The sequence below is a fragment of the Megalobrama amblycephala genome, linkage group LG20 (genome assembly GCF_018812025.1).
Source record: "Megalobrama amblycephala isolate DHTTF-2021 linkage group LG20, ASM1881202v1, whole genome shotgun sequence".
Classification (NCBI taxonomy): Eukaryota; Metazoa; Chordata; class Actinopteri; order Cypriniformes; family Xenocyprididae; genus Megalobrama; species Megalobrama amblycephala.
In genome coordinates this window covers 34710970-34783058 of record NC_063063.1, presented here as the reverse complement: position 1 = coordinate 34783058, position 72089 = coordinate 34710970, and the positions used below count along the sequence as shown (strand labels likewise).

The 72089-nt window shown below is 35.7% G+C and overlaps 3 protein-coding genes across 5 annotated transcripts in view; 1 reads left to right on the top strand and 2 right to left on the bottom strand.

Annotated features, from left to right (window-relative positions):
- Nucleotides 1–5615, bottom strand: part of tbata (thymus, brain and testes associated) — an 18062-nt gene extending 12447 nt beyond the window's left edge. Inside the window, exons 1-4 of one of the 2 annotated variants that reach the window (XM_048171534.1) lie at nt 5480–5615; nt 4964–5179; nt 2524–2679; nt 848–933 (exon numbers count right to left, since the gene is read on the bottom strand). In XM_048171534.1, the coding sequence (XP_048027491.1) occupies nt 848–933; nt 2524–2679; nt 4964–5174 (453 nt within the window). In that variant the 5' untranslated portion in view covers nt 5175–5179; nt 5480–5615. Of the gene's footprint in view, nt 1–847; nt 934–2523; nt 2680–4963; nt 5180–5277; nt 5422–5479 lie in introns of those variants that run through there. The other variant, XM_048171535.1, reaches the window with a different exon arrangement.
- A 3709-nt stretch (nt 5616–9324) lies between these two features.
- On the top strand, nt 9325–23820 carry qrfprb (pyroglutamylated RFamide peptide receptor b). Its single transcript, XM_048171647.1, has 6 exons — nt 9325–9824; nt 12922–13080; nt 18440–18501; nt 19545–19780; nt 21057–21154; nt 23417–23820. The coding sequence occupies exons 1-6, from the start codon at nt 9464–9466 to the stop codon at nt 23818–23820; spliced, it is 1320 nt and encodes a 439-aa protein (XP_048027604.1). The 5' UTR covers nt 9325–9463.
- Nucleotides 23821–29463: 5643 nt separating this feature from the next.
- polr3a (polymerase (RNA) III (DNA directed) polypeptide A) lies at nt 29464–65809 on the bottom strand. Of its 2 annotated transcripts, XM_048170663.1 has the most exons (33): nt 65591–65809; nt 64464–64715; nt 64180–64315; nt 63945–64082; nt 62186–62357; nt 61950–62104; nt 61597–61836; nt 59242–59404; nt 58949–59085; nt 58641–58744; nt 58197–58338; nt 57622–57762; nt 57467–57536; nt 57215–57342; nt 55853–55991; nt 55517–55681; nt 55263–55435; nt 55063–55174; nt 51155–51273; nt 50505–50642; nt 49923–50093; nt 47378–47491; nt 43851–43886; nt 42491–42577; nt 42329–42411; nt 41893–42063; nt 40925–41018; nt 36868–36960; nt 36479–36643; nt 34061–34225; nt 32890–33021; nt 32677–32809; nt 29464–30049 (listed from the first exon to the last, which is right to left on the bottom strand). In XM_048170663.1, the coding sequence occupies exons 2-33, from the start codon at nt 64505–64507 to the stop codon at nt 29901–29903; spliced, it is 4209 nt and encodes a 1402-aa protein (XP_048026620.1). In that variant the 5' UTR covers nt 64508–64715; nt 65591–65809; the 3' UTR covers nt 29464–29900. The 2 variants fall into 2 exon arrangements, with proteins under 2 accessions (XP_048026620.1, XP_048026621.1); XM_048170664.1 differs by lacking the exon at nt 43851–43886 and having other exon boundaries at nt 65591–65807.
- Nucleotides 65810–72089: the final 6280 nt, after the last annotated feature.

Below are 72089 nucleotides of genomic sequence, written 5' to 3'. Positions count from 1 at the left end.
ACTTGTTATGTCTCCCAAAATGCATAATAAAAATGCTTGAAGTCCTGGTGTCATCTACAGTGGACATGTATGAAATCAATGTCCTGATTCATAACAGAAAGTCATATTTTGGTTTGAAACCCCATAACATTTTCCTGAGATGTTGATTTGAAATTTTTTCAGATTTAAAAGATAATTACAAAATATTATCATTTTGGTGTTAAATTTGATCACTAAATTAATGTCAGCAATTTTTAAAGACCAAGGAGAAGTCATGGTGAAACATGGTGGACATTTGGTATCTCTTTACATGACATCCAGACTTAAAACTGTGACAAGTAAGGTCTCGGAGAAATTCGCTCAAATATAATATCCTACAGAGGACCAAACTCCATAGCTACTTGCATTGAAATGACTTCCTGGGTTGTCTATGTATGAAAGCCTGTGGACTGATTTTTATGTGAAGGACTCGGGACATTTTTGCCGGGAAAAAAACTTTATTTCTAAGCGAATAACTTCGTTGTGAGTTTATCGCGGCCTTGAATCTAAAGAAATCTGATTTCACTGTGTGAACAGGCAGTTGTTGTCACATCTGTATTGTGTGAATTGTGCTCAAAGCTCCTGCTTTTCTGACAATGTGCCAGTGCGATTTAAAAGCTGTAAAGAAATGTTTGATGTGGGTGTTACATTTTCAAAGTGCAGCTTTAACGCTTTGTGTGTGGATGAATCATAAAGACGGTTGGTCTTCCCTGTGGTACTGAACACTTCACACTTAAGATGAGAAGTTTCAGCTCAAAGCGTTCCTGCTCATTCGTCAGTCAGTGTTTTAGTCATTTGTGATGCCTACAGTAAAGGAAAGGTCAAGTACCTCTCTCTTGTCATCAGCGGCCGCTGAAAGACTGACTTTAGTGGCCAAATCCTTCAGTTCCTCACGCCAGCTTTCAGAAATGAGTGCTGCGGAAAGACACGGGGGATGAAGGAGAGCATGAAGAAGAAACAGAGGCGAGAAGAACAAAAAGGGCAAGAAAACAAGCACTGATGATGATGCAAATAAATAAACAGAACTATTTTTCTAAAGATCCTCTAAATGTGGTCTGGTAGGTGCACTGAAAAGATTGGGGTAGGATGCAAAATAATTGCAAAGAAATGCCAAGTAACACTTGATGTTTAGGTTGAGTTAAACATGATAATCTTGGTTGTATGTGCAACTTTGATAGTATACATACTTTCTAAAAGTCGATCTTATTAATAATGCAACCTCCTACACCTAATTAACTAATTCTGTCCAACTCAAATGGCTGTTTCTGACAGATTTAATACTTTTGTTCATCTAATGAGTTACATCCATCGAATTTAAAATATAAACACTGAACCATGTAACAGCTAACAGTGACAGTATAAATTAAAGTAATAATAGTTCTTTAATAATACAGTAGTATCAAAATATTTTTTTCAAGCTGCAATGCATGTTGTGAACTTGTGCAATATTGTTTAAAAAAAAGCATTAAATATAAAATAAATATTAATAAATTAGGGCTGTCAAACGATTAATCGCATACAAAATAAAAGTTTTAGTTTGCCTAATATATGTGGGTGTACTGTGTGTAATTATTATGTATATATAAATACAAACACATTCATGAATATATTTGAAAAATATTTACATATATATATTAAAAAATATATTTTGTTCATACAGTAAATAACATTTCTCTTAAATATATGCATTAATTTGTGTGTATTTATATAGACATATTAATTACACACAGTACTCACACATACATTATGCAAACTTTGTATGCGATTAATCACGATTAATCATTTGACAGCCCTAAAATAAATACATTTTAAATCATGCCTTCACATCCTGACAAGCAGTTTTGGATATTTTGTTTTTTTCCTTATTCAAGAGGCCATGAAGCGACTGACCTCATTTAAAGGCACCTTGATTTGGATGCACCAGAAATAATGCATGTTTCTCATTATCTTAATGTGATTTTTATGCTAAAATACTTTGTTTTATCACAGTTTAATATTCAAAGTCAAACAAAGAGTAAGCCATTCATATGATGTGCATACCCACTTTACTTAATCCTTTTATAACGGTATTCATAATGTCCGTTACATTGCATTATATCTTTTCATATATAATTGTAACCAAAGTTAAAATGCATCATAATATTTGCAAATTGGTTGTTTGTCATGTGTTTTAATGCATTATACTTTCTAATGGCATAACATGAGCATTATAATAACCTTGGTTACAATTATTCATGATATTATACAATGCATTATAATGTGCATTACAAGGCATAATTAATAAATTAGGAAAAAAATCCCTTGTTGTAATGCATTATATATAAAGGAAAGGCTTTAAGTGCAAATATTTTTCAATGCAATTTATTTATTTTTTGCTCCCTGAATAAAGAAAGTCACATGTGTTTGGCACAACATGAGGGCGATTAAACGATGACAGAAATGTGAGTTTTTGGATGAACTATTCCTGTAAGACACAAAAGCATCAGCGTTCATGTTCATCTGTACCTGCTCGCGGTCCAGAGCGATCTGAGCCGATCTCAGGTGTGAGAAACGCCGCTGAACGACTCACAGACACTTGACTTTTAATGAGTGGATGCGGATAGAGAGGGGTGAAGCCGTACCAGTCATCATTCACCATGCAAACCGGCTTGCCATTCAACCCTGCAGAAAGAAAAGAGCGTGTGCTTGAAATGTGATCAAACTTTGACTTTCATCTCTCCCCGGCCCGGATTCACACAGCGTGTTGCGCGCTGAACGCCTGCTGTGGCTGCAGGATTGTTCACAGTATAAAAGTCAGTTTTAAATAGATGCTAAAGGAAATGATCACAGGTTCTTGCAATCGGAAGGTTGTCAGAGAAACCAGCTGTGATGATGGTGCATGGAGGTCTAAGATGCCCGTGTGTTGTTTCTCCAGCATGGATTTCCACAGAGACCGATCTGAACCGAGGCTTTTTTCTGCTCATTCTATTGGCTGATGTTGCTGCGATCTTACAGTAATTGCATATCATGTTTTCAGGCTAAATTAGTAACTTGTGGGCAGAATGGTGAGGGTTTTCAAATACAGACCTCCACACTATTCACACTTCCTCGCATTCAGTGGGAAGAACTCTGCGTGAAGTGTGTAAATCAGTCGTGTTTGTTTGCAAGGAGGTAAAAGCACGTCTGTTTATGCAGGACCTCATCATTAAAGTCATTCAGCGAAACGATGCTGCCACTTTCCTCACGTGACGGGCTACAGGGCGTCTGATAGATACGGCTGCCTTTGTTATGCTAATGAGGCCTAAAACCACACAAAATACTTTGACTGTCAGGATTCTGCTGCTACAGGAGGATTTTACTAGCCACTGATTCTGGAGTGCTGTGACAGCAGGATAAAGGAGTGAGAAAGAACGTTTTTGGATGAAACTTTTCAGGCATTTATCACAAAATATACTTTCACCACATCTTTTAGTGCTCACTCATGCATCAGCACTTTCTGACAGTAAAATAATGCACGGCTATGACAAATCTAGTATTGAACAAATCTATATGAGAAAATCTGAGGAGCTTGACAGTCATGTTTTGCATATTATATATGCACTAAAACAGTAGTTGTTTTGTTTTTCTGGTGCTGCTAGACCTATAAAATGATAGAAATGATCTAAAAATCTCAGTAACATCTTACAAAAAGGTGTCATTTAACTAACAATGAACAGCATTTATGAATTTCAACATTTACTAACACATTTTTTTTAAATCAAAAGTTAACAAACAGTAAAGAATTACATTACATTACAACTAACGTTAACAAACATTAATAATTGCAGTAAAAAATATTGCTAATTGACAGTTCTTTTTAGATAATGTATATAATGTATACTGTTAACAAATGAGACCTTATTGTAAAAATCTAAAACAATTTTTTTTGCAAATTGTATGAGTTAAAAAAAAAAAGTTTAATTAACTATTAAATACACTTTGTTTCAGTATGATTGCTTTAATATCACCTGATTTTGTATTTATAGTGTCATCTAGAACTGAAATTTTCAAACCAGGGGGTCTGTGAAAATGTTTAGATAAAACAGGTTAAAAATAAATCTCCTCCCACATCATGAGTTGACACACCCCCTACTGCTGATTGGCTCACTCTCTCTCCTCCCCATCTTAATTGGACACGCCCCTTATGCTGATTGGCTCACTCTCTCTCCTCTCCTATCATGAATGGACACGCCCCCTACTCTGATTGGCTCACTCTCTCCTCCCCCATCATGAGTGGACACACCCCCTCTACTGCTGACTGGCTCACTCTCTCCTCCCCATCTTAATTGGACACACCCCTACTGCTGATTGGCTCACTCTCTCTCCTCCCCATCATGAGTGGACACACCCCCTACTGCTGATTGGCTCACTCTCTCCTCCCCCATCATGAGTGGACACACCCCTTCTACTGCTGACTGGCTCACTCTCTCCTCCCCCATCTTAATTGGACACACCCCCTACTGCTGATTGGCTCACTCTCTCTCCTCCCCATCATGAGTAGACACACCACCAAATGCTGATTGGCTCACTCTCTCTCCTCCCCATCTTAATTGGACACGCCCCCTAATGCTGATTGTCTCTCTCTCCTCCCCCATCATGAGTGGACACGCCCCTACTTCTGATTGGCTCTCTCTCTCTCCTCCCCATCTTAATTAGACACGCCCCCTAATGCTGATTGTCTCACTCTCCTCCCCCATCATGAGTGGACACACCCCCTATTGCTGATTGGCTGAAGTGTCTTATGGTGCTCAGTCTGATCCACTTTCCACAGTGTTTCTCAGAAATCACTTACTGTGATTCAGTGCATTTTCACATCTAAACTTAAAAAGCAGGTTGACCCGAACAGATTACAAATAAGCATAAACACATTTTTGAATGTTCCAATATAACAGTATTGACACAGGTCTGTGTGTCCGGAGCGGCTCACCTTGCAAATGCCTGACTCTGTGTGGATGAGGATTGTGTCTGGAGAAGAAGGAGTGATGGCTGAGGGTCCCAAAGCGAAGGCTGCCTCTAGTGGTGGTCCTGCTCGTGCCCGCGCTCTCAAACAGCCGCTTCTCATGTTGCACAGACTCAGGACTCTTCTGCAGGCCTGTCCTCGGCAGACTTTCGTTCACTCGCTCATCTGATGTCTCCATAATCTCTGGAAGACAAATTCCAAGGTCATGTTAGAATATTCCTTTTACAGCAGCAAAAAGTTCACCAGTTAAACAAGCTTAATGAACAACAGCAGTCACTCACAGATAAAAGGGTTTTAAGAGCTTTGCTCGCGTCCTTTGGCACAAAAGGAAATATCATGTACTTAGACTTCATCATTTTAGCTATTTAGACACACAAAAGACCTCTTAAAGATTTTAGAAGTCTTCATTCATGCATTCATTGATTTTTGAACACATAATGTACCTCATTTATAAGTGCAATTCCTATAAAATACGCTGCTCACCTCAGTTCACTGTGTTCCTTCTGATGTTTGCTGTTGTTGCTTGGAGACTCTGAACAAAGGAACCCTAAAGCTCCAATAGCAGAGCTGCTCAGAGACTGATAAAACACCTCGACCTACTCATCTTTCATTATTTTAAGCAACTTTGATTAGTCATGAGCTCAAGTAAATGCATTAAACTTTAATCTCTGTGAAGGATTAAAGTTTGGACACAAAGGTTACGTGAACATATGGGGATTAAATATGGATTTGAGGGATGTTTGTTCACAAATAGAAGGATCAATCAACTTATGAATATAAACTACCGTGACCATTTCTGATGTGTGCCAATTGTGTACGTCAATCATGAGCACTCTACAGTAATTTTCTGCACCATATGACGTGTGTCTTACATAGGTATTATCATCACAGACGCTACAGGATGAACAACAACTCTAATAGCTCAATATCCAGTGCCTCTGCGTGTGATAAATTGACCCATGCCAACTGAATGCACACAAAAAATTGAAAATGTCAACACATTGTTGTTTGAAGAAAATGCATTTGCCATAAAGTGTGTGTGTGTGTACATATTAGTGCGTTCAAATTGATTAATCGATATTAATCGCATCTAACATAAAAGTTTATATATATATGTACACACACACATGCACACGCACACAGACATACATATGTTTGTAAATATATCCATGTTTGTGTGTATGTGTGTGTGTGGGTCACTGAAGAATAAGGTTTTTAAAAGTGTAAAAAAAAATCCAATGGAGATATAATTAATTTTTTAAGTGTTAACAATGAGATTATGTGGTTTTTATAATCTGTTAACACTGCTTTTGTCATTTTTTACAGGATGGACAAAATTTGTCAACAAAAAAATCATTCGGTTTGACCAAAATTTTGGTTTTACCAAATGACAATATTTTCAAACAACGATAACAGGCTGATATCTAGCAAAGGACAATCAAACATTTTATATTTCGTACAAGTTTTTAAAATATTACAACATTTTCCATGTTTTATAGCGGTTGCACCGAATGACCTGATGTTTCGGGACATGCGTATGATCAAGTGAAAACATGAATTTTTCAAATGGTTAAGAGAGAGTTAGTTACTTTGTTTCATGTGGTCCTTTGCAGGTGTCTGAATGATGTCACGTCCTGTCACATGATACTGACTGCATGACTTGATCCAAAATTATCTCTTTATATTGGTTACTCCGAATGAGATCAATTAAATTAATTTTCCGGACATTCTTTCTCATAACAAAGCGATGACTTCTACACATAATTTTAATACCATTTTGCACTATGTTGATATATGATGTTATAAAATCATGCCAGAATAAAAATATATATACAGGTGCTGGTCATATAATTAGAATATCATGAAAAAGTTAATTTTTTTATTGTAAATTATTTTTAAAAATGAAACTTTCATATATTCTAGATTCCCTACATGTAAAGTAAAACATTTCAAAAGTTTTTTTTTTTTAAATTTTGATGATTAGAGCGTACAGCTCATGAAAGTCCAAAATCCAGTATCTCAAAATATTAAAATATTTCCTAAGATCAATCAAAAAATGGATTTTCAAAACAGAAAAGTTCAAGTTCTTTAAAGTATGTTCATTTGTACACTCAATACTTGGTCTGCAACACATATTACAGCAAATGACTTGCTCCTAGCACAAATTACAGCATCAGTGAAGTGTGGCATGGAAGTGATCAGCCTGTGGCACTGCTGGGGCACTATTGAGCCTTCAGATCATCTGTATATTGTTGGATCAACTGTTTCTCATCTTTCTCTTGAAAATATCCCATAGATTCAGGGGTCAGGCATGTTGGCTGTCCAGTAAAACACAGTAATATCATGGTCACTGGTTTTTGCACTGTGGGCAGGTGCTAAAGTCCTGCTGAAAAAAAAAGGAAATCAGCATCTCCATAAAGCTTGTCAGCAGATGGAAACATAAAGTGCTCCAAAATCTCCTGGAAGATGGCTGCATTGACTTTGCACTTGATAAATTACAATGGACCAACACCAGCAGATGTCACAGCCCCCCAAATCATTGCTAACTTCAGAAACTTCCCACTAGACTTCAAGCAGTTTGGATTCTGTGCCTCTCCAGTCTTCCTTCAGACTCTGGGACCATGATTTCAACATGAAATGCAAAATTTACTTTTATCTGAAAAGAGGACTTCTGACCACTGTTCACTGTCCAGTTCTTTTTCTCCTTAGCCCAGGTAAGATGCTTCTGACGTTGTTTCTGTTTCAGAAGTGGCTTGGTAGTCCTTTTCCTGAAGATGTTTGAGTGTGGTGGCTCTTGATGTGCTGACTCCGGCTTCATTCGACTCATTGTGAAGCTCTCCCAAGTGTCTGAATCGGCTTTATTTGACAGTATTCTCAAGCTTGTGGTCATCCCTGTTGCTTGTGCACCTTTGCCTACCCAATTTCTTCCTTCTAGTCAACTTTGCATTTAATATGCTTTGATACATCACTCTGTAAACAGCCACCACATTCAGTAATGACCATCTGTAACTTACTCTCTTTGTTGAGGGTGTCAATGATCGTCTCCTGGACCATTGCCAAGTCAGCAGTCTTCCCCATTAGTGTGGTTTCAAAGAACAAGAGATACCCGGAATTTATACTGTAGGGATGGTCATTTAATGAAACTCAAATGTAAATATTCTAATATTTTGAGATACTGGATTTTGGACTTTCATGAACTGTACGCTCTAATCAACAAATTAAAAAAAAAAAAAACTTTTGAAATGTTTTACTTTACATGTAGGGAATCTAGTATAAATGAAAGTTTCATTTTTCAAAATAATTTACAATAAAAAAATGATTATATGACCAGCACCTGTACTTTTATTACATTTTAAGATATTTTAATCACAAATGAAATAGCTGTATTGTCCTTTGGACGGTTAAACCGAATGACCTTTCGACACTTCAAAATCTTTAAAATACCTTTATATGTAGAAAAATATAATTAAAACCTTTTGGATTCAATAAAAGAGATCTAGTTGTACTACCTTACATACATTGGATGTCATATCTTTGTTTTTTATTATTATTAAGGCCTTTGGACAGAAAACTCGTCACGTCATTGACCCATACTGCATATGTATATATATATATATATATATATATATATATATATATATATATATATATATATATACACATTCATGATTAATCGATTTGACAGCACTAATATACATATATATTAGCCTACATTAAAAAGTAGAAATTGACATTAAATCGAAATTATGACATACTAATTCATAATTTTGACTGTCATAAGACAAAAAAACATTTGAAATTACAACAAAAATACTATAGTAATTTATAGTAAATACTATAGTGTTTTTTAACAATACTATAGTAAAGCACTTGAATTAATTTGTTGTGGTAATTCTATAGTTGCTGTGATAATATAACAACTATAGTATTATAAATTAAATTACTGTATATCATACTACAATACACTATAGTAAAAACTAAAGTATACTATGGTTAATACTGCATTATGCTGTAGCATTCATTAACAAAGTGTGGTAAATACTATAATATATACATTATACTACAATTTACTATAGTATGGTTCAAAAACACTATAGTATTTACTATAAATTACTATAGTACTTTTTCATGTGTGCCAATTATGTTCTAAAAGTCGAAATTATGAGATAAGAGATTTAGTATGTGATCATTTCGACGTTTAATATCATAATTATGAATGACAAAAACATGATTTTTTTTCTTATGAGGTATAAATAAGAGTTTCAAGCCCTATTTTGTAGCCCATTGGTGGCAGATACAGTACTGGTGAACGCGCACTGACGCTCCCCACAGACACTCTCGCGCGCGCGCACCTCACAAAACATCCTGACAGGATCAGGGATTTTATTACAGTTCACTAAACGTCACTGGATGACTGGATTTGTACTTTTCCCTTCTGTACGTGATTAATGTAAGCAAGAAAGCGAGATGTCTTCGTCTACAGAGATGACGGCCACTACGAAGATCACTCCTGAGGTGCTCCAGGAACTCCTGCAGTACTACAACCTCTCCCGGCAGGAATTCATCGATACCTACGACATCCAGCCTCTGGTTTACATCCCCGAACTCCCTGCCGGAGCCAAAACCACATTTGTCGTCATGTACGTGATTATTTTCGTGCTAGCGCTGGTTGGAAACAGTTTGGTGGTTTATATTGTGGTGCGTAAACGCGCGATGCGCACGGCGACCAACATCTTCATCAGCTCGCTGGCGGTCAGTGATCTGCTCATCACCTTCTTCTGCATCCCGTTCACACTGCTGCAGAACATCTCATCAGAGTGGCTGGGAGGTCAGAGTCTGCTTAAAATCATTTTAATCACTTTAATTAGTCATTTACTGACATGAAGACGGTAGTTGGCATGATACTAAATGTCATTAAACACCGAGAAGTAATGACATGCTGCTGTGTTCTTCAAACTATTTAAACATTTCTTGATATTCTTCAGTTTATAAGCTCATATTAATTAAAATACGTAGTGATGTCAATTTCAACCTTAAATGTTGATGTTTGAGTTTATTTGTGAACTAAATCATCTTACATTTTACAATGATTACAGAGTGGTATACTTTATTTAAATCTGTTTTTTTTTTTTTTTAATTTCTCATACATGCTGTTTTTTAATGATCTCATATTAATTAAGAGGCTACACTGAATATGAGTAGGTTTGTGAAATCATTTGTCATACTGCAGGACAATTTACAATTAATATAAAAAGATGATTAAAATGGTAAAACATTCATGTTTTACCATTTTAATCACCTTTTTATATTTGTTACACACACACACACACGTATTATATACATATATATATATATACATACATATACTGTATATTCACAATTAATATACACTAATATACATAAATATTACATTAAAAAGTCAACATTGACAAAAAGTCAGAAATTATGACATAGGCCTAGTTGAAATTATGATTTTTATAACTATAATTACTTAGCCTAAGACATTACAAGTCAAAATTTACATTAAATCAAAATTATGACATTCTAATTCAGGATTTTGACTTTGTCATAAGACATAAAACAACATAAAGTCAAAATTATGACTGGCTACTGTCAGTAATAACCTAAAAGTCGAAATTATAAGAAAAGAGACTTAGTACGTCATAATTTCATCATAATTTCATCATAATATATATATATATATATATATATATATAATATATAATATATAACACACATACACCGGACAAACAGTCTAGAAGGAGTTAGAAAAAGTCGATTTTTTTAAGAAAAAAATCAAAATGGTGGACAGGAAGTTCAGCTGACTATGGCAAAATTGGTATCTATGTTCTCGGCATGACCCAAGGAATCTATTAGATTATCTAGTTTTATTACAATAGGCTAATTTAAGCAAAAGTTATATGCATTTTTCATAGATGCAAACTCCTCACCTTTCCGTGAGAACTCACCTTTTTGAGATCAAAATAGGTCACCTATGGGATTTGCATATCCCAGATCCAATGAGAAAGTGTTTTATGGGGGATAGGGGGGTCTTACAAGGGTACTTGGGAACTTACCAGGGTAAATAAAGAACTGGTTGTTTCAGTAAGTACTGTACAGTGTTTCCTTTACTCTTTACTTTAAAAATTATGTAATATTTTATGTATTTGAGGTCTGAGATGTGGCAAACAGTACTGCAGTCGAATCAGCCAATATTGTCTTAAATATCCTGCATAGCATTTCATTATTTATAACATGAGATTTTAACCAAATGTTGATTTTTGGTAAAATGTTGCAACAATATGTTATTTTTTTTTGTGCAAAAAATTACAGTTTTGGACATTAAGGGATTTTTTCATTTATTTTTATTACCCTGTAAGTAACTACAAATGAGCATGTAAAACAAAACAAAAAACATTTCTGTGCTCAGCATTCCCCGGCATTGCGCAATGTTCTCACCTTTTTCCCTCTTACCTGTTTGCATCCCTGATTTTTGGAAATTTCATTATAACTTTTGACCACACGGTCATCTTCTTTAGTACATTCAGGGCATGGTGCAGATTACACTTACCGAATTGTAATGATAAGGTAATGCGTTTGTAAAAAAATAGCAAATGGTGAACGTCCAAAATGGCTGATGTGTGTAAAAATTGGGATTGTTCAACTCGGCATGCTGGACCGAATCTAAAGAGATTTTTAGCCAAACCATTCAGAAATTATAAGCAATTTTCATTATCTCTTGACCACTAGGTGGCATTATGCCGAAATTCTGCAGGTACCCTCTGGTCATGGTTGTCATAACACGCACCAAATTTGGTCAGAATTCACTAAAGCATTGCAGAGATACAACCTCACATTCATTTCATTGAATTTGTTCATGTGTTATTCAAGAACGGTTTGATGAATCAGCTTGAATTCAGCATGGTCTGAAGACGATCTACTTCAATTTTCATTAAAATCAGACGAAATGGTCTGGGAGGAGTTTGAAAAAGGAATTCAAAATGGTGGAAAAATGTTCATGTCAGAAAATGACGTCACATGGTGGTTATTAGCACAAACTTGAGTGTAAATTTGGGCAGTTGGTGGCGCTAGAGCGATTGAGTTAGAAATTCCAAAATTGCTGTGGTTAAAGTTCAGATTGGCCTCCATCTGTGTGCCAAATTTCATAACTTTCCTGCAAGCAGTTCTGTGGGACTTCAAGAGCGGAAGAAGAAGAAGAAAAAGAAGAAGAACACTAACGATTACAATTGGTGCCTATACAGGTGCTTGGACCCTTACAATAATGGATTAACATCAATCTCTAATGTTAAAATGTATGCTTTTAATGTAACCTTCTACCTCAAGAATATTTTATGCAATTTTATATTATTTAGCCTATTTGATAGAATTAAAAGAGCAGTTTCATGTGTATCATTGTATTGTTCGACTATATTGATATTGATATGGAATTCAGAAAGTAATTAGTAATGCAATACTTTTTAGAGAGTAATTAGTACAGTAATAATCTAATTGCACCATTGAAGATATAATTAATAACTAGTAATTAACTACTTTTTAGGGTAACTTATCCAGCACTGATTCTGTTAATATTATCAAAGCAATAAGAAACGTAATGCACAATGGGTTTGCAAATTACATAAAAGTTAAAACATCTTTCCATGGCTGGAAGGCTTTTTAATTGTATGTTAGATAGTGATAAACCATTCGAACTGCTGATATTTGGTCACTGTGACATTATTAGCAATTTAAAAGCATTCATAATAAACATGTTCCATTTTAAATTTTGTTAGGGATTTTAGGTACAGAATGAGTTTTTTACTATCCATAAATATCAGGCATCTGTAGATATTAGTTGAGCACTGCTATAAAGTGTCTTCAGGCTTTCACTGTGTGTGTTTATCTTGTTTTTTGTGTTGTACGTACAGGGGTTCTAGTATGTAAGACCGTTCCTTTTGTGCAGACCACTGCCATCGTAACCGGCATCCTCACCATGACCTGTATTGCTGTCGAGAGATACCAGGGCATTGTTTATCCACTCAAAATGAAAAGGCAGTACACGCCGAAGCGAGCCTACAAAATGTTAGGTAAGGTGAAACACCCACACGCTCACCTCTGTTTACTTTCTTAACATGCCGAGAAGCCCTAAAAATCAGATTTGACTCCACTTTCGCTCCTGGTATTACTGTGCATGATTCACAGGTTCATGTTGTTATTTTAAAAAACTTGTTGCACTACTGAAGCGACTTTCATTTCCAGATGGCATCACAAATCCCTCTTACTTTTCAATGTCATCTCAGTAGGCTGCTCATGAGCTAGTGCCTCTGAAAGTCCTGATGATGTAAATCCCATTAGTTACTGCAGCGTATCCAGATTTCTAAAGGATGGAGAACATCATTATATCCACAAACCGCTGTGCTCTCTAATGTAAGTGGTTTCATTTAGAGGTCTGTGGACTGATATATAGAGAAAGATCGAAAATTGATTAAAAGTAATGCATTACAATATTGCATTACTCTAATTGCGTTACTTTTTCTCACTTGGGTTGGGCTTCCTTGCTTTTTTTAACAAAAAATAAGTTATATTTTTGGCAAATATAAAGGTCCTTTCACAATAAAAAAAAATTGAAACGAATTTGCCTTGGGCTGAAGGAAATGCAAATTCACACATTTACAGTAGAGGGCGCTACTCAAACCAACAAAGAAAGATCAACACTTACTACCATGAAATAAAATATAAAAAAGGTAATTGCGACTTTTTATCTCACAATTATGACTTTTTTCTCAGAATTGTGAGATAAACTCACAAATGCGTGTTATAATGTGCAATTGTGAGGGAAAAAACATCACGGAATTTGACTATATCTCGCAATTGCAAGAAAAGAAGTCAGAATTGCAACTTTATATCTCGCAATTCTGACTTTATAACACACAATTCTGACTTTATATCTCACAATTCGGACTTTATATCTCGCAATTCTGACTTTATATCTCACAATTCTGACTTTATATCACACAATTCTGACTTTATATCTCGCAATTCTGACTTTATATCACACAATTCTGACTTTATATCACACAATTCTGACTTTATATCTCGCAATTCTGACTTTATATCTCGCAATTCTGACTTTATATCTCGCAATTCTGACTTTATAACACACAATTCTGACTTTATATCTCACAATTCGGACTTTATATCTCGCAATTCTGACTTTATATCTCACAATTCTGACTTTATATCACACAATTCTGACTTTATATCTCGCAATTCTGACTTTATATCACACAATTCTGACTTTATATCACACAATTCTGACTTTATATCTCGCAATTCTGATTTTATATCTCGCAATTCTGACTTTATATCTCGCAATTCTGACTATATATCTCGCAATTCTGACTTTATATCTCGCAATTCTGACTTTATATCACACAATTCTGACTTTATATCACACAATTCTGACTTTATATCACACAATTCTGACTTTACATCTCACAATTCTGACTTTACATCTCACAATTCTGACTTTACATCTCGCAATTCTGACTTTACATCTCACAATTCTGACTTTATATCTCACAATTCTGACTTTATATCTCACAATTCTGACTTTATATCACACAATTCTGACTTTATATCTCGCAATTCTGACTTTATATCACACAATTCTGACTTTATATCACACAATTCTGACTTTATATCTCACAATTCTGACTTTATATCTCACAATTCTGACTTTATATCTCGCAATTCTGACTTTACATCTCACAATTCTGACTTTATAACTCGCAATTCTGACTTTATAACACACAAGTCTGACTTTATATCTCACAACTCTGACTATATATCTCGCAATTCTGACTTTATAACTCGCAATTCTGACTTTATAACACACAAGTCTGACTTTATAACACACAAGTCTGACTTTATAACACACAAGTCTGACTTTATATATCGCAATTCTGACTTTATATCAAAATTCTGACTTTATAACTCGAATTCTGACTTTATAACTCGCAATTCTGACTTTATAACTCGCAATTCTGACTTTATATCTCACAATTCTGACTTTATATCTCGCAATTCTGACTTTATATCTCGAATTCTGACTTTATAACTCGCAATTCTGACTTTATAACTCGAATTCTGACTTTATAACTCGCAATTCTGACTTTATAACTCGCAATTCTGACTTTATATCAAAATTCTGACTTTATATCTCGAATTCTGACTTTATAACTCGCAATTCTGACTTTATAACACACAAGTCTGACTTTATATCTCGCAACTCTGACTATATATATCGCAATTCTGACTTTATATCACACAATTCTGACTTTATATCACACAATTCTGACTTTATATCTCGCAATTCTGACTTTATATCTCGCAATTCTGACTATATATCTCGCAATTCTGACTTTATATCACACAATTCTGACTTTATATCTCGCAATTCTGACTTTATATCACACAATTCTGACTATATATCTCACAATTCTGACTTTATAACACACAATTCTGACTTTATATCTCACAATTCGGACTTTATATCTCGCAATTCTGACTTTATATCTCACAATTCTGACTTTATATCACACAATTCTGACTTTATATCTCGCAATTCTGACTTTATATCACACAATTCTGACTTTATATCACACAATTCTGACTTTATATCACACAATTCTGACTTTATATCTCGCAATTCTGACTTTATATCTCGCAATTCTGACTATATATCTCGCAATTCTGACTTTATATCACTCAATTCTGACTTTATATCTCGCAATTCTGACTTTATATCACACAATTCTGACTATATATCTCACAATTCTGACTTTATATCACACAATTCTGACTTTATATCTCGCAATTCTGACTTTATATCACACAATTCTGACTTTATATCACACAATTCTGACTTTATATCACACAATTCTGACTTTATATCTCGCAATTCTGACTTTATATCTCGCAATTCTGACTTTATATCACACAATTCTGACTATATATCTCACAATTCTGACTTTATATCACACAATTCTGACTTTATATCTCGCAATTCTGACTTTATATCACACAATTCTGACTTTATATCACACAATTCTGACTTTATATCTCGCAATTCTGACTTTATATCTCGCAATTCTGACTTTATATCTCGCAATTCTGACTTTATATCTCGCAATTCTGACTTTATATCACACAATTCTGACTATATATCTCACAATTCTGACTTTATATCACACAATTCTGACTTTATATCTCGCAATTCTGACTTTATATCACACAATTCTGACTTTATATCACACAATTCTGACTTTATATCTCGCAATTCTGACTTTATATCTCGCAATTCTGACTTTATATCTCGCAATTCTGACTTTATATCTCGCAATTCTGACTTTATATCACACAATTCTGACTATATATCTCACAATTCTGACTTTATATCACACAATTCTGACTTTATATCTCGCAATTCTGACTTTATATCTCGCAATTCTGACTTTATATCACACAATTCTGACTTTATATCACACAATTCTGACTTTATATCTCGCAATTCTGACTTTATATCTCGCAATTCTGACTTTATATCTCGCAATTCTGACTTTATATCACACAATTCTGACTTTATATCACACAATTCTGACTTTACATCTCACAATTCTGACTTTACATCTCGCAATTCTGACTTTATATCTCACAATTCTGACTTTATAACTCGCAATTCTGACTTTATAACACACAAGTCTGACTTTATAACACACAAGTCTGACTTTATAACACACAATTCTGACTTTATATCTCGCAATTCTGACTTTATATCTCGCAATTCTGACTTTATATCTCGCAATTCTGACTTTATATCACACAATTCTGACTTTATATCACACAATTCTGACTTTACATCTCACAATTCTGACTTTACATCTCGCAATTCTGACTTTATATCTCACAATTCTGACTTTATAACTCGCAATTCTGACTTTATAACACACAAGTCTGACTTTATAACACACAAGTCTGACTTTATAACACACAAGTCTGACTTTATATCAAAATTCTGACTTTATAACTCGAATTCTGACTTTATAACTCGCAATTCTGACTTTATATCTCGCAATTCTGACTTTACATCTCACAATTCTGACTTTATAACTAGAATTCTGACTTTATAACTCGCAATTCTGACTTTATAACTCGCAATTCTGACTTTATATCAAAATTCTGACTTTATATCTCGAATTCTGACTTTATAACTCGCAATTCTGACTTTATAACTCGCAATTCTGACTTTATATCTCACAACTCTGACTATGTATCTCGCAATTCTGACTTTATAACTCGCAATTCTGACTTTATAACACACAAGTCTGACTTTATATCTCGCAACTCTGACTATATATATCGCAATTCTGACTTTATATCAAAATTCTGACTTTATAACTCGCAATTCTGACTTTATAACTCGCAATTCTGACTTTATAACTCGCAATTCTGACTTTATAACTCGCAATTCTGACTTTTTATCTCGCAATTCTGACTTTTTATCTCGCAATTCTGACTTTATATCTTGCAATTGCGGTAAAAAAGTTGCAATTACCTTTTTTATTTTTTTATTTAGAGGCGGAAACAAGCTTCCATATTTTACTACAGCAATAATAAAAAAAAGAAACAAATGTTATGTTTGTCTAAAGTCAGTATGGTTGAATTGGATTATCGAAGATCAGCAGTAAAGACATTGGTTAATAAAGTGAGATTAAATCCATAAAGTGTATTTGTATTATTTAACATTTATTTATTGCAGGTTTGCGTAGCATTCTGAGTTTGCAGTTCATTGTTTTTATTCATATAGAGGAATACTGATAAAGTTCTAAAATTACCAAAAAATAAATAAATAAATAAATCCACAGATTTCCACAAACATTCCAAAATGTTTTAAATAGATTGCAATTTTTTTTTTTTTTTTTTTAAAGAGAGAGACCTCAGTTGTACAAAAAGAAAAACTTTAAAAAAAACTTAGCTTAAATGAGAGAGAAAGAACTACAATCATAGGTAATGTATTTTTTCTACCAGGAATTCTGCTGTTAAACATGATGACTTAAAGCTAAAATAATAACTAAACACCACCAATTCACAACCTTGTAGTTCACAGTAGACCTGTCTTTAAAGATTTATAATTATCATTAAAAAGCAATTCCTCAATGGAGAAAAGCATAAAACATCATTAAACAAATGTAAGCAGTACAGTGACACAATGAAAACTAGTTTGTCATTTGCATGAGCAAATATGAACAGTTCCCCCGAGGGCTATTCTCAAGGTTTTTTCAGCTAGGTTCGGGTATATGCAGCACTGCATTTCTCTTCTTCATTAACAGGACGGGCTCATGGTGAAGAATCCACTAATGACCAGATTTATACACATCTATGCAGGGCTGGTGTGGATCGCTGCGGTCATGGTGGGATCACCGATGCTGTTTGTGCAACAGTTAGAGGTGAGTGCCGTCACCAAAGAGCTGATAAAGGAACCGAGAGCAGCCACATAAACGGTTTAATTGAAATCACTGCAAGTTAATTACGGTCAGCCGATAACATTTAACAAACACAAGGTTAATTGCTTTCACATGTGAAAATGATCATTTAGTCCGTTAGCAGATCAAACATGCTGGTGCCACATAATTCTGTCCTTGAAATCAGTGGAGATGAAAAGTAGTACTGAGCTTACAATCAAAATCCAGTGGATAAAATCAAGCTTATTTTGCTGAATATTGTGGTAACACTTTAATTGAAGCATTTATGTATAATGCATTATATAACTATTCATATTGTACATTGCAATGCATTGTTTTCATAAATATTTGTAAGTTAAATTGCATTATATTTGCAGATTACACCTTTATAAAGTATAATGAATTAAAACAAAACCAATTTCAGGTGTAACAATGAATAGATGAGTATTATAATTTATTGTAACTGTCGTTGCAATTATTCATGAGATCATACAGTGCATTATAATGTGCATTACAAGGCATAATTAAAAACAAATGAGTCATTACTCACCCTTGTGACCTTCGAAGCTGATGTGCAAATGTTTTTGAAGAACCTTAGCGCCGCTCTTTTCTATTTAATGATGTCTGACATGTTTGGAATGATACAAAAACATAAAAGTTTCATAAAGCATCATAACAGTAGCCTAAGAGAAGAAGTTCAACAATTGCATGATAAATTCTAGATTTAAAGTTAATCCTGTGTGGTTTGCGATTGAATTTACGCTGGTGTAATCAATTTCAGTCCTTTTGCAACTTCCACTGTTTACATGTCTACACACACACAAAATCCACCCAACAAAAATATCCATAAGTTTACAAAGATTGACATTCAGAGAAGCACAAGCCGACTTTATTTAAAAGATGCACATTTCAGCAATTCCTGAACAGACTGTATAGGGAGTTTTTATGCATCCTACTCCAAAATAAATTGTTTACAGCTCCTTTAAATGAATACCAATTAGGTTTACTCTCTCATCCGTGTTCCTCAGGTGAAGTACGACTTCCTGTACGACCACCACCATGTGTGTTGTCAGGAGCGCTGGCATTCGCTGGTGCACCGTCAGGTTTACACCACCTTCATCATGGTGGCGCTGTTCCTGCTGCCGCTGGCTGCCATGCTCTTCCTCTACAGCCGCATCGGGATCGAGCTCTGGATCCGGAAACGTGTAGGAGACTCTTCCGTCCTCAGCACCATGAACCACAGAGAGATCAACAAAATCTCTAGGTACAAAGTGTCAAAACAGACAAAAATCATGTTCCCAACCTATTTTACTTCCATAATGTGATGCATTTACAAATGAAACAGAAAAGTTAAAAATTGCTTCAAAATGGCTTTTATTCACCGACATAAACAACTTTAGGCACATGCAATGACACATTTTACCCAATAGCATTACAATCAAAATCTATTGGATAAAATCAAGCCCATTTTTCTGAATATTATGGTAACACTTAATGCAAAATGCAACAAGTATTCATAATGTACATTGCAATGCATTATATATTTGAATAATCATAACCAAAATACATCTGAAATTGGTTGTTTGTCATGTGTCAAGTTGCAACAATGAGTATTATAATGTATCAACTGTGGTTACAATTATGAGATCATTACAAGCATGATTATTGCATTAAAAACACTTTTATAATGCATTACAGGCTTCAAATGTTACTGTTATTATTTTTAATTCAGAAGCTCATTATATTAAGACAAATGCATTGAATGAATACAAGTTTTTTAGTGTTAAAAAAGTAATGCGTTACAGTTGCGTAACTCCCCCCAAAAGTAACTAATTGCGTTACTTTTCCTCACCTGGGCTGGGAATCTTTGCTTTTTTTTCTTTTTTTTTTTTAAAAACAACAACAAAAAGAGTTATATTTTTGGCAAATATAAAGGCCCTTGCACACTAAAAGTGAAATGAATTTGCCTCAGGCTGAAGGAAATGCAAACTCACGCATGTACAGTAGAGGGCGCAGATCAAACAAATGAAGAAAGATCAACACTTCAGCAATGATAAAAAAAAATAAAAAAAATAAATGTGATGTTTAAAGTCTTTTTCAGAATCTTAGTATGGTTGAATTGGATCATCGAAAATCACCAGCAAAGATATTGGTTAATAAAGTGAGATTAAATGCATAAAGTATATTTGTATTATTTAACATTTCAATGTTTTTATTCATATTGAGGCATACTGAATCTGTTTTTGTGCAAGTGAAATGATGCTCACATTTATTCTAGAACTACAAAAACCATCATGTTCGCACACAACACCTCTGCACTTACTCCTGATTTCTCCCAACATGGGGACAGAATAATGAGGAAAACAAAGTAACTCAGATATTTTGTTGTGAATTTAAAAAGTAACGCATTGCTTTACTAGTTATTTGAAAAAGTAATCTGATTATGTAACTCGAGTTACTTGTAATGCATCACACCCAACACCGGTGGTGATATTACAGTAACGCATCTTCACTGCCTTTTATTTTTACTGTTCAAACAGGAAGAAGAAACGTGCCGTCAAAATGATGATCACCATTGTGCTGCTGTTCACCATCTGCTGGGCACCATTTCATATCGTGCACATGCTGTTTGAGTACAGTAAGTGTGTCATGGCCATTTACTCCAGTAAAGTACTGAACGTGTCCAGCCGAATCCGATACAATCATCTCACAGCAGCTGCATGTGAATAAACTAAATTGTAGTGGCGTGATGATTACACAGAGTACATTACTTATCACTCAGTGTAAACGCAGAAACCTGTGGTTATGTGCCATTCCAGTAACTACTTCTGGGTCACTTGTTCTTGAGGCTGAACCCACAATCAGTGTTAACAACCCAGATGATTAATCATTAGACGAGTACCACCCACAGTGCACGAGGTTAAAAAAGCTTCCACCCTATTTGATTGCCTGCCTCTAGCTACTCAATCATAATGCTACACGAATGTAAGTTCAGATTTCCCTGGAAATATTTCAGATTATGTTCTGGGTAACTAAAGTCGGTGTCTTAAACCAGGCACAACCAGATGTTTCTAGTGACAAGTAGGTTTCATTTAAAACTGGTGGTTGGTTCGGACATATATGCATTATGTATGTTAAGGACACAGTGCAAACTCCATTTCATCCAAATCATCCCTTAGCTTGCAAAAATGACCAGAAAACACATTTACATTCATCCAATTAGCATTAGCATGAAGCATTGCGAATAAATTGCAACAGTGTCACCCACTTTTTCAGGAAGTATTATTTTTTCAGGAAATATTCCAAAGTAGTGTTGTCACAAGTAACGACTTCGGTACCAAGTCAGTACTGAAATTTAAAAAATGTGACGCTTTGAGCGCTGTTGAGCGGATTCATAAACACCTCTGATTGGCCATTGTGTTCACATGCTCATCAGATATGTCTGTGATTGGCTACAATGATCAGTGCTTCAAAAACATTGTAAATAAATGACGCTCTTCACCAAGCGCTTACACAGATACACGGGAGCATTTGAAAGCAGGCGTCTATCAGCGTATGGAAGGCCAAAAGGTTCAAAAACATGTTAATTTTAACACATTAACGTGTAAAATACACATTTAACGTGTGAAATGCGCATATTTTACGCATCATTGTGTTAAAATTCACGTTTTTGAACCAGATTTTGATCTCCATATCCATTTACATATATTATATATATCTTCCAAGGGGTTTTTTCCCTCCTAGGACTTTTTTCCCAGTGTTAGCATGCTGGGTTTTTCTCTTAGGGGTTTTTTTCCACCAATGGGAGTCAGCCGACATTGGCTTAATGTAGCACCATCTTGTATATGTTACATATTACCACGCTTGCTTGTACAGCTTATTTATAACCACTTCTCTTTTTTCTGTGCTTCTAACATGTAAAGCTGCTTTGAAACAATTACCAATTGTAAAAAGCGCTATATAAATATATTTGACTTGACTTGACCTTTTGGCCTTCCATATCAACAGACCAGTAATTACTTCCAGAACCAAACTGTTGTAAACATTTAAATATGCAGTTTAAAAATGAAAAATGACAGACATTAATGTTTTTTGTTTTGATTTTTCTGATATAAAATTTCTAATAAATAAATAAAATCCAGGTTTGCTTTGCTTCTTTGTAAGGCTACACAATTTGGCCAAAATTTTGAGATTATTTACATTTATGAATATAGCAGATATCCAAAAAGAGCAATAAAAATAAGCAATTCATCACAGAGCCAACAATATTTGCAGAATACAATGCCACATTTATTAGAATGCTAGATCAGTAATTATATATCAATATGGCTATAAAATAATTATTACTAAAAAATATTTTTAATTAAGAAATTTTACTATTGTAATATTTTACTGTAAAATAAAAGTATTTAAGAAATATATTATAATAATTTTATTTTACATTACAACTGTAAGATTACAATACTAATATGCATACTTATCTTAATTTCTTCATTTCCAAATGTTAAACCATCAAAAGTTTGACAGAAAACTGCAGGGAGCCCTTAAAGGGATGGTTCGCCCAAAAATTAAAATTCACCCTCAAGTTGTTCTAGACCTGTATGAGTTTCTTTTTTCTGATGAACACAGATTTTTGTTTGTATTTTGAAGAATGTCGGAAACCAAACAGTTGCTTTTCCCCATTGTATTTTTTCCATCCTATGGAAGGTTTTTGGTCAAGCATATTCTCATCATCTTTTGTGTTCAGCAGAAGAAAGAAATTCATCCTAGTTTGGAACAACTTGAGGGCGAGAAAATAACCATTTTCATTTTTGGGTGAACTATCCCTTAATTAAATAAGGCAATAAACCTTTACAGCTTCGTGTCCTGAAATCAAAATACCTGTCCATTATTCACGCAGATGACCTGGAGAAGAACTACGACGAGGTCACGGTGAACATGATCATCGCTGTGGTCCAGGCCATCGGCTTCTCCAACTCCTTCAACAACCCCATTGTCTACGCCTTCATGAACGAGAACTTCAAGAAGAACTGCGTCGCCACTCTTTCTGCTTACCTGCGGCGTCCCGGCCACCAGGGCGGCGCCGTACAGAGGCCGAACCTCAGCGTGCACTTCTCCAAACACCTCAAAACGGAGGCGTTCAGCAGCAACACCACCAGCGGGAACAACGAGAACCTGCAAACGCATCGGAACCGAGTGTTGTCCTCTTCACATGGCGATCTGGAGATATCGACGGCGTTCGCCGAGCAGAAAGTCACAACCGCTGCATCCCAGCTACCTTCCAGCAGCTCCTGCGTGAAATAAACTCAATATGGCATACGAGAACATAACTGCTATCTGTTGACATCATTCGCAGAGGATCCCAGACATTGAGGGGTTCTTGGCAACAAATGCAGCCTTAAATCTCAATACTGCTGTCGGATGAGCTCGGGATGTCAAATCCATGACGGGAGACGCAAAAAGATGTCCTAGAGGTTCACATGCAGCACAAAGAAAACATTCAACAGACTGACCTCACTTGAACAAGTGCTTTCTGTCAGTGTTTACTCGCCATCATGTCGTTCCAAACACAGATGCTGTTATTTTTTTTCTGTGGAACAACAAAAAGGGAATTTTTGAAGAATCTTCAGCTCTATAAAAAGGTTCACAGTGATCACAACTGTCAAGCATAAATAACAAAAGCACAGGGCCTACAAGCACATGGTGAAGGGAAGAAAATATTTCCGTGCTTTCTCGGGGGAACGCAACAGTGTTATTAGCCATGTTTCCATCCAAAGTTGCCAATTTAGCTTGTATGCAAAATTTGAACAATCGCATAAAATATTTGCAAATAAAGCAGCGTTTCCATCTAGTAAGATTCGAAAATCGCACAACAAAATAGGACCTTCCTGATGAACTGGCACCAAATATCACTATGAAAAGTGGAAACAGCTGAAGCCGCTGTGGGAGTTTAATTCAAAAACAATCGCTACTCTTCTCAAAAAGAATCGATACTTTTCTACATATTCTATATATACTTTTGCTACATATTCAAAACGCATCAATACATTTATTCAAAAACATTTGATACATTTATTCAAAATGCATTGCTAATTTCCTCAAAAAGAATTGCTACTTTTTAAAAGAATCACTACATTTAAAAAAAAAATTGCTACATATTTATAACGCATTGATACATTTATTCAAAATGCATCGATACATTTATTCAAAAAGAATTGCTATTTTCCTTAAAAAAAGAATTGTTACTTTTAAAAAAAGAATTACTACATATTTAAAATGCATTGATACATTTATTAAAAAACAATCTACATTCATTCAAAAACGACTGACACATTTAAAACGCATCGATACATTCAATAACAATCGATACAAAAGCATTAAGAACTGTCATGTTATCTTGCGTTCGGAGGCGGATGCTGTTTGGGAACACTGCCATGTAAGACAGCTCTGGGAAGGAAATTAAACTGAACCACTATGATGACAGACTTTGGGCATTTCAGAATGACCAAATGAACATCACAACAAGATTGTCCACTGGTTAGTCCGGTTATGCCGCCCCATCGTGCAAAGTCACATGACTCTTTGATGCACAATGAGGGATTTATTCAGTAAATGTGTTTCCATTGTAGTTTATGCGAGTGCACGTTTATTCTTATTGTATAAAAATCCAAAAATCCGACTCAATGTAGCAAAGTTTTTTATGCGCGTTTTAAGAATTTATGCACATTTTAAGAATGCGCATTTTGCCGTTTCCATCCAACATTTTTTATGCAATATCCCAAAATGTGCATAAAAATAGCTGAGTGGGAAAATGGCTTGATTTATATATGTTTTTATTTTTGTATTTTGTGTTTTCATTTAATTTTAGGTAAAAGTTTAGTAATTTTTGCTATTTTTTTGTTTGTAATTTTTGTTATTTATAATGTAATTTTTTTTTTAAATTATTATTATTTTTTTATTTATTCATCTTGTTTTAGTTTTAGTTATTTTAGTATATCAAGTCAAACTAAATGAGAAATGTTGCTTTGGTAACTAGATAAAACAGGTTTTTGAGTGCTGAAAGTGTTTTTCGTTAGCTGTAATAAAACAAAAATGTTTTGCAAAAGTATAAAAATATATATATATATATATATATATATATATATATATATATATATATATATATATATATATATATATATATATATATATATATATATATATACACATACACACACATACAGTACAGTCCAAAAGTTTGGAACCACTAAGATTTTTAATGTTTTTAAAAGAAGTTTCGTCTGCTCACCAAGGCTACATTTATTTAATTAAAAATAGAGTAAAAAACAGTAATATTGTGAAATATTATTACAATTTAAAATAACTGTGTACTATTTAAATATATTTGACAAAGTAATTTATTCCTGTGATGCAAAGCTGAATTTTCAGCATCGTTACTCCAGTCTTCAGTGTCACATGATCCTTCAGAAATCATTCTAATATGCTGATTTGCTGCTCAATAAACATTTATGATTATTTTCAATGTTGAAAACAGTTGTGTACTTTTTTTTTCAGGATTCCTTGATGAATAGAAAGTTCAAAAGAACAGCATTTATCTGAAATACAAAGCTTCTGTAGCATTATACACTACCGTTCAAAAGTTTGGGGTCAGTAAGAATTTATTTTTATTTTTTTGAAAAGAAATTAAAGAAATGAATACTTTTATTCAGCAAGGATGCATTAAATCAATCAAAAGTGGCAGTAAAGACATTTATAATGTTACAAAAGATTAGATTTCAGATAAACACTGTTCTTTTGAACTTTCTATTCATCAAATAATCCTGAAAAAAAATATTGTACACAAATATTTTGTACAATTGTACACATTAAATGTTTCTTGAGCAGCAGATCAGCATATTAGAATGATTTCTGAAGGATCATGTGACACTGAAGACTGGAGTAATGATGCTGAAAATTCAGCTTTGATCACAGAAATAAATTACACTTTACTATATATTCACATAGAAAACAGCTATTTTAAATTGTAATAATATTTCACAATATTACTGTTTTTTACTGTATTTTTAATTAAAATATAGCTGCGAGCAGCGATGGCGGGCCCAAGCCCGGTGGCACCGCCACCCCGGTGGCTTCAGGGCAACTGTGCACAGCGGGCAATAGGCACTTAAAACGGTTAAACATCAAAGGACTATGTCAAATTCACTCCACATTTACTGCACTACAAGGTGCCACTATAGAGCCCCTCCTCCCTGCCCATTTTCAAAGGATTACATGTGCCAAGTTTTAACATTATTCTGATGAATTTTGAAGCAAATCAGGTAAAAATAAGAGGGTGATCTCAATGTATGCTGAAAGTGACACATTTTCTGCTTCCAGTTGGTGGCGCTATGACTTTGAATCACAATAGTCACATCCATGTGATCAGCCTTGTACAACGAAGACTAAGCCGAAGTTTCATCAAAATCAATTAATGTATGCAGAAGTTATAACACTTTGTTTCCCTTTTCTTGCCATAAATTCGTTGCCTCGCCACGGCCAAACCGTTTGAGATATCCAAAATCCGTTTGCAATTAAACAACTTCAATGTGTTAGCAACAAGTTAAAAAAAGCTTGGTGTAAATTGGATAAACCCTGTAGGAGTAGTAGTATAAAATTCATAGCCTGTTTTTTCAAAAAATTAACATTCAAACCAAAATAGCTGACTTCCTGTTGGTCGGAGCTAATGAATGTAAATTAGAAAATTGTCCGGCTTGATGAGAACAATATGTGTACCAAGTTTGGTGACTGTAGGAAAAACAAACCCCCCCACTTTTGTCAAAAGGTGGCGCTACTGAGCCCCTCCACCACGCCCATTTCTATGGCTTTGTCCATGTCTACTGGTTGACAATATTGATGTGTGTGTCGAGTTTCATGCAATTTGAAGCATGTTAAGAGCCTCAAAAACACTCAAGAATATTATTACAGTTTGACCTGTTGCCATGGCAACAATATTTCAAATATCAAAAATCCTGTCATAGGTCTACATCTGCTGTGTATTGACATTACACTGATGAAGTTTGAAGCAAATCAGGTAAAAATAAGAGGGTGATCTCAAAACATTTCAAAAAGTGATACACTTCCTGCTGCCAGTTGGTGGCGCTATAACTTTGACTCACAATAGTCACATCCATGTGATCAGACTCCTATAACGAACACACTCGTGAAGTTTCATAAAGATCAATATATGTATGCAGACGTTATAACACATTTCCTGTTTCCTTTTTCTCGCCATAAATTCGTTGCCTCGCCACGGCCAAACCGTTCGAGATATCAAAAATCCCCTGGCAATTTTTAATCATCAGTGTCTTGACTTCATGCTGACCGAGTTTGGTGGCGATCGGATTAATCGTCTAGGAGGAGTATATCAAATTCCAGAGCATGCGTTTTTCAAACAACCCTTAATAGCTGACTTCCTGTTGGCGTGGTGTTTAACTTAGAGCACGAAAGTTGTTCGGCCCGATGAGGTCTATATGTGTACTGAGTTTCATACTAATACGTGCAAGCGTGTTTAATATATGGACCAAATTTTCAGACTTTTTTCAAGGGGGCGCTGTCGAGCCCCCCTGCCACGCCCGGGTACCAGCCTCTCCGGCGTCCTAATGGCCGCGGATTCCAATGTGTGTGCCAATTTTCAAGAGTTTTTGAGCATGTTAAGGCCCCCAAAAAGCCCCGGAAGACGGAAAAAAAATAAAAAAAAAAAAAAAAAAAAAAATAATAATAATCCTTAGAAGAACAAGAGGGCCCTGCGCGAATTTTCGCTTGGGCCCTAAAAACAAGAGGGCCCTGCGCGAATTTTCGCTTGGGCCCTAATAAATGTAGCCTTGGTGAGCAGACGAAACTTCTTTTAAAAACATTAAAAATCTTAGTGGTTCCAAACTTTTGGACTGTACTGTATATGTATGTGTATATATATATATATATATATATATATATATATATATATATATATATATATATATATATATATATATATAATTTTTTTTATTTTTTTTTTGACATGAGAGTGAGTAAACAATGACAGAATGTTAATTTTTCTCTTTATGTATAATGCATTACAAAGGTTTTCATAATGCACACTGTAATGCATTGTATCTTTTCATAAATAATCATAGCCAAAGTTAAAATGCATTATAATTTTTGCAGATTTGGTCATTTGACATGTGTTTTAATGCATTTTACTTTCTAAAGGTGTAACAGTTGAGTATTATAACTGTGGTTACAATTATTCATGAGATCATACAATGCAATGTGCATTATAATTCCTAATGCATTAAAAACACCTTTATAATGTCTTCATAACGGTAAGCACAGGGTTACAGTGCAACGCGTAATTTAAGTCTTCAGCTGACAGGAGAAGACGGTGTAAATACTCCATCGGCAGCTCTGTTCTTCAAACGCATCAAAGTGTGTACTTTATACGTTCACTTTGCTTAGATATTATATAAAGAAATGCTTTAAATTTATTCTTTTAGAATAAAACCATTTGCAATGAACAGCCGGGACTGTTCAATTATTCCCGCTAATGACAATGATCTAACGAGATTTATTTGGAAACATCTGTGCAGTCGACAGGGAGCAAATATGCTTGTTAAAGAGGTGGCGACTTGAGCATCTGTAGTAGATTCATGCTCGATTACAGATGCATTTTAAGGGCACTTACATGCTCGGATGGAGAGGAACACACAAGATCCGTTCTGAGAGTGTGGAAGGAGTCGGTCAGGCTGAAATCAAGCAGGTGACATGTGAAAAACGTTCATATTTGTAAACCCTTTCCTCTGTGTTTGCGATGGATCTGAGAGACCTTGAAGTCTAACAGCATGCGACGTTCAGCCTCTCAAACGCATTCACAGCTGTGAACTTTTAATAATGCACAAAAAATAAATTAAGTGAAACAACGTGCTGCTGATGTTGTTGTAATTTACATTTTATTCACACCTGATACATATTTACATAACACATGGATGTCAGCCATGCCTGTTTTCAGCAAACAGCTCAAAGAAAATTAAACAATTTAAACATTTTTTTAACTCCAAGTGCCTCATTTAATCTGATCTTAATCTAACAACCAGTAAAGAACATAATCTTAAATGAGAAAATAACAGGGCAAAATGTTTGCAGGGATCAACATAACGGCCCAAGAGTCTATTATCATGAAGATAATAAAAAACATCAGTGATCTCAGTCTTACTCACGATAAAGGCGATTCATTCATCGAATCATCATCATCATCATCATCATCATCCCTGCAACTTATTCCCACCGTCTCAAGTGGGAAAAACCGATTTGGCAAGGCACAAAATGATGCTAAAGGAGCTGCAGAACAGCTGGACATCAGAGCGTGTGGATTATGGAGCCAAAGGGATGTGGAAATCAGGATTATCAAAGAGCAATGGTCTGCGTGGGGGATTGGGGTCCTTTGTGGCGCTGTGTAAAAGTTTAAAGAGTCCAGTGCCGATATTCATGGGGATTCCCATAATAATACACTCGGACACACCTGCAGAAGCACAGGAAGACAGAGGAATGATTGACATTCAGTTTGGTTATTCAAAAATAGGCCACACACACACACACACACACACACACACACACACACACACACACACAGCTTTTAGTGATTAATCCCGTTCTGTTCACACACAGTTCAGTCACTTAAAGGATAAAGTTGGAGTGGTAGGCGCTGTATTTCTTGATTTGCAGAAAGCATTTGATACTTTTGCATAAATTATTCAATTTTAATTTTTCCGATAGTTTGGAAATTTAAATCTAACCTTTCTTCCCGTTCTCAATTAGTAAAAATTGATAATTATAAATCTAATTAAAGGGTTAGTTCACCCAAAAATTAAAATTCAATCATTAATTACTCACCCTCATGTCGTTCCACACCCGTAAGATATTTTTTACAAATTAAGATATTTTTGATAAAATACGATGGCTTAAATACCCCAAAAGCTACTAAATACATATTTAAAACAGTTCATGTGACTACAGGGGTTCAAGCTTAATGTTATGAAGCGATGAGAATATTTGTGTGTCAAAAAAAACTAAATAGCGACTTTATTCAACAATATCTAATAATGGGCGATTTCAAGACACTGATTCATGAAGCTTTACGAATCTTTTGTTTCGAATCAGTGGTTAGGAGCGTGTATTAAACTGCCAAAGTCATGTGATATCAGTAAACGAGGCTTCGTTTACATCATAAGTGTTTTGAAATTTCAATGGTTCACCACTGGGGGGCGTGACTGACAGTTTGATTCACACTCCGAACCACTGATTCGAAACAAAAGATTCGTAAAGCTTCATGAATCAGTGTTTTGAAATCGCCCATTACTAGATATTATTGAATAAAGTCGTTACTTTGTTTTTTTGACACACAAATATTCTCGTCGCTTCATAACATTAAGGTTGAACCACATGAACGGTTTTAAATGCATCTTTAGTAGCTTTCTGGGCATCTGAAAGTGTTAATTATCTTGCTGTCAATGCAGGCCGCACTGATCCATCGGATTTTATCAAAAATTTCTTAATTTGTGTTCTGAAGACACTCGTCTCAACCGTATCATGAGGTGAAGGTACACTCAGATATGAATAAATAAAACAATTATAATAAAATAATAATACACTTGCAACTTACTTAGTGCTTAAAATGAGTCTAAAATAGTTAAACGTTTAAAAAGTAGAAATTTCTGTACAGTAGCCTATAAACAGCTCATGAAAATGAAAATAATAAATTCGATAATAAATGTTAAAAATATTTGTTAAATGCCATTTTATTTATCTCATCTCATATTTATGTTGTTTTAATTTTGTAATGTGATTTTTCAAAATAGTGTAATACTTTTTTAGTTAGGATTGGTTAACATTGTTATTGTTTTTTGGTGAATTGTATTAAAACCAGACCAAAAGTCCTAAAAATAAAATTAAAGTAGTCTCAACTTATTAGGGTTTACAGTGAACAATTAAAAAACAAAAACATTCAAAAATGTCCCCGTTTTTATTAAAAGTTAATAACAAATGAGATTTCGGTGATATTTTGACCACTCAAATAGGAAATCCATTTCAGAAATCTGGTCACCTTAGCATGTACGCGAAAGAAAAAACAAAACACGCAATTTCGTGGTGGGAACTAATAATTTTAAAGTTGAGGCAGTAAAGGACCATGATGTGATTCAAATGATAGAAATGTTTGCACTTTCTGTGCATATTTTGTTGTATGCATTGTACTTTATATGTGTTTTTCATGCCAACAATGTTAATAAAATGATCAAATGCATTCAGTGGCACTCATAATTTCTCTTTTCTTCACCGGAAAAAAAAATTTGGCTAGTGGAAATTCTGATTGGCTGGTGATCAAAAAAGTTCATTTAGAACCCTGGGGACAACCAATAAAAACTAGCCTTTGAGCTAATTTGGGTACATTTACATTCATGAATATTGATTAATGTACATTGTCCCTTTGTGAAATAAATAAATAAAGTCATTTACAGGACCGACAACTGCATTAAGCAACTGACTGACTTAACCCAATAGTAAGTACATGTAGTCAGTTATTATTACTCAGTACTTAAATGTATAATTACAGTAACAAGGACACCTTAAATTAAAGTGTAAACTAAAAATGTTTGCACTGCTAAAAACAACTGCAGGGTGAATCACATTTCTACATCTAAGTACTTTTATTTTTTCTCATTAAGGTAATTAGCAAAAAATCATTTTTGCATTAAGGACCATTAAGATTTACCATTTTCAAGCACATTTCTCATGAGATGCTCATTACTCTAAATTTGTACACAGACATATTGATTTAAGGAAGTAGAACAAACTACTCTCATTATGTATAAATCCTTTAAGATTGAAATTATTAAAAAAATAAACACTAATATAAATGGTAACACTAACAATAAGCAATATTTGTCAGACTATTTAATAATTTAGTTCAAATCAGCTCAGCTACATTAAATAATATTAACAAATGTAACTTTTGATTTTAATAAAGCATTAGTAAGTTCTGAAATTACCATTAACTAAGATTAATAATTGATAGTTCATGTTAACTAATGTTTAAAAAAAGCCCTGATCTTTTCCATGACGTCATTGTATGCATTTCTGCTCATCACTCACCGCAGACCGAGTCTTTCTGCCCAAAGTACGCTGCATCAAACAGATGGTCCGCCGTCTTCTCAAAGGACGCCAGCATGAGAACGCTCTCCTTCATCTTAGCCAGACCGAAGCGGGTAATGCCCAGAATCTCACCCTACGGCCCACAAGAGTCATTGAGTCGCTCTCATCTCATGAATCATCACTCAACATCATTATAATCCATCAGCTGCTCACCTTATAGGACATGAGATCCGCCAGCAGCATGACGTGCCTGCGGTCGATGCTCATACCGTGGTTTACCATGGTGTACTGGATCTCATTAATGATGGTCGATCTCGCTGCTTCGATGCCTAACGTCTTCTCGACCTGATGAACACAAACAGATCATCAGACTCTACAGAAAAGTGGTGAATTCTGAATTAATACATCAAAAGTTGGGCTGTACAGTCAATCAAATGATGATATGGACTACTATCTGTCAATGTTTCACCATTTCACTACATAAATACTGACATATTATATTATGCACACAGAAACTCAAAGGTCTTCATGACAACCCTTCAAAATAAAAGTTAGGTTTAACGAAGAAATTATGACAGGAAGATGAAGTATTACTATTGTACAGTAGAATGCACTTCTCTAAGAAATCTTTATTTTTCTCACAGTTGTTCGTCCATGTTTTTCCATGCCAAAAATAAAATTTTCATTTGATGACATTTCAAAATAAAATAAAATCACGTTTTATGCCTTCATTTGATTACGTTTTAAATAAAAATACATTTTAAATAAATAAATAATACATTAAATTAACATTTTTTGAAAATATAAAACATTTCATAGGGCCTTATTATAGTAGAAATTAATAAATTATTAAATGGTTAATTCATGAATTAAATAGATTAGGCATGCTTTTTGATCATTAAAATGTAATTAAAGCAATGAAATGTAAAACAATTTTGGAAAATAACTGGGAAAAAATAAAGCAGATTTCATAAAGCCCTAAAAGTTAAATTTTTGTTAAACTTTTAATAAATTGTTTCATGGTTTCAATTAATTAAACAAGCTTTTTCATTGCTAAAATTTAATTTTAACCATTAAAACAGAATGCAGAAAAATTAAAGTGGAAAAAACAGAATCCAGGAAAAATTAAAATGTAAAAAAAATTGAAAAAAATGGATTTCATAAGGCCCTACAGATAAGAGTAAACATCTCAAACAAGCTGAACAATAACGTAAAGGATTCAATGTTGATTGCCACTCAAAAAACACTGCAGTCTGCAGTACTGCCTGTGTAAAGACGATGTTTAAAACACAAAACACTGAATGAAACATTCAAAAGAAGAAAAGAAAACTCAACAGCTTTCCCAAATGAGACGGAGTTAGATTGGACTGTGGGCGGTCGGTACCTCGTAAGTGTTGTTGGATGTTGTTCTGTTGCCGTTGACGCCGTGTGTTGCCATGACAGCCCTGAGATTGTCTCCCTCCACCAGCAGTTTGAACTTCTGTTTCCCGCTCTGCTCATCAATGTGAATGACGGCACGCGCCACTTCAGGGATGCCCTGGACCACCACCTACACACACATTATGACTCTGATATTATTTTATATACTCCAGCCACTTGGAATAATAAGCCGATATTAACCCTTATAGGGTCTTTGGGTCTGCACAGACCCCAAACGACATTTGCTCAAATAAAAAAATAAAAAGTTCTCTTTGTCCAAATGACATGAAACTTTGTACAGTTGTTAACACTTTCTAGATCTACAAAGAAAAAAAATTGGAGTGATATCTTGTTTTTATGTTAGTGTAAAAAAAAAGGGTCACACTCAGGGTCTTCGGGGTCTCCACAGACCCCAGGCAACAAAATGTAATTTTGTAACAAAATAATTGTTTTTTAAAAAACAAATGTAATTTTACTCTGTTTATTAATGTTTTTACTTCATATTTGTGCAGTTTTTGGAGGATTTGTCATATCTTTTAAATTTATATAAATAAATAAAAAAAATTTATACAAAAACAGCTTATTATGTAAAATTCACTTTATAAAAGACCCACATTTCTAACTATCATTCATGGGGATAACATGGATAATTTGACATGGTTTAGTGTGAGATTTTTGCCCATCTTTTGGAAAATGCAGTTTTAAAAGTAAAAAAAAATATCACTTTTACCAGTAGACGGCTACAGAGCTCCACTATTTGCTATGTGTTATTTGACTGACTGAAAGACATCTTTTCACAAGTATTCTTCAGTCGGATTCATAATTCCCAAATATAAATAACTAAATATTATTAAATCACAATTATGACAATAAAAGACAATAAAAATTACTTTTTGTCAAAGTTTAGCATTTTTTTGTACTGAAAAAAAAATTAAAAATAAGTTTTTCAAAAATGTTGATTTTGAGGATGAATTTTGTCCATTTTCTAAGTGGAGTCTCATCATAATGTAACAATATTGAAAAAAATGATTTTTTTCCATTACAATAAATACTAAACTTTGACAAAAAGTAGCCTTTATTGTTATAATTGTGATTTCAGAATATTTAGATATGAATCCAACTGACAAATACTTGTGAAAAGATGTCTTTCAATCAGTCAAATAGCAAATAGTGGAGCTCTGCTGCATCTACTGGTAAAAATTATAGTTTTTTTACTTTTATAACTGCATTTTCCAAAAGATGGGCAAAAATCTTACACTAAACCATGTCAAATTATCCATGTTATCCCCATGAATGAAAGTTAGAAATGTGGGTCTTTTATAAAGTGAATTTTACATAAAAAGCTGTTTTTTTGCATAAAAACCTATTTAAAAAAATATTTTTTAATTTATTTATATAAATCTAAAAAATATGATAAATCCTCCAAAAACTGCACAAACATGGAGTAAAAACATTAATAAACAGAATAAAAAAAACAAGTATTTTGTTACAAAATTGCATTTTGTTGCCTGGGGTCTGTGGAGATCCCGAAGACCCTGAGTGTACTTCCCAAACGAAGACCGCACAAGGGTTAAATAAAATAAAAATGCCAACTACTGTAGTCCATTTAAAATGCTTAATATAAATGATTTATTTAAAAAAAAAATCATTGAATGAATGATTCGATGTCTCACTCGTAAATACTTCACTTGTTTCATTTCACCACCTAGTGGTGTAACAATGTAATTGATATAATCATTATTTGAAGCACCAAGTTACTTTCAAAGGGTGATTTGCTCTATTTTGATCGCTTCCGTAGACATCAGTGTTTATATCTGAACTATAAACTTTTTTCCCAGTACTTCTGTGATAATATAATTCATTGCAACACAGAAATAATGATACTGCATGGTTGAAAACACTGTTTGTGAAGCCTTTTTACTCGTAGATAACGGATTTCTCTGGGTCGGCAGATTTAAATGTTCCGGTGTGATTTTGTCAAATGCTTAATAGACACAGACGAATCGTTATCATTCAGAATTGAGGGTGTTTGAATCGATTTTAATGATTAATCATGCAGCTCTACTGAATATTAACCCAAATAAGATTCAAAAGAATGAAATTGTTCAATAATGTTAAATTAAACCTTAAGTGCTACCAATAATCATAAAATAAAAGCTAGAATTTACTATATAGTTTAAGCTTTCAGTTCAAAAAGACAAAGTTGTGTCTCCGATCATAATTCCCTTAAAATAAAATCTGATTTGCTAATTAAACTGCATTACATGGGCACATTGTTCTCTAGATATCAGCATCAGTTAGTGAGCCTCATATCACTGTTATCTCAGTGCACGGATGTTTGTGCAAGTCCAACATTGGCATCATTACGGTGTCAGTGATTGACCTTAGGAAGCAGCTGTTTGAGCGACTGCAGGACGTAGTACATGGAGCTCTTGCTGTTTTCTCTCGGAGACACACAGACCACGGCCTCTCCGTGAACCGCGATATCACCCGGCTTCACCCGCAGCTTTGACGTGCAGATGGAGTATCGTACGGTCTCAGCGTTCACCTGAACAGAGCAAACATCAATACGACTCTAGAAACCTCTCTGAAGATGATGATCATCATTGTGAACAAAAAAAGTAATTATTTAAAATGACTCGAGAGAGAAAAAAAATGATGAAAATGGCAGAACTATCAATATAAACCATTGGAAGTACAGAGTGAGATGTGACATAAAAACACTGATGCTTGAAAAATCATTTTGGTAATTATGATCAGATCTGCCGTTACCTCCAACCTCAGAAGACGAATCCTCTCTAGGGACAGCTTCACCAGGATGAAACAATCATCAGGCAGGAAAACCTCCTCAATGTACTCAGAAATCTGACAGAAATAATAATAATAATACTTTTAATAGGCGCCTTTCACGACACTCAAGGTCAAAAGTGTGATTTAAAAGAGGGATGTCCAGAGGAAGTGAGTTCCACAAATGAGAGGCAGCATAACTAAAAGCCCGAGACCCCATACTGTTCAGACAGATGTGTGGGAAGACTAAAAAGATTGATGAAGAGGATCTGAGGGTAAGGGCAGGAATATAAATTTGAGAAAGATCCATGAGATATGAAGGAGCTAGATTATTAAGAGACATGTAGTTAAAAAGTTAAAGAAATCAATTCGATTTTTCTGCAAGTGTTGAAGAACAGGAGAAATGTGCACTATAGGACGGGTTCTAGAAATAATTTGTGCTGCTGAATTCTGGACCAGCTGCAGTTTATGTAGGAATTTAGAAGGTAGAATAAACAGAAGAGAATTGGAATAATCTATATGTGACGTAACTAGGGCATGTACAAGGATAGCAGTGCTTTTCATTGTCAGAGAAGGACGAAGACCATTTATGTTATGTAAATGAAAATATGCATAACGAATAGTATTACTAATGCAAGCTTCAAAAGATTCGGTGCTATCAAGGATGACACACTTTAACCTGCGTAGATGGAAAAACTATTGGTCAACAGTCACAGAGAAGCTATGAGATTTTGCCAGAGTAGCCAATATTTAGTTTAATATTGAGTTTAAGGTAATTAGATGAAAAACTATTTTTAATTTCAGCCAAGCAGTTGGACAGAGAAAGTGGAGGAAAAACAGAAGACAGGTGAAGTCAGCATAGCACTGGAAATTAATACCGTACTTCCTAAAACTATGTCCAAGCGCAGTAAATAAAAAATAAAAGAGGGCCCAGGACTGAGCCTTGGGGAACACCAGTGGTAACTCGCAATGACTTCGATCTGAAGTTTTTGAGTTGTACGCACTGAATGCGACCAGAAAGATACGATCTAAACCAAGACAGACAGGTGCCCATAACGCCTGTCTTGAATAAAGAATGAATAAAGTCAGCTGACCAGAATCCAGTGCCATTAGCAGATTGTTAGTAATTTTGACCAGTGAGGTTTTTTCCGTTATTTTAACTGTTATAAAGGGTTAGTTCACCCAAAAATATTAAAAAATTAATTACTCACCCTCATGCCGTTCCACACTCGTTCATCTTCAGAACACAAATTAAGATATTTTTGTTGAAATTCGATGGCTCAGTGAGGCCTGCATAGCCAGCAATGACATTTCCTCTCTCAAGATCCATTAATGCACTAAAAACATATTTAGATCAGGTCATGTGAGTACAGTGGTTCAATATTAATATTATAAAGCAACGAGAATATTTTTGGTGCGCCAAAAAAACAAAATAACGACTTATTTAGTGATGGCTGATTTCAAAACACTGCTTCAGGAAGCATCAGAGCGTTATGAATCTTTTGTGTCGAATCATGATTCAGATCGCGTGTCAAACGGCAGAAATCACGTGACTTTGGTGCTCCAAACCGCTGATTCGACACACTGATTCATAACGCTCCGAAGCTTCCTGAAGCAGTGTTTTGAAATCGGCCATCACTAAATAAGTCGTTATTTAGTTTTTTTGGCGCACCAAAAATATTCTCGTGGCTTTATAATATTAATATTGAACCACTGTACTCACATGAACTGATTTAAATATGTTTTTAGTACATTAATGGATCTTGAGAGAGGAAATGTCATTGCCGGCTATGCAGGCCTCACTGAGCCATCGGATTTCGACTAAAATATCTTAATTTGCGTTTTGAAGATGAACGAAGGTCTTACAGGTGTGAAACGGCATGAGGGTGAGTAATAAATTATATCATTTTCATTTTTGGGTGAACTAACCCTTTAAGTGATGAGGGAACAAGACCAGGGGTCTCATTTATAAAGCATGCGTACGCACGTTTCCAGCCCCGTTTTGTGCGTACGCCAGTTCCCACGCAAAGGTTGTGATCTATAAAAAACAAACTTGACGGGAGAATGTGCGCACCTTTAAGCAAACTTTGAGCCGTGCATACGCACATTCTGGAGACAAAGGGAATTGGCGACACCGATGGTGAGCTGAGGGACTGACGGCAGATGAAGGAAAACCACTTTAAATCCTAATTATGAGTCCTAATCATAAATACAGTGCATGTTCACAATAAGAGTTTAAATAAATAAAAGAATAATTTAAACTTGCATGGAAACTCAAATTTTCATTTGATACACATTTACATTAATATTACACTTTCACTATTGGCGATAAGCACTGAAATTACATCACGCAGAAGTTGATATGAATTGAGATAGTAGATGTGCTCTTTTCGATCACTTTTCCTGTGACACGCTGTTTTAATGACAGCGAGGAGCGCTGGGAGCACAATAATTCCTCTTTAAACTGCAGATGTTATGACAAAATATTTTAGCGAGAACGATGATCAGTGCACACTTAACTTCGATATTATGTAAGACACTGCTGGATTCGGTGGTCGAACGGTCCGTTGTCCAGTTTGAATAGTTACAATGATAATATCTTACTGTATAACCGCAGCCGCACGGAGGTGTTGATATCGTGTGAAGGATCTTCAAACAATTACCACTGTATTTGAAGGATATAATTTGAGGAAAACGGTAAGATTTGCACGTTTTCTTTGTCAGTGACGCGCCGAGTCAGACAATTGTATATTTACACTGTAATAAATAAGTAGGCCTATCTGTTTCCACTAAAAAATAGCCTATACACATCCTAAAAGATATGTTCACCTTATCAGCAAAACCGATACATTTTGAATTGTTTAAAAATATTAAAATACTATTTGGCCAGTGGAAATGAATGAATCGGCTCTATTCTAAAAATAATTTTGTTTTTATGGATATTTTGATATATTTATTCTAAAGCATAAAGAGGATATTGGATGATTTTTTATCACTGTAGTGTATTGCACAAATGGCATTTATAGTCTATATCTAATATTTTCCATTGTCTTGTACCTTTGATGGCGTTAACCATGGTGTCACATGGATAGGAACGTGTATGGAAATGATATGCAGATGAGGTTATGCATAGTAAAACTAGGCGTCATAAGCTCCATATATGATGATTTCAGGGAGGAGACAGGGTGGAGATGCACATACGCACAATCTTCCGCTGAATGGGATTTATAAAGGGATTTGTGTGCAGGTTCTGGCATACACATGGTTTTATAAATCTGAATAAATCTAAATTTAGCTTTTGCGCGTATGTAAACTTTTAGTAGGGATCCTATGCACAGTTTTATAAAAGAGACCCCAGAAGACAATGAAGAATGAATGATCTCAGAGATTAAAGAAGACAAAGAAGATAGTAGAGGATCAAGTTGACAAGTAGGGGATTTGGATTTCTGAATAATACATGTTATCTCATCATCAGTAGGAAGTTTAAAGATGAAAATTTTGAAGAAATGGGATCTGGAGAGCCACAACCAACATTATGTACAGGTATTTGCTTACGATTATTTTCAATATATCCTTAAATGTTGCATACAGTAGTGGAGTACAGGTTAGTAATTAGCTTTTATCTAATAATATAACATCCTTCTATTATTGCATACCATTTTTTATGATCAGTAAGATCAGTTTTGGCATACAGACGCTCCAGCCGACAGCCTTTAGTTTTAAGCTGGCATAATTCAGAGGAATACCAAGGAACAATCAAACTCGCTTATTAATTTGAAAACAACAACATAATACACAAACTCGTTCTGAAAACAGTGTGCTGTCTATATAGTGTGAATGAGAAAAAGTAAACTCGTTGCAAGGCATTTAGGGATTGAATTCCCCACAAAGGTTGGTATTTTGTATGGTTGCCAGGGAGCTGCTATTTCAGTCAGGGGCATTTTAATTTCATATCGACATTCTGAACACACCCCTAACAAAAAGCATGAGAAATGTGAATAATGCAGGCCTTAGTGAACAGCTCAAGTCAAACTCAGCGTACCTCTCCCAGTAGAGTTTTCTCAATGCGCCCTTTCACCAGCCGAGCGAAGTCTGGATCATCATCTGTATCCAGGTTGGCACTTATGATGGGCGTACTGAGACACAGAGAGACTCGTTAGGAATATGAACTAGGGTTACTGCAGCCATTAATCATCCCTGAAGCATCAACAGCAGCAATCATGCGGACACTCCTCAACCGCACCGTGAGGGTGACAGGCGGTCATCCACCTCCGTCCCGCGGAGCTGAGCTCCAGGCTTCTCCCTCTGATTGACAAATGTGTTTTTAACCTTCAGGGGTTGAGATCAAACTCTCATGAATCGATTGCACATTTCAGCCGCTGGGAGTACCAGCACGTCTATAATTTGCACAGGGTCTCTTCCAGAGTCTAGAAATTTTGTTTCAGGGTCGTATCGCTATTTTGTGAAGGTTATTTTTTTTCTGACAGGTCTGTGAGGGATATGAGGTTGATGCAAGTCCCCGGAATGTGTCTGAAGTTTCAGCTCGAAATACCCCACTATCATTTATTATAGCTTGTCAAATTTGCCTCTTTTTGGGTGTGAGCAAAAACACGCCGTTTTTGTCCCTTTAAATGCAAATGAGCTGCTGCTCCCCGCCCCCCTTTCCAGAAGAGGGCGGAGCTTTAACAGCTCAACAACAACAAAGCTGGAGAATCTCACGCAGCCAAAATGAGGATTTTGTTCAGCCTTACATTGTTCAAACCGGAGTCGACACTGATGGAGAGACTCAGGAAGAAGTTACAGCTTTTAGACGTTTCTGAACGGTTAGTGGATAAATTTATGTAGTTGCTGTGGAGTTGATTCAACTCATCCACTAGCATGTGCTGTCATGTTACTCTTTTGTGCAAATCCAGCGTTTAATTGACCCTCATTTGTGAAGCAGTCCGACGTAAAATAACGGCATGACAACAACACTCTACTACAACTCTTTCCACGTGTTTCAGTAGTCACCTGATGTTCTTGGATGCATTGATGATCTCTTTGATTCTCGGGACTCCCAGAGTTATGTTCATGGAAGCCACTCCAGCGAAGTGAAACGTCTTGAGGGTCATCTGAGTGCCCGGCTCCCCGATGCTCTGGGCACACAGCGCTCCGACGGCAGATCCCGGCTCCATCTGTGCCCTGAGCATCATACAACATCACATTAAAACCATTTCTGTGAATCAGCGTGCTTCAACTGCTGTTAATTCATCACTAGATCTTATTTGAGACATGCAAGTCATTGTATCAGCTTTTTCCAGCTGGAAATGAGCCTGACAGGGTCAGTAATGGTGCAGCTCTTTACGCCCAGATTAAGCACAGCTCATTAGATCAGCATCCGTCTACTGAACCGTATGAGCAAAATTAGAGCAGAGCGCTCATCAGAAATTATGTACAGCTGTGTTACCTCATATATTTGTCTCTGCAGGTTTCCAGAAACTTCTCCAGCTGGGTCGGAGTGATCCTGTCCAACTGGTACAGAACTTTAGGCTGTTACAGATCAGAAAACAGGCTGTGAGACACAAGCGCCCACACACACACACACACTTAAATGAAACTGAGCTCTTACCTCTGTTGTTCCGTTGTCATTGATGCCGTACTTGTCACGTGTCTTTTTGATTCGCTCCGAAATTGTTTTTATGAACTTTCTGATTTCCTACAATTTAAAAAGAATTTCAAAGCATTTAGAAAGCAAAATTACATGAGCAAAATCCTTCATTTATAAGTATTCAGCTTTGCACAAAAAAAGTATAAAATAATATATTATTTGGAATCTGTCAAGAACATCAAATATCACCTCAAAAATCAAAAGAAAAAAAATTCATGTGCAGAAAAATGTAAAAACATTTTTGTGATAAAATTAAGAATGTACATCCAAATAATTTAACATTTAGTATACATGCCACTGTGTTGTTACTGCAAACTAAAACTATTTAAAATTTGTTTAAAGAGTGAAATAATTCTGAAATAAATACATAAATATTAGATGTAACTATTAGAAATGTTAATTAAAAATGTTGCCTTGGAAACAAATGGAAGTTCAAGTACAAAAACTGGAATTTAAAAAACAACTTTAATATCAAAAACTAATTAAAAGTCCAAAAGCACAAAATGAAAACTGAAAATATAAAAATGAATGCTAATGAATGCTGGGTTATTAATTATCATAAAAATAATAAAGCAATGCAAAATAAATAAATAAATAAAAATTAAAAAAAAAAGAAATCTTAAAACATGCTTCATTTGCTTTAAGCAAAATATTTTCTTTTGATTTGGGATAAAATATGGACACTCAATAGCTGCGTTTCCATTACTCCTCAAATTGTGGAAAATGAAATTGTGTGAAAAAAAGCCAATGGAAACATGTCAATTTCGGAAAAACTCCCATTTATATCGCGAAAAAAGGTGTTTTTTTGTTTTTGTTTTTTTTAACGCTTGCATAAGGTGGTTTTTTATAGGTCATTTATAGGTCACCTGGTGTACGTAAACACTTGCTAGTGCAGTGGCTGTGATATTTTTAAACCTAATAACATACATTGCCATGATTTTTGGAATGACTTATCGCGAGAGGAAAAAATACATTTTAGTCGCATAAAATCGGTTAATGGAATCGCAGTCTTTTCGCAATAATTTTATATCATCATTTAGAAGATATCGCAAAATGGAAACCCGGCTAGTTAGTCATAGTGCAGTGAGTCGCATTTTGAGGCATAAATATGTAAATTCACATAAACCTGAAAACCTCTAATGGTCCGGATGTCCTGTTTGACTGAAAGTGTGCATCAGGATTAGTGTGTGTAGATCAGAATCAACACGTTAACACTGGTTACTACTGTAATTCATGCTGAACTAAACTCACACCTGGCTCTCATATACAGAAATTAACAAACTCAAAATCACACTCACACGTCATGCGTACCATACAATACCTGTAAGTACTTCTCACTGCCAGTGTCTGTCAATGCCTTTAAATGAAAGACACAGACACTGAGCAGAAACTCTTCAGTCATCAGTTTCATTTAAGCGAAACACTGACTACATAAAATAAGGGATGACATTTTAAAGTGCACCTATTATGCTTTTTCAGATATTGACTTTCATGTAGTGTGTAAAAGGTCTGTTTCAAAGTTTCAAAGATCAAAGTGCAGAGAAAAGAAAGCGTTTTTGAACTGCTGAAACGTGTTGTCAGTAATTCCAGTCTTCCTTCCTGCTCAAACCTATATAGGTTTGTAACTTGCATAATGCCAGACTATGATGTTTATTGGCTGCCGATAAACAGCGATTGCTTTGCCCCACCCCCAAACACGGTAGTTGTATCCGAGACTGGAAGAGTTTGGTTCGTGTTGTTCACGTCTGTTTTCTGCTGCCAAAGCAAATCCACTTTGATGAGATTGATACGGTAAAACTGACGCCATCGTTACTGTCCGTATCACTGCGTATCAAAAGTTAAAATTCGGATATGATAATAAACCAATAACCAGAGAAGAGGAGGCTCTCGGAAAGACGGGGTTTAGAGAGACCAAATCCTTAAGCTAACCGTTTCAGACACTGTGAGAAACTTGTTTCTGCCACGAATTAAAAAAAAAAAAAAAAAGAGAGAATTGCGACTTTTTATCTCACAATGCTGACTTTTTCCTCAGAATTGTGAGATATCAAGTCGCAACTGCAAGTTATAAAGTCAAAATTGCAAGATATAAACTTAATTCTCAGAATTGGACTTTATATCACGTAATTCCGTCTTTATATCACGCAATTCCTCACGCAATTCCCACTTTATATCTCACAATTCCCACTTTATATCTCGCAATTCTGACTTTATATCACACAATTCCCACTTTATATCACGCAATTCCAACTTTATATCTCACAATTCCCACTTTATATCTCACAATTCCCACTTTATATCTCACAATTCCCACTTTATATCACGCAAATCCGACTTTATATCTCGCAATTCTGTCTTTATATCTCACAATTCCCACTTTATATCACGCAAATCCGACTTTATATCTCGCAATTCTGTCTTTATATCTCGCAATTCCTCACGCAATTCCGACTTCATATCACGCACTTCCGACTTCATATCACGCACTTCCGACTTCATATCACGCACTTCCGACTTCATATCACGCACTTCCGTCTTCATATCACGCAATTCCGACTTCATATCACGCACTTCCGACTTCATATCACGCACTTCCGACTTCATATCACGCACTTCCGACTTCATATCACGCACTTCCGACTTCATATCACGCACTTCCGACTTCATATCACGCACTTCCGACTTCATATCACGCACTTCCGACTTCATATCACGCAATTCCGTCTTCATATCACGCAATTCCGACTTCATATCACGCAATTCCGACTTTATAACTCACAACTGCAAGTTTATATCATGTAACTCTGAGAAAAAAAGACAGCAATTGCAAGAAAAAAAGTTTGAATTGTAATAAAGTCGCAATTACTATTTTTTATTCAATGGCAGAAACAAGCTTCCACAGAAAAGAGCTGATGCTCCAAGTATATTATGAGAAAATGAAAGTGTTTTTTGACCTTGGATGAATGTAAACATACTTTACAACAAAACAAAACTAGGAAACTAACATAGCATGGTAGGGGCACTTAGGGTGCTTTCACACTTGGTTCGATTGCCTGGACCGAACCCGAGTTCGATTGCTCCCCCCTCCCCCTGCCCCCACTGGACTGTGTTCACATTACATTATTTGGGTCCGAACTGCGGTTCGTTTGCGTCATCAAACCAGCAGCTGTTTACTCTGTTGCTTAGTAACGACGACGCAGGAGAAGGCAGCAAAATGCATAACGTTGCTCTCCTCACATATATATTTGTTTTTGAACCGTTGGTTTTGTTCATAATGGCACTTGCGTCTATCTGCCGCGAATGTAGAACGCAGAAATGAGATAGGCTACACTACAGCTCTCTGCTTCCAGCACGTCAGTCACACTCATCGGGAAAGTGAGTGAAACACACACAAACACACATTTTTATCAAATAATACGGCATTAATAGCAGTCCATTTACGCAATTTGGTGCGTTTGCATTCATATCAGAAGCGAACCGTACCGGAGCTCACTTGAACCGCACCCCAGACCACCCTTTTTGAGCGGACTTGCGTGCGGTTCCCGAGTTCAGAAGACAGTGTTCGCATCATCCAAACGTACTGAACTCTGACGTCAATCGAACCTGGGTGCGCATCAAAAGTGCTAATGTGAAAGCACCCTTAAACCATGTACATACTCAAAACTGCAATTATATGCAACCTGGACATTGACGGCAGATTTGCAATGAGCTTTATTTGAGAGACGCTCTGTAGCGGTCACTATATACACAGTGCATCACATCCTCTCGTATAGTACAGTGTTGTTTAAATGCAGCACCGGTACTGTGCTTCAGTGTCCTCATGTCACCTCTCATGAACACAGTAAAACCATTCATTTTCCTTTATAAGACTGCATGCTGCGCTTTGAAAGACACGTTCATCTGAAGCGCTTTGATAAACTGAGCACTCAAAGAGTGAAGAATGCTTTAGGGGCTTTAAGAGGGCAGATAAGAACTGCACTAAATGAGAAAATGTTTTTTTCCTTGTATGTTTTGTCCCCATGTGAACAGTTTTCTATTGTGTGATAAATTGTTCAGTTCCCTTCATCTGTGAGGTTGGATGGTCAATTCATACATTTGGGATGTGGGTAAAATCAGAGCTGTGGATCATAGTAATCATGTTAATCTGGGTAAATTACCATGAGCTTCATGAGTGAATAATTGAGGAATAATTTACCTCAAAATGAGCATCTTTTTCTCACCCTCATGACATTTTATTTAAATACTTTTATATTAAAATCTTTCCAGAATTAAAAACCTATGAATTGTGAATTGATTCGCTGTCTATCTGAAGATTCACACCCCTATAGTAGAGCCAATATATTCAAAAAATATATTTTTTTAAAATTATTATAAATAAGAGTTTAACAACTAGAAAAAAAGACTTTTCCAGGTCTATAAATAACACTTAAAATTTGCTCATATATCCAGGTTTTCCAAGGCAGTGGGAATCCTGGTTCATCAATAAAAATTAGTTGTAGAGAGAACAAAATACATAAATAATGGTGTCAGCTTACATCTTGATTTTTGGCCTTTTGAAAGCTTATTTTAATCATTTATGCCATCATGCAGCCCCCTGGTTGAGAACAACCAATCTAAAGTCAATTGCAGTCCTCACACAAAGCATGATATGAATATGTTTTATACTTTAAATGGCACCTTTTTAGTGATTTTTGGAGCTTGTCTGATTTCATTGCATGGAAAAGAGCAGCGTGAACATTCAGCTAAACGTCTACTTTTTGTGTTCTACTGAAGAAATCACGTATATGTGTTTGGAACGACATGAGGGAGAGTAAAAGATGAATCCCTGTAGACAAAAGTGCAGCGGCTCACCTCCAGAAATGTGTCTTTACAGCACAGGAAGTCTTTTCTCTTCATGATGGAGTCAGTGGTCAAAACCAGCTCGTTTCTGCTCAGCGCAGGCTCACCTGGGCAGCCGAACACCGCCTGAGAAAACAAACCTCAGCATGAGTGCTCAAAAAGAATAAACACTGCCTCTAATGCTCAGATTCAGAGCGGCAAGAGAGAGAAAATGACGTGCAAAGTGCTCTTCAGTGTTCCCACAGAGAGCGTTTCTATATCCCAGCATCCTCCAGCACCATTTCAACCAATTAGACTCCACAGAAAGCGGTAATCAGAACGTGAATGGAGATGAAAATAAGCCAGCAGTGATTTTAACTGATGGCGGATCACAACTCTATCATTTCATGAATGTCAGCTCGCATTGAAACAGGCATGACAAACTAGACTTCAATTTCTTTGAAGAAAATTATGTGGTGAAAATGTGATTGGTGAATTAAGGCCCTATAATTTGAATAATTCTACTATTGCACAGTAAAATGTACTAAAATAGAAGTAGTAATAATAAAATGTATTCATTTATTTGTTAAACAAGAAATCAAGTTGTTTTAATTTATATCGTAAACCTCCATTGTGCAGAAGTTTATTTAAAAAAAGTAAATACAACAAAAGCAGCGTAAAATAAAAAATGAATTTAATACATTAATTTGTTTTAATTCATTATTAAAATTGAATTAAACCATTAAAATGGTATCCACACAAAAAAATAAAATGGATTTCATAAGGAATAGATAAACCAGAAAAAAATAAATACAATTATGTCAGAGCCGCATCAAGTTGCAAACACCACTGCCATATCATCTGATCAGCCAATTTGAATATGCATAATTGTAAATTACATTTTAACCCCTTAAGGCATTTTCAGAGTTATTTTTCTGAGTGACAAATAAAAGAGTAGACTCGTAACTCCAAAACTATTTTTTGGTGATGTTCCTCTATATGAGAGCAAATTTTGTGGTGATCGCATAAAAAACCATTTTTGTTTAGTCCTTGTCGCCCCCTAATGGGCATTTTTAAAATTCTACAAAAAATGTTTTTTAAATCTGGATTCAATCTTTTTGTCAACTTGTTTTCTTTCAATTATAGGGCCCTATGAAATCCGTTTTATTTTTTCCCAAATTCCGTTTTTTCCATTTTAATTTTTCTGGATTCAGTTTTTTTCCGTTTTATTTATTTTTTGACTCCATTTTAATGGTTAAATTAAATTTTAGTAATCAAAAAGCATGAAATAATGAATCTTGTCCAATTTACCAACAATTTAATAAAAGTTTAACAAAACAAAAAAAAATACATTTTTTTAGGGCCCTATGATAAACGTTTTATTCTTTCCCCTCAAATTTTATTTTTACCAAAATCTGTTTTCTGGATTCCATTTTAATGGTTTAATTCCATTTTAATAATCAAAAAGCATGTCTTATTAATTGAATTCTTAAAAACAACAATATTTATTAATTTAAAAAATCTATTTTTATGATTTTCTTTTCAGAAGTTCTGCTGTGTATTTAAATTTTTCTGGCAATCAAATGAACGCATACCATTTAATTTATTTTTTAATCATGAAATTAAACTTTTTTTGTCAAACAATGTGCTGCATAACAGAGCTTTACTGTTAAAATTGAAAAATGGAAGAAACACTGAGATTATTGTTTAAAAATATATTTTAATTTATTGTAAAAATAATTTATCTAAATTACAGTAATATGTTTAATCGAACTTTTATTTTGACGGTTTGCCTAGAGCTTTGATTTTCTCTGTGTTTATGACGGTAGTTTTCTCAAACGAAGCGGTTAAATGCTGATGAAGTGACTTTCAGAGCAGCTCTGGAGATGAATTCGTGCGTTTATATAGTGAGGCGACAGAGGACGAAAACACCGCGAGCGTCGCACGTGCTTCAGTGTGCGTGTGAGGCGGTGTGAGGTAAATGAAACTGCGCTTCTGCATCATTAATTTCAGAGGCACACAGGCATGCAGGATTCATGTTTAAATAGTCTTTTTGCGGTTTAATATTCACAGACACTAGTCTATATCGCGATTTAATTTAAGTGTACTGACCTGCTTCATTCATTCATCAAAAATTTGACAAATTCCGTGACATTCCGCGTTATATAGTAAATTCCGTTTTAATGAATGGATTCCGCGATTCCGTGATCACGAAAATTATAGGGCCCGACAATTAGGACAGGTTTTATATTTCATTTTAGAATTGAACGATCGTAGGCCTAATTTCTCTGAGTGAAAAAAAAAAAACATTTGTTCATAATTTTGTCCATATGAAATAAATATATAAAAAATGCACTGTTTATCACATTAGTGTGCTTTAATGTTTAACCAGGAAATTTGTTTTGGAATGCTTTTATTTTGTACAAAATGATAAAAAGTCACACTTGTGGTGTTCATGTAGCATAACGAGAGATTTATAAGCAATTATTTGCAAGCTGGTGATTTTTGACTGGGAACATCACAAGTGTTACAGGGTTTTCAAGCACAGCCCAAGGGTTAAAAATACTCTTTGACATACTCTGATGTTGTCCAGGACTCTTTTGAACTCCAGCGGCTCGTCTTTTCCCTCCATGGCCGCGGGATCGAGTCCGTCTCCGCCGTAGATGAACTGTATGATGTCACCGGTGGAGCTGCGCACCGTCAGATCGTACTGAGAGCACAAGTCCTCCAGAGACTTCACCAGACGCCTCTGTACGACACAAACAGACGATTAATATGCATAAGTGCGTAAATAAACCTGACACTTGTTAAGTGCATCATTATCCGTCTTAATTTATTAGTACGCTATTTACTGTGAATGTGCAAGACTTCTAATTCTTTAGCCGCTAAAGGTAAATTACCAGAAGAATAACAAAGTGGTAAAACTGTTTGTGCTACAAACCAGTGCGTTTATAATTATGCCAATGCATTAAAATATTGTGGTTAGAAATACAGTTTGCAATATCAAGCTGCATTAACAGCTGTTGTGTACAGCTAAAAAAATGAATGGCTTCCAGTGTCGTCTGCTTCCAGGTCATTTACAAATGGCCGCAACCACTCTTTTGTTACAAATAAGCTGAATAAAGGAGGCAAACAGAGACGTGTGCATCTGCCGTCGGACCTGCATGTATCCCGTCTCTGCTGTTTTTACGGCGGTGTCGACCAGACCTTCTCTACCGGCCATAGTGTGAAAGAAGAACTCCGTGGGGGTCAGACCAGAATAAAAGCTGTCTGCCACAAAGCCCTTCGCAGCAGGGAGCTGAAAAATAAAAGAACAATCACACAAACATGTTTCTTTTATTCCATGCAGCCTTTGGTTTGTCTCTTCTTTAACCTCAGAAGCGTTTCCTCCAACCCAACAGAATCATAAAGCATGTTGAAACATTCATCACATGTCCTGGATTGACCTTCAAGCGTATTCTGGTACATTGTGTGATGTTACGGACATGAAAAGGATTGAATTTTTGGACAAAAAGGTAGATAAACTTTGGAATTGATAATGCAAAGATTTCTAGCAGCCAACTAAATAAAGACATGCATTCTTATTATACAAATTTACCTCTTCAAAATAGGGAAAAACTAATTGTAAAGTTTTTAAATAAAGTTGAATGCTACTACAATCTATCCTGCGCAACACAAAAGACTGGCTTTTTTTATTACAAAAAGCATTTATTTGAAATCATTCCAGAGGACAAAAGTTGCTGTAATTGAAGAATCGCTCATGCATGCTGAGAGAAAGTGATAAACACACAAGAAGTGGTTCGCTCTTACTTTGGAGTGCTTTTCAAAGTGAGGCAGCGAACGGTTCTCAAATCCATCAGGAACACGAGAGCCGCTGATGGCCTGCTGCCCGACGCAAGCGATCATCTGTGAGATGTTAATGAATGAACCTGGAGAGGCAGAGATTATTTCAGTTATGCTCTAATCATACGTGACTCACAGGTGTTACGAAATATGAATTTCTTGATTGATTCACATTCTGCATTCTGTCAAGTGCATCTGTGCAGACTTAAGTCGGGATAGAGACAAGGCTGTGAGGTAGAGTTCATGGGGGAAGTTTTTTTTATATATTAGGGCTGTAAAGCGATTAAAATTTTTCATCTAATTAATTACGCAATATATGGCAATTAATTAACCTAATTAATCGAACATCCAATTTGGCTGAGAAATTACCCCCAAAAGAAAATGTATAGTCATTATTTTGTTAAATGAGAAAAGCATCAAATACACATTACAAAAAAGTAGCTTTAGAAAGACATTATATTTGATTCAACATAGAACATTTTATTAGTTTCATGAGAGTGAGTAAATGATGACAGATCTTCATTTTTGGGTGAACTACACCTTTAATGTTTTTTTTTTTATTATTAAAGGCACAATATGTAAGATTTTTGAATTAAAATATCCCAAAGCCACTAGAACAATGTTATATATTTTATTGATTTGTGTACTTACATTATCCTAGATGTTTCTAAGAATGTTTAAATCCAGAGAAATAAGCAGGTTTTAACTGCGCCGCCTATTAATGACATAATACCCGTGTTACCCTCGATTTCCGGTATTATTTTGTAGAAACCATGGAAACACCAAAAACGCTTTAATATTTTATGCGTTTTATTAGACAGGTGAGCAACTGTTTGGATACATTCATCGACAGAAAACTAATCATGTTATATTGCTCAACACAGCAAGTCTTATTGTTTAAATCTCATTTTTTACCACGTGTACCATGTTTTACCATGCCTAATATCGATCTAGCTTACTGCAGTGTGCAACAAGTATCTCATAGTAACCGCCGAGCGAACGCAGAGTAGCATTATAACAACTTTCAACACACAAATGTATATAATTTGATAAAACACATTACTCCATATACGCTTGACCCGAAAAAGCGGAAGTGCTCGTCTGCGGCATAATAAAAGTTCCGCTGCTCTCGAGGCGTCTCGCGCTCGTCTCTCATTAGCAATCGTTCCAGCGGCCTCAATGCCTTTTAGCCGCACCCTGCTTCATACTACAGTAATGTTAATAAATCTTTAATTTAGCTCATCCATGAATATGATTTCTGCCCGAGTCCCGTCGGATTCTTTGCACCGGCTGTAGACGTGAGGACAACACCTTCCATGATTCCGCGAAATCAAGGCGTCATCAAGCTACTCCTTTGTTCTGAATAAGCGCCCTCTAGCGGCGAAAATTACATATTGTGCCTTTAATTCAGATAATTAGGTTTAATGAAATAATACTGTAAATAAAAAGCTAAAACTAGCAGTAGGTGGCAGTAAATATCTAAATGAGGCCTTGAGAAATGTAGGGCCCTATAAAATCAGTTTTATTTTCTCCCAAATTCCGTTTTTTCCGCTTTAATATTTCTGGATTCCGTTTTTTTCTGTTTTATTTATTTTTTACTCCATTTTAATGGTTAAATTAAATTTTAGTAATCAAAAAGCATGTCTAATTTATTGAAATAATGAATCTTGTCCAATTTACCAACAATTTAATAAAAGTTTAACAAAAAAATTATTATTTTTTTAGGGCCCTACGTTTTATTCTTTCCCCTCAAATTTTATTTTTACCAAATTCTGTTTACTGGATTCCATTTTAATGGTTTAATTCCATTTTAATAATCAAAAAGCATGTCTAATTAATTGAGTTCTTAAAAACAACAATATTAAAAAATATATTTTTATGATTTTTTTTTTCATCAGAAGTTCTGTTGTGTATTTAATTTTTTCTGGCAATCAAATGAACGCATACCATTTAATTTATCCTTTAAATCATGAAATTAAACTTTTTTGTCAAACAATGTGCTGCACAGCAGAGCTTTACTGTTCAAATTAAAACATGGAAGAAACACTAAACTAAAATGGAGATTATAGTTTAGAATATATTTTAATAATTTATTATTAAATTAATTTATCTAAATTCTACTGTACAACAGTAATATGTTTCTGTCATATTAAATCAAACTTTTATTTTGACGGTTTGCCTAGAGCTTTGAGTTTCTCTGTGTTTATGACGGTAGTTTTCTCAAACGAAGCGGTTAAATGCTGATGAAGTGACTTTCAGAGCAGCTCTGGAGATGAATTCGTGCGTTCATATAGTGAGGCGACAGAAGACGAAAACACCGCGAGCGTCGCACGTGCTTCAGTGTGCGTGCGCCCGCGCAAGTGCGTGTGAGGCGGTGTGAGGTAAATGAAACTGCGCTTCCACATCATTCATTTCAGAGGCACACAGGCATGCAGGGTTCATGCTTAAATAGTCTTTTTGCGGTTTAATATTCACAGACACTAGTCTATATCGCGATTTAATTTAAGTGTACTGACCTGCTTCATTCATTCATCAAAAATTTGACAAATTCCGTGACATTCCGTGTTATAGGGGTGTAACGATACGCTCAGGTCACGATACGATACGTATCTCGATACGGAGTTCACGATACGATACGTATCACGATATTTTGAACAAAATGAAACTGAAATTCAAACAAGATTTATTAAAAAAACATGAACAAATTTCAATAATTTTCCTTGTTGTACATACAAGATCACATTTCAATAAAATAAATAAATATAAAATTTTAATAAAAACCTTCTGTATTCAAATTAACAGTTGAATAGGGCTGTCTGTCACTGAAAAAAAATGTTAAATTTAACATGAACTTAGAATTATGAATAGGGGCCGTTCACATGTCGCGTCTAAAAACGCGTGGAAGGCGCGGCCGCACCGCTTCTCCTTTCCAAAGCGCTTGCGCTCCCGTGGCGTCGGTCGTTGCTATGCAACCATGAACTGAGCTCTCCAAGAGGATCAGGATGTTTCTGCAAAGGATAAATGATTTCTAGCCCTTGCATTAGTTTTACGACGAGATATATTGATGGAGATAAGATATAAAAAACACCATGTACAGCTATGATCAGCTGTTCGGCTGAGCTTTTGATGTTTTGTTACGGAAAGGCCATAGCTGATCGGTTGATTCTTGTCACACGACCTGCGGTGCGCTTGCGGCATTCTGAGAAGTTGAGAATTGCATGCGCGTCGCGACCGCGTTGATCCCATTATGAGCGCGCCTGCCGCGCGGCTACATTTGAAAATAATAACTGACTTGCACGCGGAAAAGACGCAATATGTGAACGGCCCCACAGAACTTCTTAAAGCAAAGCATCGCAAGCGTCTTTTGCTTTTCTGTGAGCACAGCTGGTGCTGTGCACTGCGGTGAAAGAAAGCCACGACTTTTCTCACGCGACCATGCAAGAGACTGACATGAGAAACGTTTAAACCTGCTTGCAAGATTCAATGTGTGCCCGAAACACTTACTGAACTAGAGAGCTGATTGAGACACACCATCTACGATAAATCGTTACACCCCTAATACTTATAGTAATTTAAAAATGTGGTAGCATTGGATCTGGACAGGAAGGATAACTCTGGGAGTTGGAAGGGGTGTGTCGCGATTCTGCCTTCTCACATCGCGATACAGGTTCGTGGACCTGCGTATCGCGATTTCGGTTTCATATCGCATATCGTTACAGCCCTACCGTGTTATATAGTAAATTCCGTTTTTATGAATGGATTCCGTGATCGCGGAAATTATAGGGCCCTAGAAATGTATGGCACATTGCATGTCTATGCCTCAAATCTTTAATTAGGATCTACTCCAAGTTGCATTAGGGAGGTGCTGATGGTACCTTTGGATCCACACAGAGCCATGATCAACGGACTGTTGCTTTTGTCCAGTTCTCTCAAACATGCACTGCCAGCGTGATCTCTGATGACAGACAGCTCCTTCAGGATTAACGCCTGGACACACACATATACATCACACAGAGATAATCAGCAGAGAAACAAAGATCTGTGTAACACCACAGTGACTCATTTTCTCTCTCACCTCCAGAGTTTCCTCAGCGGTGCAGCCCGGCTGCTGCTGTAATCTGCCTGTCTTCAGGGCTTCGATATATTCATCACATTTCTTATATCCATCGTCCAGTAGTTCCTGTTTGGCCTTCAAGAGTCCCTGTCCGGGCGTCACGTCTCCGATACCGATAGAGAAGCCTCGATTTGCTTCAACAAAGAAATCATGAAAACATCAAACCCATCATGACTTTAACCAGACACACACAGAAACACACACTGAAGACTCACAGAGGTAAACGGGAGCCAGACGGGCCAGACGTGACATGGCATCCGCGGCCTCCTGCTGACCCCAGTCTCGCAATAGGATGTAGAAGATGTTGTTCTTGGATCCGGATCCCAGAGTTCCTTTATCCATACTGCCGCACATCAGCTCACTGTTCTGGATCACCACAACTGCATGAAGATATACGGGTTACAGCTTTAAAGTCCCTTTGAAATCCATTTTATTTTTCCCCCAAATGTCTAATTAATTGAAATCATGAAACTTACACAATTGAACAAATGTAATCATAGATGATTTTTCTAGTGCCTTGCGTGACTTAAAAGTGCTGTTGAGTGACTCACATGAATCGTTGGAACACAGATCCTCCCCTTTACCGCAGTACTGTTTGCCTTTGGTGCGCAGGTTGGCCTTCACTGGACAGCTTTTACTGGGCTTGAGTATCAGACTAAAGATCTGCTTCCCCGTCCACAGCCTGATTGGCTAAAACAAAACACAAAAGTCACCTCACAGGTCAACTTCATTACACTTTTAAAGGTGCCATAGAACGTCTTTTTAAAAGATGTAATATAAGTCTAAGGTGTCCCCTGAATGTGTCTGTGAAGTTTCAGCTCAAAATACCCCATAGATTTTTTTTAATTCATTTTTTTAATTGCCTATTTTGGGGCATCATTAAATATGCGCCGATTCAGGCTGCGGCCCCTTTAAATCTCATGCTCCCCTCCCCCGGAGCTCGCGCTTGCCTTAACCAGCATCATCAAAGTTCACACAGCTAATATAACCCTCAAAATGGATCTTTACAAAGTGTTCGTCATGCAGCATGTCTAATCGTGTAAGTATGGTATTTATTTGGATGTTTACATTTGATTCTGAATGAGTTTGATGGTGCTCCGTGGCTAAAGCTAACATTACACACTGTTGGAGAGATTTATAAAGAATGAAGTTGTGTTTATGAATTATACAGACTGCAAGTGTTTCAAAAATGAAAATAACGACGGCTCTTTTGTCTCCATGAATATAGTAATAAACGATGGTAACTTTAACCACATTTAACAGTACATTAGCAACATGCTAACGAAACATTTAGAAAGACAATTTACAAATATCACTAAAAATATCATGATATCATGGATCATGTCAGTTATTATTGCTCCATCTGCCATTTTTCGCTATTGTCCTTGCTTACCTAGTCTGATGATTCAGCTGTGCACAGATCCAGACGTTAATACTGGCTGCCCTTGTGTAATGCCTTGAACATAAGCTGGCATATGCAAATATTGGGGGCGTACATATTAATGATCCCGACTGTTACGTTGCAGACTCACTTGAGACTCACTGTATGTCATTTCCATGTACTGAACTCTTGTTATTTAACTATGCCAAGGTAAATTCAATTTTTAACTCTAGGGCACCTTTAAATAATATGTGCATAACCTTGAGGAAAAGTTTTGTATCTACCTTAAAAAGTCAAAGTAACCCCCACACAGAGACAAAATCAATTCAAACAAACAAAAAAATGTCTCTCCAATAAAAAAACTTTCCTTTTTTCTAAGACGGCTCGGAAAAAAAAGAGCATGTACAGCCTTTATAAGGAAAGAATCAGCACTGGAGGGGCAATTTTGTCATTTTCCCTCAACAGAGCATCAATTTCACCTTTATGACAGACAGAAAGAGAGAGGGTGGATGAGAGAGGATCATTCAATCACCTTGAGAATAGCAGGATGAGGGAGGGAGATCTTGATTTTCTCATCTTTCCCCACCAGGATGGAGGCAACGATCTGACAGGCTTTGGTTCGGTCGAAGAAAGTGTCTTTGAGCGTGAGCAGGTAGGCACCTGTTACATGATACAAAAAAAAAACCTGAATATAAGCAGTTTAACAGCGCCATCTTCAGGTGAGACATCAGAGAACATCAGATGCTGAAATCTGATTGGCTCAGGTGGAAAAGGCAGAACTTACCTGTCAGGAAGTCCTGAATGGCTGCGATCAGCGGCTCACCGTTTCTGGGAGTGACCAGATTTGCCTTCGTCTATGAGAGGAACACATGAAGAGGGAATTATTTAATTAGCAGATGCCATATTCTGACTGAGGGCGGTTTAGCTTCTCTTTCTCACCCCCATGAGGATGAGAGCTTCAGCTTTAGCTTCTTCCGTCTGCGGCAGGTGAAGGTTCATCTCGTCTCCGTCAAAATCAGCGTTGTACGGCGTGCACACACACTCGTTGAAACGAAACGTCCGATGAGGTTTCACACGCGCCTAGAACAGGAAACAAGAGCAATTTCACACATTGATTCAATATCAATGACTTATTTATAAAATATTTAATTATATAATTAGCAATAAAATGGAAGAGGTGATTGGTTCTACAGCGATCTGTTTCGCCACATTAAAGAGCGCCAAAACCACATTTATTATTTGTTTAAAATACTGACAATTTTGATAGCTGAGACTGTTGCATTTCAAAAGTAAAAGCACAAAGTTTATTGCGATTATTGGGTGAGATGCATGCTATAAATGTTTAGTGAAGTTTTGTTCACATACACATCAATTGAAAATAGCAGACTAAAATATTGAAGATCATTCAAATCTGATTCATCATGCTTTCTTCATACCATCTTTAAAATGTTGCTTTGCGCCCACATAAACGGCCCCAAAGAGTTTCATTGAACAAATGAGGAATAATAACTCACAATATGAGCCATGATACTGAGTTTGTGCAGAGACGGCTGCCGGTTAAACAGCACAATGTCACCATCAATCATGTGTCTCTCAACCACGTCACCGTACTTCAGCTCTTGAGCCATCTTCTCTCGGTTACCGTACTTCAAGAACCTGAAGCCACAACATTCAGACGATGAACAAATGATGAAGGATGAGTGAATGGAAGAATGAAAAACTTTCTTTGAGAAGTTTTAAAGAATGTATGAATAATGAAAGTGGATGGTGATTTATACCATCATGTACCGATGATGCTATAATCCAATATTTTGAATGCATCACTATTTTTTTGTTCGTAGCTGTGCTTTTATGATGCAATCATAGGATTATGATCACATAATTAAGAGTAAATGATGACAGAACATTCATTTTTGGATGATTTTGAGCAGAGAGAAAACGAGGAGTGTGTATTTGACCTCTTCATCTGCATGTGTCTCTGTTGAATGAAGTTTGCTCCTGGGTGAAGATCAGGACCGTTACGCACCAGCTTCCTCATCAGCTCAATGTTGGCTTTATTTACCTTGAAGAAAACATGCACATCATATTTAAAACATAAAAAAAATGATATACTTGCACCAATTACTGACCCATCAATCATCCATTGCATTATAACCAGGGTTTGTTTAGCGCATACGAACCGGAATGCATATGATACGCAAGTTATTAATATTAGAAACATTAAAATTTTTCTTCCATGTTTTTATTTTAACAGTAAGCCTCTGACCTTCTCTGGGTAGGTGAGGATTTTGGCGACGTGCACAGGTACAGCGACCTCATCGATCCTCAGGTTTGGGTCGGGAGAGATGACCGTTCTGCCGGAGAAATCCACTCTCTTTCCAGACAGGTTACCACGAAACCGCCCTGAAAATAGCAAAACAAGGCAAGTTGACGTGACACATCGATGCTGGAGGCGTCTAATGTCAAAGCAGCAGACAAATATAACACTGCCATTTCTACAGAGACTCATGGGAAAGGCTGGCGGTTCAGAGAAGCCCTTGAGCTCTCAGCAGGTCATACCCTGTTTTCCCTTGAGTCTTTGCACAAAGCCGCGGGTCCATTTCTTGGGTGCCATATTGAGCGGGATGCCTGACAGCTCGCTGTTGATGTACAGAGCGCACTGGAGCTGCAGGAAGTCCCAGTCCTCCATGATCATCTGGGTTTTGGCTCCTGACATGCGGTGCTGTGGATTTAAACAAGTACAATTATTACTAACATTTCTAAATGATCAACAAGATCAAAACTGCTGATAAACCAGCTCAAAATCCCCCACAGATCATTTATTATAGCTTGTCAAATTTGCCCCTATTTGGATGTGAGCAAAAACACGCCGTTTTTGTGTGTGTCCCTTTAAATGCAAATGAGCTGCTGCTCCCGGCCCCCTTTCCAGAAGAGGGCGGAGCTTTAACAGCTCAACAACAACAAAGCTGGAGAATCTCACGCAGCCAAAATGACGACAGTGTTCAGCCTTACATTGTTCAAACCGGAGTCGACACAGATGGAGAGACTCAGGAAGAAGTTACAACTTTTAGACGTTTCTGAATGGTTAGTGGATAAATTTATGTAGTTGCTGTGGAGTTGATTCAACTCATCCACTAGCATGTGCCGTCATGTTCATCTTTTGTGCAAAACCCGTATGGACGCGTACCTGTTTCAGTGCTTCCCACAGGTTTGAAATATTCTTGCAGTGGTAGCCGGGTGAAAAATCCTCCTATTACCCACGGCACAAAAATGGTCTACTACATGTGACAAACAACATATACTGTATGATTTTTAATAGTATTTTTATTTATTGAAATTCATTTTAATTACATAACATACTATTACATTTAATTACATACCAATATTATGCATTGTAAGTTGTGCAAAATTACAGCATTTAAATGGTTCTCCTTGCTATGTCATATAGTGTCTCTCTCAGTGAATGGGACACAAATTTTACTAGTAAAATTTATATAATGAATAATATACGTCAAATAATGTTCTTAGTCTTTTCTTCCTGTGGGGGACACTACAATAATTTACTATGAATTAAATGGAAATCAAATTAAATACAATTTATTGTGTAACCAAAATACCAATAATGCCCAGAAGAAAAAAAAAACGTTTAATTCTAAACAAGCCCGAAATACACTGGGACTTTTATTTTGAAATGTCTACACAACTGCGGGCTGATCTTTCAGATTCTTACAACCATTTAAAACATATTATACAAAGGCCATAAAGTAGACATTGTCAAAGTTCATCAACTTGAGTTCATTAGCAATCGCTTGGCATAAATCTGCGCTTTTCATTGATTGAGAATCACTTTGAAGCAGTCTGAAGCGCTGTTGCGCACGTGGGAATGTCAGCGGGAGTAAACAGTTCTGAAGCACAAGTAACGAGCAGGTACGAAACGCATAGGGCGCGGGGAGATTTTCCACTAGTTATTCGATCGCGAATGGTTTAATTATCTTGGGCGGATACAAAAGTATAAGAGGATAAAAATAATAAAAGCATAAATGTGTCTCCAAATATACTTGGGCGGCCGTTAATATACCTGGGCGGCCCGCCCAAGTAAAGTCTTTGTGTGGGAAGCACTGTGTTTGCCAAACAGAGTCATACACACCAGGCTATCGTTTATGATTGCTATCAAATGCTATGAATGGTCTAATATTTTTTTCCAAAATATCGCTCAGACAGAAACGCTCCTTTTTTAGCAATTGAGCTTGCCAGGGTCAACTTGCAAGCTATCCAAGCTAACGAGACTCTAAATATTGTTCAGAACAGTTAGCATGCTTTGCTTGAACTGGTAAACCGTTGTCGCTTGCGAAAACAAAAATGACGGTGCCGTGGGTGGAAACGTGCAGATTACGGGGCGGTAATATTATAATAAGATCCCCTTCCTACATCACTAGGGGAGTGAAATCTGAGCGGCTCCTTTTTTAACATGCTTGCAGAGAAAGGCTTGCCAAAACAAAGTTACTAGATTGTCCTTTTTCACATTTTCTGTGATGGTAGATACACTGGTGACCCGCTTATAGCACTTAAAGACGGAAAAAGTCAGATTTTCTTTAATTTAATGCATGTAATTATGTCTTTATTCAACTAAAGTTGGATGGAAAAGAGAGATTTGAGAGTAATTACATTGGATCACTTGTTTTTCACATCCTTCTTTATGTAAAAGCAGCAATATTTCAAATGCATCCACTTCCATTGCATGGTAGATCTGCAACAACTAATCGGTAAAACTGATAATTGTCAACGATTATCAATTAATCGCGTCCGCACACTGTGTGGGAAAAACACTCCAGTCATTTCTATGGAAAAAATGTTAGTTTTTCCTCGGCAATCGTCTACTAGGCATCTCAAACGAGCCTGATGTGACCTGCGTACCTTCTTGATGACGTCGTTGAGGAAGATGATTTCCGTTAGCTTCATGGTAAGATCATCTTCATTGGTGCCTGATTTGAGGTCGCTGACGACGGAAGGCCGGATGCAGAGGGGCGGCACTAACAGGCGTGTCAGGATGAGGTCAGCGGGTTTTCCGGATTCTGGATTCATCAGAAGAAGAGGAACATCCTCGTTTGGAATCCTCCGGAAGAGATTCAACACGACCAGAGGATTGAGGTTTTCCTGGATGACAAAAAACGAGAAGAGGAAATATAAAACTTTCAGTTATATCAGATAAAACAACACTGCAAAATCCACAAAACAGTTTTCCTGCATCCTGATTGGTGGATATTAACCTGTGCTCTGGTCAGTAGTGACTCCACTTCTTTGTTGTGTTCAATGGCCACATCAAATGACTGGAGGAAATCTGACACCATGGGATCGATGACTTTCTTTGTGGTCTTATACTTTTCATGAATGATCTTCAGCAAGCCACATTTCTTTACGGGGCCTGGAGAGACATGAGCAATATTTCATCACATTATAATAATAAATGCAGAAGAGTGCAGAATTCATCCAGCCGGTGTTTTACCGTTAAACGCGTTGCAGTTCGCGCATACGGTCTTCTTCCTGCATTTGTCAGAGATCTTCTTCTTGAGGCCGCGCTTCTGCAGATACGCCAGTCCAGGTCTACGCAAGTAATCCAGAAACTGAAGCTTTTCCTCTTTGGCGAGAAGGATGTGAGAACACGTCTTACAGATCATCTGAATGAACAAGAATATAAATAAGATTCACATAACTGGGTCAATACTATAAAATAATAAAAACTATAAAATTTAAATATTTAGAATATAACTAATACAATATAACTCATAAAATCAATGTGAAAATTGAGCAAAAAATACTGATTTCTGCAGTATTATAATGTATAATGATATACGAAATATGTAATTTATTAAAATCATATTAAATTTATATTGGATAATTTATTATTATTTAGTTAGGTTTTATTATATTTACTAAATTACATTACATTTATATGATTACGACTGATACTGTATTATATATTGTTTATATTTATAGTTTTTATAATTATATAAAAATAATAAGTTAATAATATGAGTTATAACAATACAAATCAATAAATTCAGTAAATAATAAAAATGAATAAAGTCAATAATATACAATTTATAATATAAATCATAAGTACGTAATATCAGTTTTACTAAATTATATTATATTTGAAATACACATGTAATTTAGTAAAAATCATATTAAATGCATTAGTTTTTATTATTTTACCAGTTTATATTATATTTATATGAATGTAATTTATATTTATATAAACTAAATATTATACGTATACATTGTAGATTATACGTAATACATTATATGTAGTTTATTAACTCAAATATTTATATTGTATAGTATATTTAGTTTTTATATTTTGACTATAAATTATATGACTATGATTTATATTATAGATTTTATATTATTGACTTAATATTTTTATATTATGACTCATACAATACATAAATTATACAAAACTTTAATAAGTCGATAATATACAATAATTTATAATATAAATCATAAGCACGCAATATTATTTTTACTAAATTATATTATTTGACATACACATGTAATTTAGTAAAATTCATATTAAAGTTATATTGTATATTATTTACAGTTTATTATTTTACCAGTTTATATTATAATTGAATGAATATCATTTATATTTATATATATTAAAATATATTATATTTGCAAAATATGTAATTTATTAAAAATCATATATTTATATTGTATTATACATTTTATATTATTGGCTTAATATTGTTATATGACTCATAATACAATACATAAAATATTATACAATACATTTGTCAATAATATACAATAATTTACAATACAATTTAAATTATAATACATAATGTTGTTTTTACTAAATTATATTTGATATACATAATATTTTGTAATTAATTAAAAATCATACATTTACATTGTTTAATAAATTATTATTTAATTACCAGTTTATATGAATATAATTCATATTGTATTACATATTATTTATATATACTACATTATATTATATTTGGTAAACATAACATCAATACAAATCATATATTTATTACGGGTTTTATTATTTTTTACTTAACATTATATGTATATGAATATGAGTTATATTGAATTATAGATTTATATTTATAGGTTTTATATTGTCGACTTAATATTTTTCTGAGACATAATATATAATACGTAATAATATAAATACATAATACAATAAAAACAATCGTACGCCCAATTTTCTGTCGTACATTTGTTTCTGTAAACAAGTGCCACAGTGAACTTGCCTGCAGGATCCCAACAATAGCTTTAAAGTATCCGATATGAAAGCAGGGCAGCTCCAGATCCAGATATCCGTAGTGTCCGAGACAGTCAGCAAGGTTCTTCCCACAGGTTTCACACGGTCTGTCCTTCTCGCTGGTACCCTGAACACAAGAGAGAGACGATCAAGCCTCTTTTAATCATCTAAAAAGCCATATTCACATTTTATTATGAGTGTAGCGAGTGTATTTGTGCGGTCACCATGCGGTGGTCCAGGACTCCATACTGCAGCGGTGTGTGGCTGGTGTCTTGGCTGTAGAGGTTCTTGCTGACCACCTGAATGTGAGCCTGTTGTCTCATCTGCTCTGCTGATTTCATGCCAAAACAGATGTGACTTCTGATAAAATCAGAGAAACAAACATCAATAGACTTTTACATGCATGATTACATTCATAAACACATGCACAGTCAGACACCTAGCTGGCATATTTGTATATAAAGTTCTGATGAAACATGTTTATCCTGCATGCAACCCACAAACTTACATCTTTTTGGCCACATCCGTCTCTCTAAACTGCTCCTTCACCATGACTGCGGCGCGTCCACGCACTCAGCGTGTGAATTTAGTGAAATCAATATTAATTTTAGCGTACACTGCAGTGTTTAATGAAGATCTCGTCTGATCCTTGTGCCACATGCAGCACTACTTTGACGTCGCATCCATGCGCCTTTCATGAAGACTGAGCGCGTCACGGCGCGTCATCTGCGCTCAGCGACACCTGCCGACGGGGAGCGCTCTGAAAAACATAAACAATTAGCAAAGTCTTGTTAAAATTGTTATATTTGGAGCAAAATCAGTTACATGTTAATGAGTATGAATTATAAACATTTTGGAGTTTAGTTGTGTACGCTTTGAAAGGTTTGCATTTTTAGACACATCCACTAGATGTCACTGCTCTCTTATTTATACACCGTAAAATACAGTATAAACATTTTAAAATAATTATTTTTCAACTAATGAGCACAGGAATGCCAAGCAGATGTTAATTAGCAATATTATTCATTTATTCAAGTATTGATTTGCATAAACAAGCTCTGTTTGACACTAATGAACCCCTGCAGCCTGCAATTCTGATGCAAAAATTGACAAGTGCGCCTTCACGTTCAAGGAACAGGAACCTTGAGTTTTCATAATTATATTTTGTAAATAATTCAATACCTGAGGGTCAAATATCCTCTCTGATATATTTAGTGAAATATCATGACTTGTCAAATATCGCGAGGATTTGACTTGGCCCATAATGGCCCAGATCGATGATGTTATTTCACTCGAATGATTTGCACGGGTTTCTGTGAGCAGACACAATTATTTAATTGATTTTCCTGTCATAAATAATAACATACTCATTTAACACACACACACACACACACACACACACACACACTCTCTCTCTCTCTCTCTCTCTCTCTCTCTCACACACACACACATTTCACTCCCTCACCTGTCAATCATTTTATGACTGAACTAAACGGCGCCTATAAGCCGATGGGATCGCGGGAAACGAATGACCCCATCAGGGAGAAATGAAAACATGACTAAATATAGTATGTAGGCCTAAGTCTCAAATACTATAAATCCTGATGTTTTCTGTGAGTTTGGGAGAAGTAGTACCTTCTTTGCCTCTGTAATGCTGGATTAGTGGCGGTTGCCAGTGAGACGTTTGAACGCTACGTTTGCCGCCAAAAAAGAAATAACCGTTAACAAGCTCGTGTCACTGATAAAGGCTTTGATGTTGTTGATCTTCAAGACAGCCAAAGTGACTCGAAATACAGCCTTTTAAATCAATACAAGTATATATTGCGTCTGATTGGTTGTTCCTTCTCAACGAAAAGCAAATTTGCTTTCCAGAGCCTTCATCCTCTCTGTTCCTCAGTAGTGGAATGCGATCCGATGACGATCCGATGAGACCACACAACGATCATGAGTAAAACTAAAAACCAGGGTTGCCAGGTTTTCACAACAAATCGATCCTCAAAACTAGTCCAAAACTATCGGGGGTCCCACATGAAAAATTACAGTCTGGGGGGTAAAATTCACGTTTTTGGCGGGACTCCACAGGTAAAATTTGCATTCCAAGGACTAAATATCACGTTATTTTGGGTCGATTCAACCCTCGGACACGAAAAACAACCCGCGGCAACAGTGTTAAAGTAGCCCAGTTCCCCTCGGACTTGGCAACACTGCCAAAAACAAAGGTACATCACAGGGTTGCCAGGTTTTCACAACAAAACCCGCCCGATTGCTACTCAAAACTAGCCCAATCACGTTTCAGGGGAGGTCCCCCAGTAAAAAAAAACATTTCGGGGGGTAAAATCCACGTTTTTGGTGGGGTTCCTGGTAACATTCATTTCATGACTGAACTAAACGCCGCCTATAAGCCCATGGGATCGCGGGAAACGAATGACCCCATCAGAAATGAAATGAAAACACAACTAAATATAGTATGTAAGTCTCAAATACTATAAATCCTGATGTTTTCTGTGAATTTGGGAGAAGTAGTACCTTCTTTGCCTCTGTAATGCTGGATTAGCCAAAAAAAAGAAATAACCGTTAACAAGCTTGTGTCACTGATAAAGGCTTTGTTGGTCTTCAAGACAGCCAAAGTGACTCGAAATACAGCCTTTTCTCAATACTCAATACAAGCGTATATTGCGTCTGCTTGGTTGTTCCTTCACAACGAACCGCAAATTCGCTTTCCAGAGCCTTCATCCTCTCTGTTCCTCAGTAGTGGAATGCGATCCGATGACGATCCGATGAGACCACACAATGATCATGAGTAAAACTAAAAACCAGGGTTGCCAGATTTTCACAACAAAACCCTCCCGATTGCTCCTCAAAACTAGCCTAATTGCATTTCAGGGGGTCACAGTAAAAATCACGGTCTGTGGGGTAAAATTCACGTTTTTGGACTCCACAGGTACTCCACAGGTAAAATTTGCATTCCAGGGACCAAGGCTACGTCCACACAAATCCAGAGTTTACCCTATCTGATCTTCGAGAAATTCGAATAATAAAAACCGTTTTGTGGCTCTTTAAGGTGTCGTGACAGATTGCTGTAGTGCCTCAGCTCAAGCGGCTCGTGAACTGATCATCTCTTCCTACTAGTTAATTTATAGCATCAAATAAACATAAATGAACATCAGAAGGAATGTTGTTTCAAATGCGAAAAGACGTCAGTACACACCATTTTTCAAGTCTATCTTCTAATCTTCTAATTCCTGACTGCTTTGTCAGACAAAATGGCAGATTCGGCATTACGATTGGTTAGATTGCTTGTCAATCAAACTCCCGGCGGGGTTCCTGGTAAAATTTGTATTCCAGGGGCTGAATATCATGCTATTTTCATGTAGCTTCAACCCGTAGACATGAAAAACAACCCACGGCAACAGTGTTAAAGTAGCCATGATAATTAATCATGATAAGTAATTATGATATTAATGTGGCAGTATTAAAATAGTCCGCATACTGCTACTCAACAAACTTGCAGATTTGAATTTTTAACAGAATCTGTAACCCTTTCTGGCTATTAATTTAAAAGTAGTAAAAATATAAATTGTTTAATTAATTAATATATTAATTCCTCATAAAGCATTTAATCTTGTGCATCAAACTCACCATAGACCTTCAGTGCTCAATATGTTTTGTTTTGTAATCGGACTGTAAATTTCAGTAGAATGTGATTTTATGTTTCATGTCTGACTCTGTAAATCTGTTAAAGGATTTACGCGCCCAGGCTTTTAAAAACCTTTTAAAACGTCAAGGAAAGCTCTGTCAAGCAGAATCTCATTGCAGTGTTAATAACTGAAGGACCTTCTGATGGAATAGATAGATGAAGCAGACATCTAATGGGATCCAGCAGAGAGACTAAAAGATGTTTTCAGTGTGGAATAATTCGATTTTAATCTCAATAACAGTGAACATGCAATGATTTATTCATCTGTAGTTTGTTTACGGCGTCTGTTGAGATTAAGAAAGCTTTAGTTAAGTTAACAGCTGACTAACAGGATGCTGAGTCTCATTAATGTGCTTTTATCCACTATCGTTGTGTAATGATTTATTGTAGATGTATTAAAACTGTACATATGGAGAGGCTTGTTTGCATATTTATTTGGCTGTTGATTTTTGAGAGCCTTGCAAGTCTTGTTTGATTTGGGTATTTGATCTTGTGCAAATCCCGTTCTGTGGATCATGAAATGATGAATAAATAAAGTGTGTTGTGAGCATGTGCATGTAATGGCACTGTATGTGTGTGTGTGTGTGTGAAGAATGAGTCAGTAATGGGAACGCTGAGTTGAAGGAGAGGTCAGAAATATGAAAGGCACTGTGTGTCAGAGCAGAGGATGGTTATAAAAAGTCTTTTATCACAAGATCAGACCATCTGACCATTACTGCTCCATCACAACACTGTGTGTGTGTAAAGATTCAGATTGTGTGTAAAGTAACTAATGATGTTTTTAGACAGCAATGCACAGTCCTGCCCAATGCTTAACAGCAACACATGCATCGACACTTCACTGCAAAAAAATCAATATTGTGTTGTCTTTTCCAATAAATATAGCTGCAAATACTTTAGAAGCAAGAATAATAATGCAGAATTAAATTATTTTTTACAAGTTACCATATAAAAATATTTTACACATTATTACTGCAGTATTTTTGTAAAAGTGCATTTAAACTGTGCATGGGAAAAGCAGTATTTTAATATAAATTTGAAATTAATTTTAATTAAAAAAAAAAATTTAAATAATGGGAATGAGATTTTTTTTGCATTTTGATGCATGCATTCAAATATCACGAGACATGACCTAGACACCTGTAGTCTATGTGTGTGTTTCAGGTGATGTCATTACTGTCCAGCAGATTAAGGTTAGTGTGTGAGGTGAGGAGTCAGTGGCATATGTTAGCGTTTAAGCTTTAGTTAGTGTTTGTTAAGCTGTAACCGCTCCGTCGTTGTGTGTCCTGAAGCTTTACTGTGCCGATATGAGATTTAGCAGAGATGAAACCGAGAAGAGAGAGCTTTATGCTTAAGTAAAATAATCATAATGCTTAATGACAATGTTCATTATACCACTGATTATTAGAATGCAATTATGGTTCATCAAATAAAAAATGCTGTAAAAAAACAAAACTAATTTACACAGTAAAATACTGTTTTTCATTGAAACAGTAAAATACTGTAAAAACAATGCATTCTGAGTAATATTGTCATTTTCGAGAAAGCAACCTATAGGCTACTTTCTCAAAAAGGACAAATATTACCCATGTTTTTACAGTATTTTACTGTTTCAATGGAAAATGGTATTTTACTGTTTTAATTTGTTTTGTTTTTTAATGTTATTTTTTAGAGTGCACACATAAAGTCAAAGGCATGTGCCGTCATGTTCATCATTTGTGTTGAATTGACCCTCGTTTGTGAAGCAGTCCGGTGTAAAATGGCAGCATGACAACAACACTTTACTACAACCACCTCTTTAAGCAATCTGTAAAATAACATTGAAGAGTTTAGAAAGTAGATCCGAACACTGGCGTAAATGCTGCAATTTCTTATTTAGCAACCATAATGTCTTAAAACACTGTTGTGTCTGTGGTTAATGAAGGGCCAGAGTGCAGAAGTGGTTCAGCATGTTATCTTCATGCAGTATAATGTGATGTCACTCCATCAGCAGCCAATCAGAGCTACGGAGCACCAGAGGAAGCCATCAGATTCTGTTTCCTGTGGTGTGTGTGGCACTTTATCGCTCATTAGAGCTCATCACACCTGCATTTGATAATATTCATAACGCCGTTTATGTTCTAGTACACGGCAATCTGTGAGATCAGGACCTGCAGGCTATAAATAACAGCTGAAGAGGAAATATGAGCATGTGTTTGCATGTTATCTGCTTTAGTATATGAGAGAGTTGCTCTGACTGACATTTAATTAATTGATTCAGATCATGTGAGTAAATGGACCTTTGATGAACCCACATGTTTAAATCTGCTCTGCCACACCTGAGCGCAATATACAAATGTGCTTCTAAAAGTGTTTCTGCATGCAAATCATATGTTGAGCTATATACGCACACTTCAAAACAAGGCATTTAAAGGGATAGCTCACCTGGAAATGAATATTCTTGTCGTTTGAAACCTATAAAATGAGATGTTAAGCAGAATGCTCATTAATATGAGAGTAAAAGGAAGCGATAGGCTTGAAGTCATACACTGTAAAAAACTAAGTATAATTTACTTAATTTTTCTTTCGCACGTTTTTGCATGCATGTTTTTTAAGTAAATTTCAAATATGGAATTAAGTAACTCTATTTAACCAAGTTAAGTAAAATTAACAAAGAAAATAAGTAATTTTAACTTGGCCAGTAAACGGTTGAGCACCCGTAAGACCTTCATTAATCTTCTGAACACAAATTAAGATATTTTTGATGAAATCTGATGGCTCAGTGAGGCCTGCATAGGGAGCAATTTCCTTTCTCAAGATACATTAATGTAGTAAAAACATATTTAAATCAGTTCATGTGAGTACAGTGGTTCAATATTAATATTATAAAGCGACGAGAATATTTTTGGTGCACCAAAAAAACAAAATAACGACTTATTTAGTGATGGCCGATTTCAAAACACTGCTTCATGAAGATTCGGAGCGTTATGAATCTTTTGTGTCGAATCAGCGGTTCGGAGCACCAAAGTCACATGATTTCAGCAGTTTGGAGGTTTGACACGCGATCCGAAATCATGATTCGACATGCTGATTCATTATGCTCAGAAGCTTTTTGATTGAAAACTAACTTTTTCATGTAAAAATTACATTTGTTTTTTCTGTAGTATTTACTTCACCATTTTTTTTACAGTGTATGAAGAGATTTTTGTGATAATTTATGGTGCATTTGGTGCATGGTGCATTTGTAAACTTTCCTTTTAACCTTGCATACTCAAACATGCATGTGTGAAACCTCATGCTTAAATCCAAATAACAGTGATGTGAACGGTTTGAACGCATCTCACGTCTGGCAGAGTAAGTCATTCGACGTGTGCGTCCCTGTCCGTACTCCCCCAGGGTGTATATTTGCATATGTGAAGATAGCAGAAAGGCTGCATGTGCAGATAAGTGGAGACGGGCAGAAATCAATGCCGATGGTGACCTTTAACACAACTCATGACCCTTATTGTTCAGTCCTGTCTTTCATACACACATGCATGCATTGACAAAACAGTATAGTGCTGATTTGTACAATCTATGTATATATATATATAAACTGTATTTTCATATATATTTAAATGAATTACACTGGTCACATGAGTCATATGGACTAATCTTATACCTTTATGGTGCCTTTTTGACAGTTTGTGTGTGTGTGTGTGTATTTATATATATATATATATATATATATATAAACATATAAACTTACTCTTTTTCTTTTACATATTTATATTTTTATAATGCATTTGATTTGAACTGAAATCTTCATTCCAGGTGCACTGCAGGTACATAAACCTGTCAAGATTTGATACAAAGTGTGTGTGTGTGTGTGTGTGTGTGTGTGTGTGTGTGTGTGTGTGTGTGTGTGTGTGTGTGTGTGTGTGTGTGTGTGTGTGGCTCCCTGACGTCACCACTCAGTCGGGCTGCTGCTGCCGAGGATCTCAAATATGTTCTTTGTTACTTTGAGCTTTACACCGGGGAACCGCAAAACACGGAGCCCGGAGCACATGCGAGGATTACTTACTGTACCGACTTCAGCCTGTAAAACATTACAATAGACACAGATACTCTTACCCATATTTCATAACAGATAAACTATAATATTCTTACTGACCCAAAACTTTTGAACAATAGCGTATAATGTTACAGAAGCTTTCTATTTCAGATAAATGCTGTTGTTTTGAACTTTCTGTTCATCAAGGAATCCTGAAAAAAACTGTTTTCAACACTCATCATAAATGTTTCTTGAGCAGCAAATCATCATATTAGAATAAATTCTGAAGGATCATGTGACACTGAAGACTGGAGTAATGATGCTGAAAATTCAGCTTTGATCACAGGAATTACATTATATATATATATATATATATATATATATATATATATATATATATATATATATAATTATTAAAATAATTA

What these genes read in the sequence shown, in the direction of transcription:
- polr3a (XM_048170663.1), bottom strand. Translation starts at nt 64,507, where the DNA reads ATGGTGAAGGAGCAGTTTAGAGAGACGGATGTGGCCAAAAAGAT. An exon ending in GAACTGCAACGCGTTTAACG is followed by an intron (nt 62,105 to 62,185) that starts GTAAAACACCGG and finishes ATGTCTCTCCAG; the next exon opens with GCCCCGTAAAGAAATGTGGC. An exon ending in CCGCTGAGGAAACTCTGGAG is followed by an intron (nt 55,175 to 55,262) that starts GTGAGAGAGAAA and finishes GTGTGTGTCCAG; the next exon opens with GCGTTAATCCTGAAGGAGCT.
- qrfprb (XM_048171647.1), top strand. Translation starts at nt 9,464, where the DNA reads ATGTCTTCGTCTACAGAGATGACGGCCACTACGAAGATCACTCCTGAG. An exon ending in GCGAGCCTACAAAATGTTAG is followed by an intron (nt 13,081 to 18,439) that starts GTAAGGTGAAAC and finishes ACATCTATGCAG; the next exon opens with GGCTGGTGTGGATCGCTGCG. An exon ending in TGTTTGTGCAACAGTTAGAG is followed by an intron (nt 18,502 to 19,544) that starts GTGAGTGCCGTC and finishes CGTGTTCCTCAG; the next exon opens with GTGAAGTACGACTTCCTGTA.